Genomic DNA, 72,089 nt, shown 5'->3' with positions numbered 1-72,089 from the left:
GAGATGGTGCCTGATAGACTGAATTCCTTTGAACCGGAAGGGACATGAGGCTGCCCCATGGGCTGGGCTCTAGCTGTGAACCTGCTCCCAGCAACTCTTGCCCTCTTGGGAGGGAAACACCTCTGGTGGCAGATGCCCTGCAATGGGTTGACAAATGATTCTTTGTGATGTGGTGCCAACTGGTGGTGGATTTTTCATGTTTTGGTGAAATTTCCATAAAGTTTATATTTATTTGCTTAAAAGTTATAAGATTTTGTCCTTCCTACTTTTTTGGGACTCATATTTCATTTTATGAAACTATTTTTTGAGACAGAGTCTCACTCTGTCACCCATATTGGAGTGTGGTGGTGCAATCTTGGCTCACTGCAGCTTCCACCTCCAGGGTTCAAGCAGTTCTTGATCCTCAGGCTCCTGGGTAGTTGGGAGTACAGACTTGTGCCCCTATACCAGGCTAAATTTTTTTTTTTTTTGAATTTTTAGTAGCAATGGGGTTTTGCCATGTTGGCCAGGCTGGTCTCAAACTCCTGGCCTCATGTGATCCACCAGCCTCATCCTCCAGGGCTGGAATTACAAGCGTCGGCCACCATGCCTGGCCCGTTTTATGAAATGGTTTCATAAAATGGCATGAGTCACCACACCCGGATTTAGAACGTTGCAAACCAGCTCCGTGAGGACAGAGATGTGTAGATGCAGAAACATCAGTGCTAGCTGAGAGCCCTGTGGATTTTCAAAACAAAGTCAAGTTATCAGAATAACAGGTCTTTTCTTTCTAAATCCTCAAGCCAGCTGAGGAATTATCCCTTGGTTCTCAAGAGTCCTGGGTAAGATATTTGAATTATGGCCAAATGCCACTCTTTTAAAGATACAAATGAAAAACAAAATTATATCAGGTTTAAGAGTCTTAAGTTGCATCTAGCAGCGGGGATTCTGGGAAGATGGCAGTGGGTAAACACCTCAGATGGCCTCCTTGTCTTACCTCTTCCCATCACTTACATCTGTCCTAGGCTTGCATGTGGGCAGGACTTGAAGGGTGTGATCTTTTGACTCTGCCAGGAGCCTGAGGAGGCCAAGCAGGTGGAGAAATTTGCACCACTGGGTGGGAGTCTAGACATCCAGGTGAGGGCAGTATACCTACACATTCCCAGAGATCTGTGGCCCACAGACAGTATGTTGCGCCTCCCTTGTGCATAGTCCTAAGAGGACCTCTAGGTAGCCCTGCAGGTGTTGGAACTAGCGGGGAAGCTGTCTAGTGTGCTAAGTTCCTACCTTCCCCTGAGGCTGAGTGAAGGCGAATCTTTCTGCTGAGCATTCCTGGGGAAAGAGAAGCTTTCTTGTGGTGCTACACAGAGACTGACACTCCGCCAGCAGGACCTTGCACCTCCAACTACTCATGAGGTTGCTACTGCTTAAGATTCCCTGTCCATCTGATCTGAGCCCTGAGAACGAAGGGAAACAGAGGCAGCAAAGAAAATCAGTGAGGAAGAACAAGGTGAAGTCCAAGTATAGGTGACTGGAGTCAAATAAATCACAACTTGATCAATAAAAGTAACACAAAATGAGACACTATGGAGTAAGAAAACTCATTTTTAAAAGTAAATATTCAGTAGATTAGTGAAAGAAGAACAATGCTGTTAAGAAAAAAAATGTATTGGCCTTCAGGATGAAATAGAAAGACTTCAAAACAAAGAGCAAGGGGACATAAAGAAGTAAAATTAAATTAGTAATAAAAATGTCATGGAGGCCAGGTGTGGTGGCTGACACATGTAATCCCATCACTTTGGGAAACTAAGGCAGGAGAATGGCTTGAGGCTAGGAGTTCGAGACCACTGGGCAACATAGCAAGACCCTATCACTACAAAATTAAAAAAACATTAGATGGACATGGTGGTGTGTGTCTGTAGTCCCAGCTACTTGGGAGGCTGATATGGGAGAATCCTTTGGGTATAGGAGTTTGAGGCTGCAGTGAGCTATAATTGTGCCACTGTACTCTAGCCTTGGGGACAGAACAAGATCCTGTCTCAAAAAAAGTCATTGATCAGTAATGTAAAGAAAACGATGCCTTACTGGACTTGAATTAGTTGATGCAGTACTCAACTCTTGGCGTGTCAGGTAAGTGATAGTGTGTGCAGCAGACTTCCTGAGAACAGGGAAGGATATTGTAGTATTAACTCAGATGTCATGGTGGTTATCTCAGAGCAAGAATGTATCAATCACTCCACGCTAGAAAAGACAGGAGACAAGTGTGCAAAGACAGGCATTGCTCCTTTTTCATGTTTGATCTTGCTGTTCTTTTTACTGGTATGGCAGGCTATGCCCACTGACAGACATGAGCAAAATGTTCTGGCTTGATGCCAAGAAGAGGGAAACATTGACTAGGTATTAAAAAACCTTTTAAATGAATTGTTGAAAAACTAGAAGGTATCATCTAAGTTGCTGGTTGAGATACCATCACTTTCAATGTTCAAAGGAAGAACTGAAAACACTGAGTGAAGTCAGTGGCTTCAGAATGCCAGCTGCCAAGGTCATAAGCTCCCTTGCTTGGAAAATAATACACTCCCAGAATGTGACTTCGGCAGTTTTTTCAATGTTGCGTTGGCTCACTGCAAAATTTATTAGCATATCATCAGCCATTTGACCTAGCTATGAATTTTCTTAAATTTAATTTTTGCAATGGTTACTTGTGATAGAGCTTTGAGGTATAGCTCTCCAGAAAGGATTGTGTGTGTGTGTGTGTGTGTGTGTATGTGTGTATATATATATATATATATATATATATATATATATGAGAAGAAGGATGCATATGGGTATTGTGGAAGAGACCACTAGCTGTCCACCACACTTATTCTGCCCATCTTTACACCGGTAAGACCATAGTTCCCATCCTCCCTGCAGTGAGATGTGGCCATGTGACTCAGAGCTCTCTTTGGAATAGGAACAGAACAAATATGCACCATATTTAAACTTGATCCGTAAAATCTTCACATTTATGCCTCTTCAAACCACTTTTCATGCCTGCTGGCTGGATGCAGATGACTCTGAGGCCTTAAGAGAAACCAGGACTGTAATGTGGAAGGAGCTTGAGTTCCTAAATGCTCAGGTGGAGGAGAGCTGTGCACCAGGACCAACCGTGTTTCCTGTTACGTCTGTAAGAACCAAGTATTGTTGCGTAAAGTCATTGACAATTTAGTGCTTATTTGTTACAGCAGCTAGTAATGCCCAAAATAAGATGGAAACTGTTGAACTGGCCGTTGAATGTGCCTCACAGAAATTTTGTCTTGAAACAGTTTGAAAATATTTTCCAAACACACATATCAATTATATGTTGTCTAAAAGTAGGCTGCACTTTTTTTCCAAGTGTGTCTTTGCCCTCTCACATTCCTGTCCCCTCCCAAGACTGAACGGAATCAAACAATTAGTTGGGAAGCAACTTCACATATCTCGTTTAACCAACAGCATTTAAATACCTGGCACATATGAGACCTGTGCTGAACTGTGGGATATGATGTGGTCCTTGTTCTCTGCCTGCTTTCACGGGACTCCAGACTAACATTTTCCTGTGGCATATACCCAGATAAGTGTCAACTTTGAACACCTTAAATGATAGAGGACCCTATTCCTTCAGTAGTTACCCATTTGATTGTGAACTAACTATAATAAGAATATCTTCCTGATAGTAATCCAGCTGAAATATCTGCTAATCATACCCACTCCTAAGAGACATCCAAAAGTTTGAAACATTTTTCTTCCCATTAAGATTTCTCTTCTTCAGGGTAAACATGTGGAGATCTTCCCCTCATTCCCAATTGACCTTGGCTTTGAGGGCCTTCCCCACCTCCTGCAGGAATGGTCAGAAAATTCCTGCCTACTCTTTTAGTTGAATCAATTACTTTTATACACTAGTGTCTCAGAAGGCCAGGGGACAGTCTCTCCCACCATGTTTCCTCTGCCATAGCCTACACCTTACCTCTCAGTCCTGGGCCACTACCATTTATTTTTTTTAATGTTTGTTCCCAATCCCTTTTTTTTTACCTCCAATTATTGACTCATCTTTCCCTAACAAATTAAATTTCCAAAAGCCTAAGTTTCATAGTCTTAACTCCTATCAATGGCTTACCCAGGTGCTGATTTTAACACGTAACTCGCATATATAAAACCTTGCAGTGGCCTTTTTAAGCCTCTACAGCTTTAAGTCTGGATTCTGTTCTCATTTTCCAGTGTTCCCCTGGGCATTGTAAGGAGGGGCTTCGTCCCAAAGACTGTGCCAAGCCTGCCACAGAGCTTGGATTTTGTCCCCCCAGCCTGCACTTTCTACTGAGGAAGGCAGTGTTCTGGGGGTAGAAGCAGAGTCCTGGGTAAGAGAATCAATAGGGTCAACAGCACATGTCTCAGAGCATCAGTTTTTACTTGGAAATGTAGGCAAAGAACTTTCCTTTAATATTATATGAAATTGCATAAAACAGTGTCTTGTAATGTTCACACTAATATTTAATGTGAAGTGAGAGAATTTAGAGAGACTTTATTTTTGAGGAGGGCTGATTCAAGCCCTATGCCAGTTATTTATCCATTCCTTTATGTCTTTGGATACTTGAAAGCTACAGCTGTGTTCTTCAAACTGCAGGTCACGATCCGTTTGTGAATTTATGAAATAGGTTTAGTAAGTTTCAATGAGATTTTTTTTTTTCACCAAAAAGTATGGAACAGAACAGAATAGACTTGCTCAGACAACCAGAGTTCATAGGCATGTGTGGTTCAGAGTTGTTTGATTCAGTGACTCAGAAATGTTCTTAGGAGCTCAGATTCCTTCTGTCATCCTAAATTTGGTGGATGTTTTAGTTTTGTTTTTGCTTTGGAGGAGATCTGCTAGGCCTCAGGACCATCTGGGTTGCCTGTGTTGCAAGCAGAGAACAGGGACCACATCTGTATCCCAAGGCTCAGCACAGGCCCCAGATGTGGCAGATATTCAAATACTGTTGGTTAAATGAGATATGCCCAAGTTGGTGTTTTTTTTTTTTTTTTTTTTTTTTTTGAGATGGAGTTTTGCTCTTGTTGCCCAGGCTGGAGTGCACTGGTACAATCTCAGCTCACCTTAACCTCCACCTCCTGGGTTCAAGCGATTCTCCTGCCTCAGCCTCCCAAGTAGCTGGGATTGCAGGCATGTGCCACCACGCCTGGCTAATTTTGTACTTTTAGTAGAGACAAGGTTTCTCCATGTTGGCCAGGCTGGTCTCGAACTCCCGACCTCAGGTGATCCACCCGCCTTGGCCTCCCAAAGTGCTGGGATTACAGGCGTGAGCCACTGGGCCCAGCCCAAGGTGTCTTTCCAACTAACTATTTGATTATTCTCTAAAGTCTTAGGAGAGGACAGGGATGTGAGAATGCATAGACACATTGGAAATAAAAAGCACAGCCTACTTTTAGACAAACATATTAATTGTTTGGAAAATACTTTTGAATGTTTCAAGACAAGGTTTCTAGGAGCATATACAATGGCCAGTTCAACAGTCCCTACCTCAGTTAAGATACTACTAGCTGCTATAACAAATAAGCATGAAACTGTCAATGATTTGAAGCAATTATTGTTTTGGCATGATCCTAAGGCTAGTTTCCTTCATTTTTTTTAACATGCTCTATACCTACTTATTTGCCCAACAGGAGAGAAATCTTGGCTTCTTGATTTTCTTTTAAGACTAAGGAAGACCTTCTTGGGGTTTGTTTTAAAGAACTGGGTCTCAGTCAGTGCTACTCTTGAGCTCAGAGAAATTTCCTCGGTAGGGAATGGAAGTGGTGGACATTGCAGTCACACCCAGTGTCTGCCACAGCTAGTGAGGCTGTGATATGCAGTATAGGTTAGGGAGCAAGGCTAGAGAGAAGGGAACCATTTAAAAGGTTGTGGGTGTCTCCCTCCCAGGCTTGTCTACCTCCTGTTTATCTTTCAAAGCCTAGTGATAACCAACTTTCTCAATAAGATCTTGTCAAGTCACATCACTTCAGCTTGCACTGCTCCTACTGTCTCTGAATTCTGTTTACTGTCTGAGCCATGCCCTTTGAACATGTCTGTGTCCTAGCCCTTTAGGGTTTACATTTCTATTTTATTATAAGACACATGATTGCAGAAGTGATGTGGTCTACTTCCCTATACCTCAGACAGTGCTGGATCAGGCTGTTTTGATTGGGCTGATTGATTCTGGTGGATTATCTTTTCTGATACTGGAAGAATGTTAGAAACTTGACAGACTTGATTTTCTCTGTTTGAGGATTTGGGAGGACCAGGGAAAACTTATTTCCTCCAGGTAACTTCTTCTAAGAGTGGACATCATTATGAGCAAGTTAGTCTTTGAGTTTAAGCAACATAAACACTTCTATCCCTTTTTTTGGTCATGATTGTTACCAGGTAAAATTTCTCCCAGTTATTCTGGAAGATGAGGATTCCATCTAATATATTTGATAGAGATAATGCATGAAGAATAATGTAGTATTCATTTGGAATGTACAATTACAGATACTACCAATTAGAAGGTATTATAGGAATCATGAACATATTAAATATTCGTTTCCTATAAGATGATAAAGTAGCCCTATGCAATAGTGTTTACTGGGACCTGAAATGTTAACACAAATACTCTACTTAAAGTAAGACCTATATTAGCCCTACTTCAATCTGTTGCAATTCCAAGTTCCAACAAAATGAAGACACTTGGTGTTCAGGGAATTAATGATTTCCCCTGAGAGGAGTTTTAATCAGGAGATCTTGCCTTTGCACTCATGTGTGAACTAAAGTCCAATGCTTCTTCCTCTCTAATCCTTTACAGCCCTTGCTTTGATCAAAGTAAGCTTATATGAGTTCCAAAGATGGGTTCTGTAGAAACGAAAGAAAATGCCTTAATTACTTATTTACCGGGAGTTGTCAATTAATCCGATCAAGTTGGTGGGAGTTTTGTTGCTTAGCCAAATGCCAAAAGGTAGACATTTTAAACAGAAAGGTGCTAGATGCAGCCCAGACATGTGACTCAATTGGTGTATTATTTGGAAATATATTTATCTACATTTATTTATCTGTTTTAATTTTATTCCAAAGTCAAAGATCACAGTGGTTTTCTAATTGATTAGTGAATGAAGAGAACAAGCAAAATAGAGCATGAAATGTGTTTGTTACATTTTGTATTCCATACTTCCTTGACAGATGGTTTTTTTGAGTGAATGAGATAGAGAGGCTGCCTCAGTGGATGCCATTTGACATAAACCCAATTCCACTTCTGTAAGGCAGAAAGATAGGGAATACAGGGAACACCTAAAAAAGTAACAGTTGCTACATTTATTGAACACATAGTCTTTGCTAAGCACTTACTTGCACTGACTCTGTTAATACAAGAACTCTTAAGAGCTATCCATGTCAGTATGCTTGGAATATTCCAGAATAAATATGTCCCTTAATTTATTCAATCCTTCCCACTGTTAAACATTTTAATGTTTTCTAAATTTCAATATTATACACAATGATAAACATTTTAGTGTTTTCTAAATTTCATTATTACACACTTGGCTGTCATAAGCATTCTTGTTCACGTCTGCAGGAGTTATCCTGGGACAGATACTGGGAATTGGAGTTGCTGCGTCATAGGACGTGTGGTTTTAAACATTTCAAGACACACAACCAAGCTGCAGTCCTCACCACGTTATTGTCTAGGTTTTCCTCAATCACATTTAAAACGTTTTTTCCCCAATTCAGTCAATAAATTGCTGTCTCATCATTGCTCCTAGAGATATGGTAGACTAATATTTTGAAGAAATTCTAGAACAACATACTTTTGAGTGTTGGATAAAATATTATAACAAACAAAACCAAAAATCTCTTTTTTAATGGATGACTCAACTGCCAAGAAAATCAGAAAATTCTTTGGAGACTAGAAACCAAAGGAAAATATGAACCTTGGGATAGGTTAGCTTGTATTTTCTCTGTGTGTATTTCTCAGTCATAGGTAGCCTCTGGCTTGGGTTTTAATGGGTCATATGCTCAGAAACCAGGCAAAAAAGAAAAGGTGAGACTCTTCTTCAGTCAGAAAACACTAAAAGGTCACCCCTTTTTGTGATAACTAGAAAAAAAAGAATCCTGGCACAGAAGAGGGAGATGTTAGGGAAACTTCCTATTTTGGTCTTGGCTCGGGCAGGATAGAGTAGGTAAAAAGGAAAATAATTATATTTTAAAATTTCTAAGAATCCATGGAAAATCAAAAGGATGATAAGGGAATACAAAAAGCACACTACAGTTACAACTAATATAGGTGAAATGAACCAATTCTTCGAAAACTGCAAAATACTAAAACTCACTTTAGATAAAATAGATAATCTATAACTATTAAATAAAGTGAATTCATAGCTCAGAACCTTCTAAAACATAAATCTTCAGGACCAGATGCATTCACTGTTGGTTTCTTCCAAACGTTAAAGAAGTGACACAAATTTTATAATTTCTTCCAGAAAATAGAAGAGGAGGGAATACATTCCAATTCATTTTATGGTGCCAGGCTTACTTTAGTGCCAAAAGTAGACAAAGACAGTACTGAGAAAGAAAACCACAGGCCAATATCTTTATGAAATATGAATGCAAAACCACTTGGCCACTTAACAAACTATTAGTGAATCAAATTTAGCAATATATAAGAAGAATAAAGCATTACAACCAAGTGGGGTTTATTTCAGAAATGCAAGGCTAGTTCAATACTTGAAAATTAATAAAATCCACCATAGTAACAGTATAAAGGACAAAACTCAATGATTATATTAATTAATGAAGATAAAAACATTTAACAAACTTCAATATCCATTTATGATTTAAATCTCTCAGTATACTAGGAACAGAAAAGAGGTAGGAAATGCAAGAAGAAATGCTGAGCAAAAAGCAAAATGTTCAATGTCTGGATAAAACGAAATAATCACTGGCTAAAACAGTGATAATAATGTCTAATTGGTGAATTAACAATTCAAGATGGCACTAAAATGTAGAACAATAATTCTATATAAATTAGGAGCAGAGGGATTGTAATGAGAGCACACTAAATTTCTTGTATGACTCAGATGTTAATAAACTTAGATTTTATGAAGTCAAATATTCATGAAAAAAATGCTAGAGCAGTCACTGAAAGTATAACAGCAAAGTATATAATTTCTCTATTAGTGCAAGAGAACAAGGAGATAAGGAGGAAGACAATCTAAAAAAACCTCAAGGAAGGCAAGGCAGGCAGTGATAATAATAGAAACAAAACAGCTATAAAAATCACTTTAAAAAAGAAAAATAAATGTTATAGAAATAATACTCTTCAAAATATGATTACAGAAATGTGTCTTAGTCAGGGGCTAGGTTCTGCTGGGGCCATAAGCCACCTCACTGGGACCAGAAATAAACAAATGTTTATTTCTTTCTCACTCTTCATGTCCATACTGTGGGTTCAGTTTGGTCCCAGGCTCCCAGAGCAGCCTCTGTCTTGATCATTGTCAGTTTTTGTGACAGAGAAAACGGAAATGAGGCAAAGCATTGCACCTCCCACACCTCACTTTTCCCACTTTCCACTGACAAGTCACATGGCGCTCCTTCAGGTGGGTGGGGAGGTATTCTCTCCTTCAGAGAATCTTCCTTCAAGGATAGAAAACAGAATTTTTGGTGAATCCAATCTACCACACAATAAAGCCAAACACATCAGAAATCATATTGAATGTAAATGTATTAAACTCTCCATTTAAAGCAGAAAGATCACTAGAAGTACTTTTTAAAAGTAACCTTTATGTGTTTTATAAAAGTTCCACTTGTAACAAAAGCATACAGAAAAAGAGTCATAAGATGAAGAAAAAAATTGGTTACAGATGAATAGCAACCAAAAAACCAAATAAAACAGAACAAAACAAAAAAAATCTGGAATGGCCATATTAACATGAGTCTAAACAGATTTTAGGGCAAGAAATATTAGCAAAGAGTCACTGTGTTTTGACAAAGATTAAATTTTAAATTGTATGGTCTTAATTATGTACATTAAAATACTTATTGCTAAAATTGATATAATTACAAACAGAAATTTGTAAATTTACCACCTTAGTGCAAATTATATAATAAACATAGTGTTGATTAGCAAATCAACATACAAATGAAACAAAACAAGTCAAGACAGCAGATTTAAACATCTCAATATGTTGCGATAATGAGAGGATACACATATACATACATAAAACACGAATGGACATATATAATACTGAAATTACCTTCTCAATTGCACACAGGACATTTACAAAAAATTGATCATATACTAGACCATAAAAAGTCTTAATTACATATGAGTGATGGTTATTGTTTAGAACACACTGCAACAGTTTAGAGATAAATAATAAAAAGATAACAGGAACAGCTCCTTACTTTGGAAATTATGAAGAAGGTTAAAGCCCTCACAGGCCAAAAAGCCCTCATAGGCCAAAGAAGCAATCATAATGGAAATCAGGACATTCTTAGATGTGAAAGATAATGAATCTAATGCCTATATAAACTCATGAGATTATTTATAAAAATGACTCTTTGAAAAACAGAAAATCTGAGTTGCTCTACAACCATTTAAATAATAGAATAAATGGTAAAAAAAAAAAAAAATCTTGACCTCATGAAAACATGAGGTAAGACCTACTAAATTTCAAGAAATGAATAGCTTATTCTAAAATATGTTAGTCAATAAAGAGGGTGCATTTATCAATTAATTTTATGACACTGGAATATTGCAAGTCAAATTCACTCATGAAAATAGATATCAAAATCCTAAACACAGTATTAGCAAACCAATCTTCCAATAATCAAGAATTGCATTCCAGAATGCAATTTTAATTAGTGCTAGAAAATCTATTAATGTCAATGTTCCCATGGACAGATTAAAGGAGAACTGGTCATTTTTATATTTGAAGTAAAAGTATTTGATAAAGTTTAGTGTCTATAATAAAAACTGTTAGCAAAGTAAGAATAGAAGAAAAAGTATCTACAAAAAAAGCAGCAAACATAATAATAATGTCACATCACAAGAAAAATGTCTTTTGCAACCATATAGAGGACAAAGATACAGTTATTGATATTTCCATTCAGTGTGGCACTGGAAGTTTTAGCCTGTACAATATGAGAAGAACATGAAAGAAATGGTTTAGGGCTGGATGCGGTGGCTCACTCTTGTAATCTGAGCACTTTGGGAGGTCAAGGTGGGTGAATTGTCTGAGTTCAGGAGTTTGAGACCAGCCTGACCAACACGGCAAAACCTTGTCTCTACCAAAAAATACAAAAAATTAGCCAGGCATGGTAGCACATGCCTGTGGTCCCAGCTACTCAGGAGGCTGAAGCAGGAGGATCATAAGCCTGGGAGGTGGAGGCTGCAGTGAGCCAAGATCGCATCACTGCACTTCAGCCTGGGTGACAGAATGAGACCTCATCTCAAATAGTTAAAAAAAAAAATGGTTTAATATTCGCAAAAGAAGAAACAAACCTATATATTCTGTGATATTTAGAGATATTATTGTCTTCATAGAAACCCTTTCTGAACAATGAACAAATTATTAGAATTAATAAGATAGTTGCCAAGCACAGTGGTTCATGCCTGTAATTCCAGCACTTTGGGAGTCCAAGGCAGGAGATCACTTGAGGCCAGGAGTTCAAGGGCAACACAGTGAGATCCCATTGCTACTAAAAATAAAAACATTAGCTGGGTGTGGTGTCACAGGCATGTAGTCTCAGCTACTCCGGAGGCTGAGTGGGGAGGATCCTTTGAGCCCAGGAGTTCAAGGTTGCAGTGAGCTATGATCACACCACTGCACTCCAGCCTGGGTGACAGAGCGAGATCCAGTCTCAAAAAATAATAATAAAAAAAATGTAAAGAGGGTTAAGTAAATTTTCTTGATAGATGATCAATAGGCAAAAGCCAACTTTTTTTCTATACAGCAGCAATAAGTAAAAGTCATGTAGAAATAAATGTAACACAGAATGTGCAAAATCTTGATAGAGAAAACTGTACGACATTTTTAGAATTTATTAGAGAATGTTTTGTTAAATGGAGCATTGTTGTCATTTCCTAAGGATACCATAACAAAGTCTCACAAATGAGTGGCTTCAAAGAACAGTAATGTATTCTCTCATGCTTCTGGGGGCTAGAAGTCCCCAAATCGAGATGTTGGCAGGGCCATGCTTGCTCTGAGACTTTGCGTGGAATTCTTCCTTTTCGTAGTGGTCCAGTGGTGGCCAGCAATCCTTGGAGTTCTTTGGCTGGTAGCTGCACAGCTCCAGTCTCAGCCTCCATGTTCACGTTGCCTTCTTGTCTTGTATCTTCGTATTCTCTTCTTATATGGACATGGGTCATATTGGATTTAGGGCTCACCCTGCTCCAGTGTGATCTCATCTCAACAGTTATATCTACAATGACTTGATTTCCAAAGAAGGTCACATTCTGAGATACTGAACCCTTCCACATACCCCCTTTTGGAGGGGGACACAATTGAACCCGGAACAAGAACCATACAATGCTGATGGATAAGTATTACGTTTATGGCTATGGGTATCTATCACAAATATATGAATTGTTGTCCAATTTTTACAGTGTAATTCCCAAATATATTCAAACAAAGTTGATTTTAGAGTTCATATGAAAGCACAAATAGCCAAGAATAGCCAAGATAATCCTTATGAAGAACATGGTAGGGCTTGCTTTACCAGAAGTCAAGACATATTATGAAGTGACAGAGGTTAAGAAAATGAGATACCAGGGCACAATTAGATGAATGAGATAGAATAGGGAGCCCAGAAACTGACCCACACAAATATAAAAACCTTATTTTTGACCGAGGTGGCATTGAAAACCAATGGGGAAAAATTAAACTATTTAGGCCGGCATGGTGGCTCATGTTTGTAATCCCAGCACTTTGGGAGGTCGAGGTGGTTGGATTACTCGAGGCTAGGAGTTGGAGACCAGCCTGGCCAACATGTTGAAACCTCATCTCTACTAAAAATACAAAAATTAGCAGAGTGTGGTGGGACGGGGCTGTGATCCCAGCTACAGGGGAGGCTGAGGCACAAGAATTGCTTGAACCTGGGAGGAGGACGTTGCAGTGGGCTGAGATTGTACCATTGCACTCCACCCTGAGCAACAAAGCAAGACTCCATCTCAAAAAAAAGTTAAACTATCTAATAAATGGTCCTAGAAAAATATATGCATATAGAAAAACAATTGAACATGTATCCCTATCTCATTTTATATCAAAAATCAATTCCACATAAATCTAAGGTTTAAAGTGAAATACACATCATTAAAATTATTAGAGGAAAGTAGAGGAGAATATCTTTATTACCTTAGGAGGAGGAAAGAACTTCTTCAATGAGCTATAGAGAGCACATAGAAAGATTAATAAATTTTGCTATATTATAATTTGTAAGATTAAATGTCAGATATATTATTTCTTTCCATTTCTTTCTTTCCACAACCTTATAAAGTCTAGACTTATGATATTCAACAGTGAAGAATACAGACAGTGTAGTGGAGAAAAGATATATTTGGCAAATAATTTCAATTTTTGCAGTATTATGAAGGACTGCAAGGGCCTGAACTTGCCTCGAGCAGCAGGAAAGGTCTCTGTGTGACATAACACGATGAATCTGAGGAAGCAAGGGGAGCAGAGGTGGGAAGAATAGAGGGCACTTGGCTGAGAGGAGAATGAACTTAAATGCTCTGAGAACCTAGGGCATGGCCACATGTACGTGCACAATATAAGGTTGAAGTGGGAGAGATAAAGAGAGGAGAGGCACAAGATAAACAGAAACAGTGGTGAGGCCGTATCAGGCAAGGTCTTGTGGTCCATGTTTATTTTCATTTTTTGTTTTTATTTTTATTTTTGAGAAGGAGTCTTGCTCTGTTACCCAGGCTGGAGTGCAGTGGTGCAATCTCGTCTCACTGCGAACTCACACGGTTCGCCTACCTCAGCCTCCCAAGTAGCTGAGATTATAGGCACTCACCACCCTACCAGGCTAATTTTTGTATTTTTAGTAGAGAAGAAGTTTCTTCATGTAGGCCAGGCTGGTTTTGACTTTCTGACCTCAGGTGATCCACCCGCCTCGGCTTCCCAAAGTGCTGGGATTACAGGCATGAGCCGCTGCACCTGGGCTCCATGTTTATTTTGAACCTTACCCAAGAGTGATAGGCAACCTTTTATTTCTTTCCTTTTTTTTTTGAGACAGAGTTTCACTCTTGTTGGCCAGGCTGGAGTGCAATAGCACGATCTCGGCTTACCGCAATCTTCGCCTCCCAGGTTCAAGCGATTCACCTGCCTCAGCCTCCTTAGTAGCTGGGGTTAAAGGCATGAGCCACCACGTCTGGCCAGTTTTGTATTTTTAGTAAAGACAGGGTTTCTCCATGTTGGTCAGGCTGGTCTCGAACTCCTGACCTCAGGTGATCCACCCGCCTCGGCCTCCCAAAATGCTGGGATTACAGGTGTGAGCCACCGCGCCCAGCTGAAACCTTTTGTTTCTAAATCAGAGGAAAGAGATGATCAGATTGACAATTTTTAAACAGCACTTTAGGTGACATCTGGGGAGCAGAGAAGGCATGGGTGGACGTGGGGAGAACATGTACCCCTTTCTCCATTGCTGTTCTATTTCCACGTGCTCTCTTTTCCATTCCATTAGATGTATTTTCCTAATTTCATGTTATCTAGAAAAGTAAAGGAGGTTTAAATATATATATGTATAGTTACGTATAAATAACATAATATGGTATTAATAATAATAACAATGCTAGTTAATATTTAAAGAACACTTAACACATACCAGAAGTAGTTCTAAACACTTTACATATATTAGTCCTTTTAACCTTCTGTCTCATGAGGTGGATGGTATTGGAACCCTTGTTTTACAAGAGGAAGTTCATTGCTTGGAAGTCACTCTGGGCATTTTGTCTCTACAGTCTCTGCTCTTAACCATCACACTAGATTGACTAGAATTGGGGGAAATAATAGGACAACTGTTTGAATGCACTTATTGGAAACCATTCTCAAACTCAACAAAGACCCAATGGACATAAAATGCTGCTCTGGTGTAACCACAGAGGTCAGGTGAGAGGATGACCTAGGCCCAGTGCTGGTTCAGCCTGCATGGCCGAGTTAGCGCTGAGGTACTGCCATGGTCAGCAGGCAGCTTCTTTAATACACTGAAACAAGGACTGAAGCAGACTCGAGAGGAGGTTTGTTTTTGAGTCTGGTTGTGTCTAGGAATATCAGATTATCTATTATCTTTCCTTGACTGTACCAAATGTTGATCTGGCCTAGGATGTTGTCTCAACCGAATGGTTCCTTCAACCATTCGGATGCCTGCTGGGCATGACTCGGGGACTCAGGCCAATGATGAGATGGTGTAAATAATTTCCCCGATAGCCATGGTTTAGACACTCATTGAATCACACACCTGCAAATGCACGGGGTGTACACAAAGGTGTACACACATTTACTCACTTAAATGACCCTACTCCTTCTGTGAACAAGGTTTCCCTAAGACTTTGGAAGCCTCAGTCCTTTGGTAAGAGTTGTCGCAAGCCACTTCCCAGGAAGTAAAGAATCTGTTTGTGTTTATAGCCACTGCACTGTAGTCTACACACCTACCGAGTGTCTGCACAGGATCTGTGAGGTTCCATAAAGCTAGGGGAGTTCGCTGTGAGAAACTTTAAGCTGGGTGGCTGCATGAGGGAAGCACACTGTAAACATGGAAGTGGGGGCACTTCTTCAGGTGGCTGTTGTTTTAACATGTCCTTTGTTAATGTAGCTCGTTTTCATTCACTGTTATTTTTCACTTCTCTCTTTCCACTGTCAGCAGGGCTACGGTCAGGGTCCTTTCTATGAACTGACTCAGATTAGCGCTGGCATCAGCCATGCTGTCTGTTGTGATTCCAAGTACACAATGATCATTGATGGGAGGCCAAAGCCTTAGAAATGGATGGCCAGGAAAAATAATTACAGAGCACACTGAGCAATGTTGTTCCATTTCCCTTGTATGGATCTGTGAAGTACAAGTGGCTCTGTCTTTCTCTGAATGTCATATGATGTGTATACTAGGAGCGTGTGATCATTGCTTTGTTAGTCATTTCTTCTGTTTTTGCTAGGACTTTCAGTTTAGCAATTTCATTCAGTCCAATAATCAGTTAATTCATCTGTTGGCCACCCCGAGTTCCACATTGTCTTCCAAGAGGTCACTCCATACACGAAATGGGATACAGTGTGCCAGGTCATTGCCGATTCAGCTGCAAGATTCAACTAGAATTGACTGTATTGACTTTGGTAGTAACTCATATTACATGTACCCTACAATCTGCAAAGCACTTTAAACAGATTATTTCATTTGCTTCCCTCAAAAACTATGAAGAATATTCCAGAAATTGTTCATAATGACTTTCCCTAGGGAGTAAGAGTGTGGGGGCTATTACATGTATCTGAATTGTGTTATTTTTCTCGTGCACATGCAATCTGTTTGTATGTGCAAAATAAAAAAGATTTAAGAATATCTGTAGAGAAAGAATGGCAAAGAATATGTGGCAAGTGTAGCAACTGGCAATTCTGGCTATGGTATATGGAATTCTTTGAACTATTCTTGAAACCTTTCAATAAGTTTGAAATTATATCAGGATAAAACGTGAATGATGGCATAAAAATATTAAAAGCATGTAATTCTTGGGTAATGCTTAAAATGGGTAATTCCAATAAATTTGCTTGGAATTTCCCTAGGAATCCCAATAAACTTTAGAATGCAGGCTTAGATTGTAATCATAGATTAAAAATATAATTGAGTACACTGTAGGCTGAAGGAGAAATTATTATATAGTTGAAGCATGACATGAGCTTTTACTGAAATATAAAATGAAGCAAATTCTTTGAATTTTCTTTGTGTGCAGGTGTGCAATTACAGGGTGACTTATTGCTTTCTTTTGAACATAGTATATTCCATATGTTAGAAGGTGATAATTATGTTGTTAGATACCTATTCTATTTTTTACATACTGTAAAATTCATCTGTTTTAAGTGTATAATTCAACTACTTTTTACTAAATTTATAGAGTTGTTCAACCACCACCACAATCCAGTTTTAAAATGTTTCCATCACCCCAGAGGAATCCCTTGGGCCCACTTGCAGTAAATCCCTGTTCCCTCCCCAGATCCAGGCAAATACACTTTCTGTCTTTATACATAATCTGCTTGTTCCAGACGTTTTATACAAGCGGGATCTTGCAATATGTGGTTTTTCTCCTCTGGCCTCTTTCACTTAGCAGAATGTTTTCGAGGTCCATCATGCTTATTTTTTCTGGGACTTTTCCCTTGGCATAAGAAGTTACACAGAAAATAAGCAAATACCTTACATTTACTTCCAGGAATGAAGAAGGGAAGCCACTAATACATAGTGACAAGTCTCTCACAGCTGAATCTGCATTGACAAGTGCCCAGCCTGAGAATTTTCCTTGTCCAGAAAGTATATTATATAAAAAAATTAATAAAACAAAAAGGTGGTTGAGTGTCTGTTATACCTGCCACAATCTGGGAGGTTGTCACTGCCCTAATTTCTGAATGATGCAGCAAAGACCTGGAGAGAGGCAATGATGGAGACCCATGTAGTGTAGAAGAGGATACACAACCCTCAGGGAGTCTCTTGTTTTCTGGTATCTACATTTCTTTCTTTCTTTTATTTATTTATTTTTTTGAGACAGAGTCTGACTCTGTTGCCCAGGCTGGAGTGCAGTAGCATGGTCTCAGCTCAGTGCAACCTCAGCCTCCTGGATTCAAGCGATTCTCCTGCCTCAGTCTTCCAAGTAGCTGGGATTACAGGCGCTGGCCACCACTCTTGGCTAATTTTTGTATTTTTAGTAGACACCAGGTCTCATCATGTTGGCCAAGCTGGTCTCGAACTCCTGACCTCAAATGATTCACCTGCATCTGCCTCCCAAAGTGCTGGGATTACAGGCATGAGCCACTGCGCCTGGCTGGGATCTACATTTCTTAGAATTACAAGTTCTTTTTCAAATGTGGGAGTTTGTGGGCACAAACACATTAGCAACGTTATTCCGACAAGCAGCAGAGTGGAGGAATTAATGTTTCTACAATAAAAAAATAATGCAATATCTGGGACCTGACCCAGGTATCTAAGTCTCTGAATATGTTTACTCCAAGAACAGCAGAGTGACTCAAAAGACACATGTTTTGTAATAATGTCTTCTGGTACCAAATGTGAGACGTAAGGGAATGCCTTGGTTTCAAGAGAGTATCAGTCTCAGAAAATACTGTATTTAATATAAATGTATACTGCAGATATAAAGTGTGGTTTTTTTTAGTAATTTAAAGCATCAAGTTTATCAGAAAATGGAAAAAATACTTTCAGTTAAAAAGCTGAGTGGGTTAATTTTTCTTATCAGTTCAGATAGTTTGAAAATGAATTTGCAATGCACACTCTTTTCCTTAAAACTTACCAAAGGTCAGGCGCGGTGGTTCACACCTGTAATCCCAGCACTTTGGGAGGCTGAGGCAGGTGGATCGCCTGAGGCCGGGAGTTTGAGACCAGCCTGGCCAACATGGTGAAATCTCATCTCTGCTAAAAATAAAAAATTAGCTGGGTGTGGTGGCACGCACCTGTAGTCCCAGCTACTCAGGAGGTTGAGGCAGGCGAATCGCTTGAACCTGGGATGTGGAGGTTGCAGCGAGCTGAGATCCTGCCACTGCACTCCAGCCTGGGTGACAGAGTGAGACTCCATCTCAAAAAGAAAAAAAACAAAAAACCAAAGAATTGTAATTCTTTTGTAGAGAATTACAAGACATCTTTCTACATATGTCTGTGTAATGTGTACTCTTTAGGAGCTCCTCGTTAAGCTGCAGGTAGAGGTAGAACAAAAATCTCCTGCAAGCATTTGTTGCTACAGTTTCCGCAGAACGGAAAGTGAGGTTGATTCAAGGGTACTCTGAAGGGGAGCCTGCGGCGTTATCCACTTGTGCTTGCCTTTTCTTACTTTTTTGGAACTCTCTTTCGAATTCTCGTGTCTCTGACTCAGTCATACATGTGGTCTATGAAAGTGATGAGGTTTTCACGTCATGCCCAGCTCTTTGCAGAGTCCGTTCTGTGGCTGTTTGATTGCTTTATCCACATCACACCTTCTAACTAAGTTGCTTAGGCTGTCAAGGCATCACCCAGTGGTCAATTTGCAGTCAAGCCTATGATACTAACATCATGTGTCACATGCAATCATACTGGAGTCATGCTGGTGTGATTTTCAACATGAGCTATTTCTAAAATTGTGCAGACAGTTCTCTTGTCTAGATGTTCCAGGTTTTCAGATGCTGTAATAAAAGCTATTTTACCAAATCCTGTTTTTGTTTATTTGTTTACTTGGGACACCCTGATTTAGGATAAAAAAAGATTCGGTAAAAAGCACTCTACAGCATTTTCCTCAGTGTTCAAGGAATTGTGTGATTTTCAGGGATGGAAAAGTATTAGTCAGCATCTCATGAGATCAGGTTTCTGGGCTGCAGATCAGAAGCTGTAGTAGACAAACACGTGAAGTTGCAAGTCAGTGAGAATAATAAAGGCATCTATGTTCAGTACAACTCCAGTCCCAACCACTGGGACCTGATCATGATCTCTGACTTGATAAAATTCACACAGGTGAAGCTGACAAGCAGATGCCGGGGTACCCCTGGCGTCCTCTGGTCTACTCCATGACTAGTGCCCCGAGAGACTGCAAGACACTGCATTGAATTGTTCTGTCATCAACTTGAAAACCTGGCTTCCTTCCCTAAAGAAACAGTCCAGCAAAATAACACACACAGACACACACACACACACTCATGCAAAGCTGGAGTTCATTGCTACAAGGGACTGAGTGAGCTAAGGGATTTTAGGGGTAGGCAAACTATCCTATTCCCTGAAGGCATAGCAGGGATGGAGAAATAATGTTTTAAAAGGCCTGCAATTGAGACTAGAAACTTGACATCTTAGAACTTCTACCACAGAATCTAGACTCTCCCACAGAAATGGATGTGGACTGCACCTAGATTCCCTCTTGTGCCTCATCATTAACTTGGAATTAGGTCCTAGAGTAGTGGGGTGTAGCTCCTGGCCCCAATCTTGCAATGGGGATTAGGATCTTCTTCCCGTCAGTTTTGTGTTTTTAAATTTTATTTTTATTTATTTATTTTGAGATGGAATCTCGCTTTATCGCCCAAGCTGGAGTGCAGTGGTGCGATCTTGGCTCACTGCAACCTCCACCTCCCCGGTTCAAGCATTTCTCCTGCCTCAGTCCCCCTTCCTGAGTAGCTGGATTACAGTTGTGAACCACCACACCCGGCCTAGTTTTACCATTTTTAATTTTAGAGTGTTCCTGCCCTCCTTTTGCCCATATTTAATTTTTTCTCTCTGCCCGTCATTCCTTGTATTTATGAATTGTAGAGGATTATGCAGATGTGCTGGGCCTTCACCATTATCAAAGCAGCATCACCACTATCATTACCATCAATGTCGTTTGTTGCTGTTGTTACTTCGTGGTGACAAGAAACAGCACGTGAAACAGCAGTCACTGCACAAGTACTTAAGGCTTGGGAAGCGTAAACTTGCAGGCACACCGAGTAAACAGATGGCATCTACGAGCAGATGTTTCTACATGTGCTTCCACGTGCACATTCCCTGATCCCCCCACCTGCTCTCTTGGGGAAACACCCGGACAAACTATCAATACAAACACAGCATTTCTACCCTGAGTCCACCTCAAACAGGATCCAGCTTTCCATCGGAATGCAGCTGTTATGGCTAGCTGAAGCAAAATCAGTCACCCTGGAGATTCAGTGAAAATAACTTCCTCAAATTTCTCTGAAGTTGATAAAATTGAAACTCATCCTGCATTGGAGGATTGATAGGATTGATGACACGTCAGTGTGTGTATGAAAGAGAGTGATTATTATTCACTCTGGGAAAGATTATAAGGGATTGTAGAAACGTAGTGGGGTGATAGTTTGGAAGAAGAGTAAAGGGAACTACAATGTTGACTCAGAATGATTACAAACTGAAAACTATTTAAGTTTTTTCGTTGGGTGGCCTGATAAAATGTAAGTCTTAAGAGGATTATTCTGAAAAAATGCACATAGAATGATTCCAAGAGAGAGGGATTGGAGAAAACCAATGATAATGCGATTGCCATACCATAGTCCAGATGAGAGGTTCAGAGCTGAAGGACAGTGACGAAAACAGCTGTGAGTGACATCAGAGGCAGAATGGAACAGCACGTTCACTAACTGGGCACATGGGTGACAACAGAGAGGCATGCATGTCATAAACTTTTGTGAGTTTATGTAACAGGAATAAGGAACCTAGAAGGTTTTATGATGGTGAGCTTTGTTTTGTTTATCTTGGTTTGAAGGTGTGGAAAGGAAATCCATCTAAACATATCCAGCAGGCATTTGGAAATTAAGTTTGGAGATCAGGAGACATGTCAGGCCAGAAGGATGGTTTAGGGAGAAGTCTGTCTAGAGAAGATAGCTGAAGAACCAAGAACTCTGGGGCTTGCCAAGCAAGAGTGCACAGAGCCAAAAGGAAGACAGAAATTGGCCTTGCCACCTGCCTCATTTAGGGGGCAGAGGGTAGAGCTATGTAGGCCAGCAAAGTGATGAAAAAGGAAAGGTCATTAAGTAGAAGCAGGAACTAGTAGAAGACAGTGTCCAATCCCAGGACCATTGTCAATAATTCTACCTTGAATTTCTCCTGGGCTTTAGATTGTCGACTCGTGTATAGGCTGGGCGCAGTGGCACACGCCTGTAATCCCAGAACTTTGGGAGGCTGAGGCGGGAGGATCACCTGAGGTCGGGAGTTCCAGACCAGCCTGACCAACGTGGAGAAACCCCATCTCTACTAAAAAATACAAAAAAAAAAAAAAAAAAAAAAAAAAAAAATTAGCCGGGGATGGTGGAGCATGCCTGTAATCCAAGCTACTCGGGAGGGTAAGGCAGGCGAATTGTTTGAACTAGGAGGTAGGGGTTGTGGTGAGCCAAGATCGTGCCTTTGCACTCTAGCCTGGGCGACAAGAGCGAGACTCCATCTAACAAAAAAATGTGTATAGATATGTATACATACGTATACATTTCTGTTTCATAAATTTTATTGGTCTTATGCTATTATTGAATAGGATCAAGTAAAATTTAACTTTTCCTTGAGCCGTTGTTGTCTTCTGGTCGTCTGTATTCTAAAAGATGAAACATACAAAGACAGTGCCACTTTTAAGTCAGCTGTGTTGAGGGCACGCACGGTTCCTGCTCCTCGTTTTATCTCAGCTCCTTCCTTGTGGAGTGCTCCTTTCTCTCCATGCCGTTCCCACAGATCCCAGGTCACAGAATGGACTCCATCGCTGGGGCTGGATCTTCTTTGACTGGAAGCAAGGAACAACTTCCATATATAAAAGTCCACTTCTGAATATCCTGGTGTAAATAAAACTTTCAAAGGCATTATGTTTACTTCATTTTCCAACTTCTCTATTTTTCCTTTTACATTTCCTATCCCCATCTTCTCCCTCTCAAGAAAAGATTCCAAGAATTTTCAGGAGACTATCCTCTATTATCAATTCTATTTTCTTTCTGTTGTACTTTTTTTGTTGACTTGATATTTTCTTTGACTGATATGCTTCAGATTTTGTGATTTACTTTATTTTAACCTTAATAAATACATATAGTAGGGGAACATACAAGAAGCCAGGCCTCTGTCTTCCCATATTTTTTTTCTGGTCTGTAACTGTCCATTAAGGGTGGGTCCCATTGGTGTCTATGATCGCTCATGCTTCAGCAGCTTATATGGCATTTTGTTTTCCATGATATAAAACATGCATTCTCAAGAGGCTGTATTAGTCTGTTCTTGCATTGCCATAAAGAAATACCTGAGAGTGGGTAATTTATACAGGAGAGAGGTTTAATTGGCTCACAGTTCTGCAGGTTGTACAGGAAGCATGCTGCTGGCATCTGCTCAGCTTCTAGGGAGTCCTCAGGAAGCTTACAATCATGGCGGAAGGTGAAGAGGGAACAGTCACATCACATGGAAAGTAAGAGTGAGTGAGAGAGTGAGGAGGGTGCCACACCCTTAAATGACCAGATCTTGTGTGAACTCAGAGCAAGAGCTCACTTATCACCAAGGGGGTGGCCCAAGACATTCATGAGGGATCCGTCCCCCATGATCCAAACACCTCCCATCAGGCCCCAAGGTCAACACTAGGGATTACCTTTCAATACGAGATTTGGGCAGGGACAAATATTCAAACTATATCAGGAGCAGTGTCATCTGCAAGGAGGCAATAATTAGTTCCCCAGTGGGAGTGAAAAAATACTGTTGTTTTATGTATAAATATTTACATCTAGTACAGAAACTGATATGCAGCCTATCTGTGGTATTATAATTTCACTGGGGTATGATTAGAGAAAATATGTCTAATAATGCTTTTAGAGGGAGATAATGAAAAAAATATTCATACACACTGGTCTAAGAGAGAAATCACGGTTTTTGTCATCAAGAGCTCTTGCTTAAGCCAAACATCATAAATAAATCACGAGACATGACAAAACAGAGGGGGAAAATAGATACTTTCATCCAAATGTTCCCATGTTTTCTGCCCTCTGGTGTGCTTCACACCATGTATTCTCTACCAGTTGTAGTCTCTTTTCTAGTAATGTTTTCTCAAAAAGCTTGATTCCAGGGTTTAGAAATGTGAGTAACCCTGACTTCAGATACCTTCTATGATTTGTGAAATCACATTGCAGGCATTTTTGTTTAATTAATTGTGTATATATTTGAGTATATATTTACCTTTTCCCAACAAACCATTGTAATGTATGCAAATACAGGGATATAGGAAGTGCCATAGGGAACAGGGAAGAAACAACAAATACAGAATGCTCAAGAATTTTAAGAAGTCAGGGATGGATCCATCAGAATCAGGAACATTTCTCTCTTTTAATCATTTCTGAGTGGCCACATCATGGCCTGCTCCATCCTTTGATGGGGCCCTTTTGTTACACCATGTTCTTTTCCTTAGCCCATTTGTTACAGCATGTTCTTTTCCTTAACTCTATACCTATTTTGTAACAAACTGACCATTTTTGAAATAAGCCCTGTAAAGCACATCATCACGATATCTCTGTGGGGTTCCTAGTGTTTATTATTTGTGCATTTACTACATCATTTGCAATACATCATTAAAATTTCCCTTTATTTTATTTTATTTTTTAAAAAATTTCCCTTTATTTATGCATGTGTTTGTTTATGAGCCCCGTGATGAGGATAAGCACAGAACGTTATGGGGGCATGTTGAGGGAAATGCAATTCAGCTTAGAAGGAGGTAGGGATTCAGTTTCCAGAACAAGGCTCGAGGGAGAAGCTAAGTCTCAGGAACAAAACAAAGAAGTGATTTCCAGAGCTGGATTCAAAAACCGGAAGTACATAGCAGCGAGGGCAACCTAAGTTTGGGAATATTTAAATTGCCTTTGCCTAGAGACAAGGACCATCTTCTCTGAAGTCATTGACCCCAACCTTCAAGAGAAGATGGCAGGAGGCAAGGATGAGGTTGATGAGACTCATAGTGTTTCAAATTTGGAACAGAAACCTCATTATTCTGAGAGTGCAGCAGAGACCCACCAAGGCCCAGGAAGTACCAGAAGTCCCAGCCCTGGAGGCGGCTGGGGTTAACAGCCAAGTGGCCTGGCCCTCATTTCACCACACTCTTCCTTATACCAAATAATGGTTTTCCAGAGTGCAGGTTTTTCTTTTCAAAGTCTGTTTCTTGGTTCTTCACGATATTATATGCTGAAACTCTCACCAGCAAAGATCCTGAGATGTCTTAATGAGAATCAGCAAGTGAACTCAAAGCATTAAAGAAGATTAGAAGCTCTCCAGAAGGTTCTGGAAAGGTGATCCTTACTAAAGATCTGTATGATGATGCCTAACAATTTATGTGACCATGGCCTTCTAAAGATGCGTTATGTATCACCTAAAAGCTCTTGAGGATGAAAGTCTCCAACTTGCAGCCTGGTGATCTTCACGTACTTACATATTCCTCTCCTTTCTCCAATTTTACTGGGTTTTCTTTTTCTATATTTCTGGTTTGTGAAACTTTAGTCATCGATAACAGTAGAGTGAGAAACAATATAATAAGGAATTATTAGAACCCACATTTTGTGGGATAGAGGTGTTAATGGTAAAAGTATTTTATTTTGAAAAATATAAAAGTATTATATTTTGTACATGACTAACACTTATTGGTAAAAGCATTTGCAAACAAGCTCTTGGTTCTTTTTATTTTAAATACATGTATTCTGTTCTCTTTTGGATAAATCTTTGTGCAGAGTAATCTTTAGAGGCATATATACTTTTGCCCCCACATTTCAGAGTGGGAAAAGTACGAGAGCCACTAGCTGAATGTTCCACAGCAGTTTTTCTGCTTGTGATGTGGGATCACATAAACTTCTCTTCTTTCCACAAGCCTCATGCAGACTTGCTCCAAGTGAACAGCTTCCACACAGGCCGGTGTCTGTGCTATGAATTTACCCACTTTCTCACCAGCCTGAGAGATATTTTAGTCTCAGCCTCTGGTAGCTGAGGCCACCTCTTAAGCAAAAGTGTGCCACTGTGCCAATAGTGAGGCTGCTGTATTTGACGAGGACCACAGCGCCCTGGCAGATAGGCCCTGTTCTGATTTGCCAGACCTCCTGGAGGTGAATGAAGGTTTGCTGACTGTGGTCAGGAAGGTCCCAATTATGAATGATTCCCTAACCAAGTGTTGAAAACACTTTACTTTGTAATTAAAATGCAAAACACACACAAACTGCCAAACCCAGCAAAAAAAATCTTCAGGAATTTTCCTTGAAAGTTTGGTTTCTCACTTCTTTCAAGCATCTTCCCTTTAAATCTACTTTTATTTCTCTTATTCCTTCATAGACAAAATGATCTTTTTCGATCCTCTTGGTTGACATTGTTTTTCAAGAAAAACGAATATAATTTATCTTATTAGTAAAATGTATTTTAAGGTGCCTGTTCTTCTCACGTATCTTAAACCTCATTCTCACTCTATTTCATCAGTGTTATGAAAATCAACTTGGTAGTGAGGAAAACAGCAGAAAAGACAATTCTGAGTAAGCAGTTTTTCTTTTTAATCTGTTGTATTAGTTTGTTCTCACATTTGCTATAAAGAAATACCTGAGACTGGATAATTTATAAAGAAAAGATCTTTAATTGGTTCACAATTCACAGGCTATACAGGAAGCATGGTAGCATCTGCTTCTGGGGAGGCCTCAGGGAGCTTTTACTCATGGAGGGAAGGCAAGGTGGAAGCAGGCATCTTACAGGGCAGGGGCAGGAGCAAGAGAGAGGGGAGGTGCTACACACTTTTAAACAACCAGATCTCATGAGAATTCATGCATTCACTATCATGAGAATAGCACCAAGGGGATACTGTTAACCTACTTGTGAGAACTCAGCCTCCCACCAGGCGCCACCTTCAACACTGGGGACTACTATTCAACATGAGGGTTGGTGTGAGACACAGATTCAAACCATAAGTCTGGTAAGAGTTTGCTCTGTGTATTTTAAGGCTTTGTTAGTGGGTGCATAAAGTTTAGAATGCCTTTTTGGTGAATTGAATCAGTTATCATTGTGTGGTGACCTTCATTATTCCTAATAATACTTTACATTTAAATTTGATGTTTTCTGATGGTAACATATCTGTAACAACTTTCTTTGAGTTGGTAGTATTTACCTGGTATTTGTTTTTCCATTTTTACTTTTTCAGTCTTTCTATGGTTTTCCTTTTACTTTCCGTATAGCTGGAGTGGAGGTAGGGAGGGCAGGAGACGAATGTGAGCCAAGATCAGCAAAAGAGAAAGAACTGAGACAAATGAAAGAAAGGACAAACTAAAAAAGGCTGAACTTCACAAAGTAAAATAGTTCCTTCTTATTTGTGAGAGATACCTTCCAAGACCCCCAATGGATCCCTGAAACCTCCAATGGAATGGAACCTTATAAATACAGTACTCTGTTTTTTCCTATACATACACACCTAGGAAAAAGTTTATCATTTAGGCACAGCAAAAGATTAGCAACAATAACTAATAATAAAATAGAACAAGAGACTGTAATAAAAGTTATGTGAATGTGGTCTCTCTCTCTCTCTCTGAAACTATTTTCGTATTTTTGGATCGTGGTTGACCAAGAGTAAGTGAAACCTTGGAACGGGAAACTACAGATAAGGGAGCGCCAGTGGACCTATAAGCTAAGATTTATGCAAATGTATCCACACATCTGGAACTTCACATACAGAAAATTTAAAGACAAGAAGAAAAATCTTCTTTAGATCCCATAGAAAAAGTCAAATAACTGTCATCAAACTGGGAGAAAGGAGTTTCAACATATGTAGTAGAAAAAGGATGAATATAACAACATATGAAGAATGTCTATAGTTTGATAAGAAAAAGTCTATCAGGAAAAAGATATGAATAGATAATGCACATAAGATGAACTGGAAATAACAAATAAATATATTTAAAAATGTACAACTTCACTAGTAATCAAGGAAATGCAAATTAAGATGAGCTTTGATTTTTCATCTCTTAGATTGGGAAATACTCCAAAATTAAATAATATTACATATTGATAAGGGCATAGAAGAAAAGTAACTCTCTTCTCTAAATTAAATTTCTGGTCGGGATTTAACTCTGTCTTGCCTTTTTTGCAGGGCATTTTGCCAAACCTTTAAAAATTGCATATATCTTTCGAGCCAACAATCTCACTTCTTGGTGTCTACCCAAAAGAAACACAGCCACATGTGTGCAAGAAGGCATGTATAAAACTGCTCCCTGTGGTATTTTGTAGAATAATTTTTTTTCAAAAATCCCTGAATTTCCACTAGTAGGGCAATAATTAAAACTTTCACAATCTGTATTATGGAATATTACGCAACAATATTTTAATGCAAGAAATCTATATCTACACTGAAGGAAATAGCTAAAGACTTCTTGCTAATTAAAAATATTCACAAAGTAAATGATTATTCTATTTATGTAAAAATACAGAGCTGACACAAAAGTTTTTATTTATGTATTTTCATCATGCATAGAAAAAGGGTTGAGTGGATACACACTAAATTCATTACAGGTATTATACCTAGTAAAAGAACAGGGCCAGAGGGAATATTTTTAGAGTGATTTGACTTGTATCTACATTACTTCAATTTCTTACAATCAGAAATGAGCTCATAGTTAACTGTGTAATTAAAGCAATTGTTTTTAAAAAGAAATTATCATGTGTTTGACTAATGGGTAAATTTTTAGTATGATTTTATGTTCACCGCTTAGATTAATTGGATCACAATGTTTAATGCAATGATGAAATTCTTCTTTAAGCTTAAAGGAAGCTATCACATAGGAAAATCTACTGGTGGACCAAGCAAACTTAAATTTAAGTTCAGTCTTTAGGGAGAAACTTTATGTCTAGCGTAAAATATACAATTGACAACTGTGAGCAAATCTCTCTTCTTTGACCAAAGGGAACATTGATGCTTGATATGGTTTGGATGTTTTGCTCCGTCCAAATCTCATGTTGAAATATGACCTCTACCATTGGAGGTGGGTCTAGCAGGAGGTGTTTGGATCATGGGGGTAGATCGCTAATGAATATCTTGGTGCTATCCTCGTGGTAATGAGTAAGTTCTCGCTCTATTAGTTCATGTGAGAACTGGTTGTTTGAAGGAGGCTGGCACCTCATTCTCTCTCTCTCTCTTATCCCTCATTTGCCACGTAAGCCTGCTGCCTTTTCATCTTCCACCATGACTGTAAGCTTCCTGAGGCTTCATCAGAAGTAGATGCTGGTGCCATGCTTCTTGTACGGCCTGCAGAACTGTGATCCAAATAAGTCTCTTTTCTTTATAAATTACCCAGTCTCAGATATTCCTATATAGCAATGCAAATTGGACTAAGACAATGCCCTTTTTAGTTGAATTATGGGGAATTCTTGGCAGATAGCACTGGGAGGCAGAAGGTGAGTGGAAACATCTGGAACAGCTCATACTCCCTGTTTTAGTTGGTGCATCTCACTCTCCCAGAATGTAAGGATCTTTTTCTTTTGAGGTATCCCCTTTGAGGCACTGGGGTAGGTTTTACAAGCCTGGTGGCACAGGGCAAATGGTCTCATCCTACAGAAGGTGTCAATGTCTTTAGGATTATAAGCTAGTGTAGAGACCTCAAAGCCTACAAACTGAGTGATGAATTTTAATCTGGCTTAGGTTTTTAAAAATTAAACTGAAAATCTGAGCTGCAAGGGACTGGTCTAATCTTTCACCTTACAAAGGAAGTAACTGAGGACCTGAGGGATTAAGTATCCTCAAGATCACTCAGCCGACAACGACTCTTCTTATATTCTCAGGTACACGGTGGCTCTGAATAGATTGTAAATGACCAGTGTAGCCTCTCTCAGGATCTAGGGGCTCCTCAACTGCTGCTTGGTGGAGGGTCTGATTTAAAGGTTTCGGCTTACCTTGCATTAATTCTGGAGAATGATCAATTCTGAACAGAGATGTTTAGGTTCAGAACTCCCAGCTAAAGCTGCATATTTACAGAGATTTCCAGACATTATTTGTTTCCCTTTCTCAGGTTGTCATGATATTTTACCATTTAAATTCTAATTTCAAGTGAGATTTTTAAACCATTATCCCAATGAACAAAGGAGAGATAAAGCTATCAAAGTATAGCTATTTCAAAGGGTAAAAACCCATAAAGCATAGAAATTTAGAATTAAAGCTATTCCAGTTGAATACTTATTAATATAAATCTAAAACAATATTGAGTAATGTGCCCTGTTCTCACATTTCTTTCTTTCTTTTCTTTCTTTCTCTTTTCTTTTCTCCCTCCTTCCTTCCTTCCTTCCTTCCTTCCTTCCTTCCTTCCTTCCTTCCTTCCTTCCTTCCTTCCTTCCTTCCTTCCTTCTTTCTCTCTTTCTTCTTTCTTTCTTTCTTCTTCTTTTTTTTGAGACACACACACAGACACACACACAGGCAACATTATTTCCAAGCAACAAAACAAAAACAGGACCTGTAAACTCAAAATAAATTGTCAGCTTTGTGTTGAAACTGTACATAGCCATGCAGAGCTGCCTTATAATGTCCAGAGAGATTGTGAAGGCGGGGAACCTGTGCTTGGGATCCGATTATGACAGTCTGACTTTGCTACCGGTTCAGCAGAGGACACATCTGGAACCTCTTTCCTGCGGATTGGACAGTGGAGGCAGTGCCACAGTGGATTTTCAGTGGTGTCTGCCCTGGCTGCCTGGTGGCTGCCCCTCAGAGCCAGCGCCTGAGAACGTGGCTGCTAGTGAATGTGTTTATGTGTTTATGTGACCACAGGTATGTGCCCTTGGTGACAGATCTATTCCATGTTGTACGTTCTGTCAGGCAGTGGGATGTGGGAGGAAGCCAGAGGGAGTGTCCCTGAGGTTGTGACGTCACACTCAGAAGAGGGAGGGTCCCTGGGGTGCAGAGTCTGGGCTTTGGGAGAATGTGCGTGGCGTTTCTCCTGGGTTCAGGCTGAATGAGGTCTTTGGAAATGACAGTTCCTCTGCTGTTAAATTTAGCTATGGTTTATCCAATACAGAGGAAGATGGTCTATCTCACAAGTGACACGTCACCCATTCTCTACTTTGCAAATGCATTTTCTGAGTGTGATAGCCATTGCTTAGCACAGCCCTAACTCTGGTCAGGTGAAGATGATCTCCTCTCTGCCTGCGAGTGAACTCTGAGCCTTGAACACTCCCTGAGTTTCAGGAGAAATCTTCCCACAGACTAGGAGACACCTCTGCTTGGCAAAGCGCAATGACAGCAGGAACGTTCTTTCCCCTTCCTGAAGGTTCCAGAAAGGAAAAGGGCTGTGGGATACCAGCTGACCAGTGTTGTTAGAGGCTGACAGGGAACCCAGGGTCCTGCTGGGCAATGTGGGGAATACCAAGGCAATTGAAGTCACAACATTTGGATGTTGTTGTTTATTTGTTTTTTGCTTTTTATTTTGAGATGCTTCCAACCCCACAGGGAGAGAAAATGGAAAACTGAGAGGTCTGCTCCGTGCTCTTCCTCATTGATGTGTGCCCTTTGGAGTGTTCCTCAGGTTTTGTTCTTGGCTTTCCCCATCTTCTTCTACACACTCCCCATTTCCTAGGCTCCCACAGTGATTGGCAGTTCCATTCGACCCGAGATCTCTTGATCACTAAACCCATGTATCTGTCATTTACTATCTTGTGGACACTGCCCTCTTGCCCCACAGGTGCCTGACTGAGCAGTCCCTTGCTGACTCTGGCATCATCTTCCTCATATTTGCATCTTCCAGTTAAAGGGTCCATGGTCCTCCTCGTCGCACAAGTTAAAAATCTCCGGGGTATTTCGACAATCCCTTCTTAATCACAACCTTTTGATTTTTACGTCTAAAGTATCTCTTGAATACATTTTCTTTCCTCTGTTGCCAAAGCTTTAGCTTAGATCTTCTGCACTTCTTCCTTGCACGATCAGAGGCACCTGTTAGTGGTCAGCACTATGAGAATAAATTCTCCCTTTTCATAAGAAATATTTTATACAATCCCCTTTACTGCCCTGAAATGAAATTTGTAAGGGATGTAATCTACTTGCACATGTATTTTAAAAATTCATCTAGAGCCCCAACTTTGATGTAAAAGAAAAATACAATTAGAAAAGAAGTTTATAATATAATAATACATGTTTCAGGACATGAAGACTCAGCATGGCAGAATTAAGTGATTGGTCGCTGCACCTCTATGGAAAATTGTCAGAAATGTGAGAGCTGTAAATGCAACCCACCAAAGGCCATTAGCATGTTCTATGGGTGGCTCAAATACGCAGAGGGATGCTGCTGTTGGTGATGCAATTTTCCAGCAAGGTGAAAACTCACAGGAAATTGCTGACCCAAATAAAGTACAATTTTCTCATAATTTATAGGTGCAAAGGTTGCATTCCTGAAAAATCCAATATATATTAAAATCATGCCAACCCAGCCCATTTGTTTTTATATGTAAATGTGTAGCAGGACACAGAATGATTCTCCCATGTGGGCAAGTGTCCCTGCATTTTCAGGACATCTAACACCCCATTTACCACCCATTCACTGACAGCCGTGCTCCAAAGCGTTGCCTCTACCAACAAACCCTCCCACAAGTTTAGGAAACGTATCTTGGCAATGGGTAGTGTTTCTATTGGGAACCACGACAAAACCTCAATTTACTTATATAAAGTTTTACTTACACAAGCAATGCACGATTGTCTCCTCCTTGTAAAAAATGAAGATTTTTACAGGTGCAGTTAAATTCCCTTTGACTTCCACCCCCACCCTAGTCTAATGCACACTCATTCTAAGTGGCAAGCAATGTCAACAATTGAGTATATCTCATTCCAGAGCTTTTATATATTCACCTACAGTTTGTGTATCCATAGAAAATATATGGTATCTGGTATAAGTTGAATTGCGTTCCCTCCCCCAAACTCGTATGTTGAAGTCTTAGCCTCTAGTACTTCAGAATGTGACCTTATTTGGTCACATTCCTCTGTTGCCAAAGCTTTAGCTTAGATCTTCTGCATTTCTTCCTTGGACGATCAGAGACACCTGTTAGTGGTCAGCACTATGAGAATAAATTCTCCCTTTTCATAAGAAATATTTTATAAAATCCCCTTTACTGCCTTGAGATAGCACCTTTGAAAATGTAATTGATTAGGCTAAGATGCAGTCCTGCTGGAGTACAGCAGGCCTCTAATCCAATATGACTGCTGTCCTTATCTGGGAAAATTCGGATGAAGAGACACACATACAGGTATGGGGTCTCTCTCTGTCACCCAGGCTGGAGTGCGGTGGCACAATCACTGCTAACTGCGACCTTGATCTCCTAGGCTGAATTGATCCTCCTGCCTCAGCATCCCGAGTAACTGAGTCTACAGGTGCATGCCACCATGCCTGGCTATTTTTTTTTTCAGGGATAAGGCCTTCCTATGTTGCCCAGGCTGGACTTGAACTCCTGAGCTCAAGTGATCCTCCTGCCTCAGCCTCCCAAAGTGCTGGTATTACAGGCATGAGCCACTACGCCCCACCGGGGTGATTCTTTAAAGCCAAGGAACACCACAAATTGCCAGCAAACCACTAGAATCTATGAGAGAGGCAGGAGACGGATCCTTCCCCCACCACGCTCAAAAGAAACCAACCCTGCCAATATCTTAATCTTAGACTTTGAGCCTACAGCACTGAAAGGCAATGAATGCATTTCTATTGTTTAAGTCCCCCAGTTCATCTAGAGCTTTGTCATGGCAGCTTCAGCAAAAGAATACAGTACCCTTCTGTGTTTCAGTGCTTTAGGTAACAAACAGATAAGAAACTATCTGACTGAGGAGCAGCAAGGGTCTGGAGCTACTGTGATTGGGTGACCTGGGTAGAGCCCCTCCTGGAGATGTCACTCTGACTAGAACTGGAAGGACAAACCCATCGCACGTACACTTGCATACAAACTCTGTCTTTCCCCTGAGTCCCATCTTACAACAAATGACTTACCCATCTAATCAGATTTGCAATTGAGTTGTTTGTGTCAAAGGAGAAAAGTTGTAATTAACCTTGAGACTTTTTTCAAGAGGCAGGTTTGCTTTATAAATGAAAAATAATGAATAAGCCAAACTGTACCCAGGAGTATGACAGAGTTTTAACTGGCTTCATGTATAGCCAGTGTGGCTGGGAGAAGTGTGATCTCCATTGCATTCCAGATCTTTCTCTGCACCTTACATGTGCATGCATGATGGAATGGGTTCCCAAATACAGCTTGAAATGTAGTGCATGACATATTACCCACGCAAATAAAATGAACCGTTCAAAATCATGGGGCACTGACAGAAAAACCAGACCTTTTCATAACCAGTTTCATCGAGTAATGCATTTAAAAATAATTTGCAAACTGGAAAGGTAATTAAAAGGGTCCTTTTACTCCCCTGTGCCACATGTGACAGTCTGTAATGTTTAATGAGAGTTGCTCTTTGAATCTAGGATTTAGCGAAAGACATTTGGCTTGGACAAGAAATAAGACAAATGCTGCTAACACGATTCTATTCAATTTAGTGCTTTACATACTTGCAGGAATGGTGGATTGTTTTCAAAGTAAGGTTTGTGGAAGCTGGGAATTTTGAAGTATTTTACCTTGAAATTATCTATAGGAATGCTTCTGTATGCTTTAAAAAATGTATACTCTGCATATGGACACAAAGAAGGGAACAAGAGACACTGGAGCCTACTTGAGGGTAGAGGGTGAGGATTGGAAAACTACCTATTAGGTACTCTGCTTATTACCTGGGTGATGATATAAGCTGTGCACTGAAGCCCCGCAACACACATTGATCTATATAACGAATCTGCACATGTGTCCCTGAGCCTAAAATAAAAGTAAAAATACGTACGTTCTAAATGGAAATTTGTCGATATAAAAAAATACTGTTAATTTTCTACTTTTTAAAATAGTTTGAGCTAACAGAGGCCTATAGTATTTTTGGTCTTCATTAAAAACACAATATATTTGTGTATGAACAGTACAAAGATATATATTTTGCTACAGAACTGTACAATTATCCTCCATATCCAACATAATAGAGCCACCATTATTTACAATTGTATGGACATAGTACTGTAAAATTGACGATTTTTATGTCAGTTTCCTTGATGGATTTAAAAACCATTAAAAATATAAATATTCCTGTCCCCTTAAATTTACTTAGTGTTTATTGTTATTATTATTATTATTATACTTTAAGTTCTAGGGTACATGTGCATAACGTGCAGGTTTGTTACATATGTATACTTGTGCCATGTTAGTGTGCTGCACCCATCAACTTGTCAGCACCCATCAACTCATCATTTACATCAGGTATATATATATATATATTTTTGGCATCTTTTAACAACACAGTTAGAATACTAACAAATTCTTAGTGTTTTTCTTATGCCTGCTTGTCTCACCTATTTGTCATTTAAAAATTGTTTGGAAGGGTAAAGCAATTTTGGCAATTCAGCAAAATCCTCACATCCTGCTTTGAAGGAGCATTAACTATTTTGTCCATCTTAGCTGTCTGAAAAGAATGATCAGTTCTGTCATCGCATGACACCATGGAAGTTCCCTGGGAGGTTGACAGGATCAAATGTACCGCACTGCATCTGTGACAGTTTTCTGTGTGAAGTGTCTTTTCCTAATAAACCTGCGTGTGCCGCCTTTGTCATGACGGCTAGCTTCAATAGGAGCCCTGAGTCACTGGTCCCAGGGCCTGAAGTGCCCTTCTGCCTTTTGCCCTGTCTCACCTTCTCATCCTTTATCCCTTCAGCAACTTTGTTTCTGTTGCAGAGGAGCCTTTCCTGGGCCTTCCCCTCACTGGGTCAAACCACCTCCACCCTCCAGTGCCTTCTCTGGACACTATTGTCTTCCCTTTGCTCACTGCAGTGGCGATGCCACACTTATTTGTGAAAGGATATTGTGGCTGTCTGTCTGCTTCCATGGTCTGTAAGCTCCAGAAGCACAGGAGCTTTTTAATTTTTTTTGAAGAATCAAAGAATCAAATCACTTATTATTAATATTGTGTTTTTTCCCATGAAAATTCATTTTAGATGATAAACCTGACCTCATATGGTAAGGTAATCATCTCAAAAGCCCATGCAGTTTTTGTTGTGTGTTTTTTTTGATAAAATATATACTATATAAAATTTCCCATTTCCACCCTTTTAGATATACACTTCAGTGACATTTACTACATTCACATTCACCGTGATCCTGCTCCAGAACTTTCCCATCATCTCAAACTGAAACTCCGATTCCATTCAACGTGAACTTCCCATTCTCCCCTCACCCCAGTCCCTGGCAACCACCGTTCTCCTTTCTGTCTCTGTGAATTTCACTGCTCTAGGTGCCGCATAAAAATGGAATCACATGAAATTTATATGGGGCTTTGTTTAATTCTATTCACCTGACACTTACTGAAGCACCTGGCCTGTGATAGGCCACTACTAAATACACTTAATAAATACTGGAGAAAAATGAATGAAGCACGGGGCGTGAAGTATTTTGATTTGAAAGCATTGCATGAAGGGATTTACCACTCTGGAAAGAAGGAATGATGCTTTTCAAAATATTGACTTGTGCCACTCAGAATCAGCCCTGTGCCTGGTGGAATGGCCACAGACCAGCCCAGCATGCCCGAGGGCAGAATGCGGGCGATGTTTTAAATCATTTGAGAGCGCTGCCACAGGGAAGGAGCACAGTATTCCAATTCATATGATTAAGGCCTCCTGGAAAAGGGAGCTCAGATGCTGATGTGCTTTTGCATCTTCTTCATTCATTCAGAAACACTGACTGACACTCTGGTTGTGCACTTGAGTGTGACGGCGATAGAGACAGATGTTTCCTCTGTTCTCGTGGGGTAGGCAGTTTCGAGCACCAGTTTTCAGTGTGTGGTTCTTGATTGTGTGCCTCGGAATCACCAGAATGGTTATCAAAATGTAGCTTGTCAGCCTTCACTGCAGACAGACTAAGCTCAAATATTTCAGAGGGCTGCAGGAGAAATCTTACACTGGGACAATTTCCTCTGTCCTTCTCACTAATGTTGGCGTCCAGAGAGGCTCAGGAGGGATGTTTATTACATGCAGTGTCCCCTAATTCGACTTCACCTGGGTCAGCTGGTACCAAATCATACAACATTCTAGTGAGGCTTCATCCGGTTCTGAGGTGCCCGCTATTCACCAGGGCAGCATGCTGGCTCATAATTGGGGGCCCAAGTGCTTGATGTGTCCTCTGGTCTCTTTCAATAGCTGCTTGCATGTGTGGATTCTTGAAGGCACTAGGTTAAGCCACAGCTGATTATAATGTCTCAGAGGACAGACAGACATTGCTTAGCCACTGGCCTGCAATGTGTGAGCCTGGGCATTTCACTTTACTGCTCTTGGCTAATAAAATGAGGACTAAAATCTCTTTGCCATAGATTGAGAAAATTACACAAAACACTGTGAGGTTCCTAAAACAGGGCCAGTGATTCAATAAATACTTAAATTACGTTGATCCCCATGGACATTATTAATTAAGAAACTGCTAATAATGTTCTCCTTAACTACAAAAGTTCTGCAGCCTTCTGCTGTTTTCTGAATGAGAGCATAAAATAAAGATAACAAAACTAAGCTCATCCAAAGGTGCTACTATGTGAAGAGAAATGGTAGGGACAGTGCTACAATCTTGGACACATCCACTGGCAGCCCCAGCATAGCCCCACAGGTAGGGCAATTCAAACTTCACAACAGCCATGGTCCCAGCAGGAGTTTACCTAGGTGGTTCAAGTAAAGAGACTTGAAGGAAGGTATTACTTTCAGAGGAGCACGTAAGACTAAGGGCACAAGCAAGGGATGCTGAGAGACACAGAGGCTCATCACAGCAGGAAGCCATTACCACCTCCCTCAGGCCAGGAAGGACATGGGAGGAAGTGGTGCTACTGGAGCCCACTGAGAGCTGTACTGTGAAAGGGGAGGCTAATCTAGCAGGAACAACAGTCACGGAGAGAAGCTAATATTGCCAGAGGCACGGCACCAAACCAGGGAAGAAAGACTCTGACCTTCCCCTCTCCTGTCCTCCATGCTCCCAACAGTGCTTGCTGTTGGCTAAGTCTGAATAGAAACCAGCCAGGAGCAAGCCACTGGTGGGGGAGCCCAGGTGTTGAGCTACAAGAGAGAAAGGCTTAGAATAGATCAAGAGGAAGGGCTGGCAAATGAGAAGAACAGCACACACCCTTTGCTCGGGTGTTTTTATGGAGAATGTTCCCTTTCTGAGAGGCCTTCCTCAGGCCATGCATCAAGCACAGAATGGGATCACTGCAGATTCACACGCAGAAGCGCTGTCTCGTCCGTTTCACAACAGAGACTTGAAAATCATCCCTAATTGGAAAAGCACGGTGCGAGGCAACACTTGTGTGAAGACCATTCATAGGGCTTTTAGTTTTCACTTTATTTTTAAAAAATCTGCCTTGTTTCAAAATGTGTTTAGGCAGTTTCACATCATAGTCACATCGACTCCATTTTCTCTTGAGAAGTTTTATCTCTTTTCCCTACTTCTTCCTACTGAGCATATTGACTCAAGACCATTTTTCCTACAGTTAGGCAGTAAATGGGAGAAAAATGAAAAAACAAATAACGTGATCTTTTCAGGGCACTCTGGTAATCTATGGCAATCACCTCAAATGCTGATTTGGATGTACTATGTGCTGTAAGGCGTCTACTTTTTTGAGCATTTGTAAATAACTCTCAAGAATGGAAGGAACTCTTTCTAGTCTAGGGAGGTCTTTGCCACTTCTCATCAATGGCACATCTATGTAACAAAGCTGGTCTTTCATTTGGCAACCTCTAGCTAATCCTAAACTTTTTGGAATGAGACGTGAATTCAGTGCCAAGTTATTCAGGAGTGGAGGGACTTCCATTTCTTGGTTTTGTCATGTGCAACCTAAGTAGAGAAGCACCGTGGCCTGCTGGGTGGGCGAGGGTAGAAATAAATTGGATCTGAAGGTTCTTTTGATGGTAGACAAAGAATGATTCAAGGGATACGTTAACTCTTAGGGCTCTCTGTGGGTCAACAGTGAGGTAATCAGGGAAGCCCCAAGTCCCTGCTCTCTATGGAAAGGCTTTTAATTACCCTTGGCAGGCTGTTCTTCCTTTTGCAGTGTGCCTTGGTCCAGCGCCATACTTTGGGGACGGCTACTTTGGGCACAATGGCTATTTATCATTTGGGCATTTGAGCTCTAGCCAAGTATACAAACCATCTCCCCATCAGACAGATATCAAGGTTTCCATGCTGGGCTATGAATTTCGTTATGGGCTTTTAGCACCATGATGTTTTTCTCAGGCATGTCCTCACACCCTAATAGTCATGGCTAGTTTTCTGAGGGGAAAAATTCTTTTGCTAAAATGCTGCATTTATGCCAACTCAGGTGTGCTTTTATTCAGTCAAAGCTCCTGACACCTCTTTAGAGATACATTAGCCATCTCCAAGAATTATATCCTAAAACATTAATAGTTTAGGGGACATCATTGTTACGGAACCAAACTTGGGTTCACTCACCCAGTGCACACAAAAGCCAAACCTGACACCAGGATTTCTAGTGAGATAAAGTGAGCCATTTACTGTAGGACACCAAGCAAGCAGAATTGGACAGTTAACACTCAGGACTTGAACTCCTTGATGGCTTCAAGGCAGGGGTACATTTCAGGAAAGCAGAAGTTATAGGCAAAATTGTAAATCAATATATGGAAGTTATACGCTGATTTGGCCTCTAAAGGCAGGGTATCTTGAAACGGGAACTTACAGGTCATCGGTGGATTCAGAGATTTTTTGATTTGCAATTGGTTAAGGAAGTAAGGCTTTGTCTAAAAACTTGGGGTCAGAAGAAAGGAATGTTAAGGTTTGGCCTCTGGGCGTGAGTCTCTCCAGGTCCCTCAGGAAGAAATTTAGAGCAAGAGCAGTGGTCAGAGCTTAGTCCCCAGTTTTCCTTCATCTGAGGTTTGTGTAACAGTGGTTGGCATTTTTTATTTGGTGGAAGTACTGGGTTCTGAAAAACAACTCAACGACATATTTCAAGATGTTATATGGGGCTTTTATGGGGAACCAAATACCTTATGACTTTGGCTCACTTGGGTACCTATTGTTTAAGTTATGATTACATTCTTGTTTAGTGGGTTATTTATTTACTTTTCTAATTGCTGGTTGTAGGGCTAGCTAGGTGCCTCGAATTGTCCTTGAAGAGATTTACATTTTTTTCTTTATCTGCGTGGTTGGGGAGGTAAGGGAGGCCAGCAGGCTCCTAAGAAGAGTCCTTTTCCATCTCATCGTTAAGCTCTAAGGTATTTATTTGAGTGATAGGGGCATAGTGAATCCTAGAACTTCATTTCTTGTCTGTCTTCTTTCTTTTCTTTTCTTTTTTTTTTTTTTTTTTTCTGAGATGGAGTCTTGCTCTGTGGCCCAGGCTGGAGTGCAGTGGTGTAATCTTGGCTCACTGCAACCTCTGCCTCCAGGGTTCAAGTGATTCTCCTGTCTCAGCCTCCAGAGCAACTGAGATTACAGGAATGCGCCACCATACCTGGCTAATTTTTGTATTTCTAGTAGAGAAAGGCTTTCAGCATGTTGGCCAGGCTGGTCTCAAATTCCTGACCTCGTGATCCACCTGCCTCGGCCTTCCAAAGTTCTGGGATTACAGGCGTGAGCCACTGCGTCCAGCCCTAAAACTTCATTTCTTTCTGTGGTGTGTGTATATTGCAGACTGCATGTGCTTCCCAGGTTTTCCCTTTCTTCAATTTGATTATTCTGATGCCTTTTTATAGAATATTTATAACATTGGTGAGAAGTAGAGGGAAAAGCACATGATTTAGGGTGAGAAAACATGAACTTCAAGTTCTTGGTGCCGACCTACGGCAAGTCACTTCACCTCCTTGGGTCTTACTTTTTTCATCTGTGAAATAAAGTTGTGATGTGCCAGGGTCTCTATCAGGATCAGGCACTGGGAAGCAATGGGGCAGTTCTAGGAAGCACTGAAGCTTCCTCGTCACTGCAGAAGAGGCTCCGCTGACTCACAGCAAAAGAGCATGAGGTGATCAGAATGAAGTCATCAATGTCAGACAGATTTTTCCCAGCTCCCAAACCTTCATAGATGCATCATTCTTTAGGGTATAAAGTCTGAATGCCTTAGTACGATGCCCAAGAACTTCCTTCCTCCAGCCACACCTGACTTACTCTTGGTGGCTGGATAGTACTAGCACTATCTACCATATGCCTGCCCCACTGTCTGCCCATTGTCCCTCACGATAGCTTTTCCTGCTGTCAAAATAACCCTCTCATCCCCTCTTGCCCTTCCAGTTGCGGTTCACTGAAGGCCTCCTTTCATGAACTGGCTGAAACCAGTCCTGCTGCTGGGCCTTAAGGGGTAAGGCTTTAGGAAGGGAGAAAGGGAAGTGAGCTGGCATTATTGGGTGCTGAAGGATGGTATGTTGTTACTGCATTTTATCCTCATACTCACCCTGAAAGAGGTGTTATTGCCTCATTTTACTTAGGAGAAGGCTGAGGCTCAGTAAGGCTAAGTAATTTGACCATGGTCACATGCTGCTAAGTGACTACTTTCAGATTCAAATTCAGGTCTGTACAGTACCTAAAGCTGCCTCCCCTGCCCTGAACAATGCCATTCTTTTAGGAGGCTTGCAACTATTCTCAAATAATCATGGTATGTAAACAGAAATTTACTCACTGATATAACTTGAGAGGCCTTACAACCCTTTCCAACATCAAATGGTTAATTGAAAGCCATTCGTTTTTCATAAACATTGACAACAATAGAGGCCTGAACATAATATTCAGGCAGTTTTTCTCTTTCTTTCCCTCTTTCTTTCTCTCTTTCTTTCTTTCTTTCTTTCTTTCTTTCTTTCTTTCTTTCTTTCTTTCTTTTTTCTTTCTTTCTTTCTTTCTTTCTTTCTTTCTTTCTTTCTTTCTTCTCTCTCTCTTTCAGGTAAAGGATTTGGGATTATTTTTCTAAAACTATATAATGGTGAAATGGCTAATATTGTTCATATTTAAACTGACTAATGAGTTGTTGGCGTTTACTTGATCTGGGAGTCACAGTTCAGAGAGAAGTACATTCCACATTATTTTATTACCAATGTAATTTTTTTAGAATTTAATTGGCTCTGCATGATTTTTAAAAATATGTCTATTTGGGGGGCTCTGCTGGTACTAGCAGCTGGTCCTTCCTTTACAACCAAGCAAAACTGGCTACCCTGAGCCAGGTGGGTTGCAGCTGTGTCTCCCGCTGAGGTTTGGGAGGTGGGGGAGCCAGGCTTCCAAGCTGCCTGTTGGAAATGAGGTATTTCAGGCCGCCTTCTGGAGAAACGAACCTTGCATTAAGCTGCATTCACACCAGACAAGAAGTTACCAAATCCCAACACACTGGCAGACGCACTCCCAGAGATTGGTAACCACAGTGGTTAAGACTTTTTTTGTTTTTTATTTTTTAAACTGCCTAAGGTGATGATGACTCATTGCAAGGTTAATGCATTTCACCTTTTACCAAAGCTGCAGCCAAAATATTTTTCCACCTTTATGACTCACCTTTTTCCCAGGCCTGTTAAATTAATAAGAGTTTAAAGAAAATATACAGGGAAGGTGGAGGCAGTCCCCATAGTCTACCTGATGAGCAGAGATATGTCCCAGCAGTTATCTAGAGCTTTCCGCTTTTTCCAGATTTAGGTTTAACATCGGGACTCTGAAGAGTTCCAATGGAAAATGCACCATAGCTTTTAGAAAGCTGTGTTTTCAGTTTCAGTGTCACATGAAATAGACATCCACTTGATTAAAAAAGGGATCCGTTATGAACCAACTGGGGAATATTTTTAATTATGATGGATCAATAAGTCTAAATCTTTAGAGGGCCTTGAATGTCCATTATAACCTAGCTTGACTATGCCTTCATAACTGTCTCCTACCAAATTCCTGCATTTATCCTGTGCTCCAACTAGACTGTTCGTCTTATGTACCTGAAGCCTGGTTTTTGGGGAGTCCCACCTGTATGCCAGTGTCTCAGTTCCAACTCTTTAACTCATGCAGGTCCAAGTCTTGGATTCCTGGTCTTGGGAGATATTAAACCTAAGACATCGCTGTGACCTCAGGATAGACAAAGTACCAACTTCTACTTGTTTACTTTTGTTTTCCTCTTACTCTTCACTTTTGGTCTTTTATTTGGGCTTATAATCACGTATGCAGTTTTAAATGTATGAAAGTATGTTTGTTCTATTTTATTTAGCCTTTCTGGATGTTTTACAGCATTATGTTTTTCAGGATTTTCAATATGCTTTAGAACCCAGATGAGCATAAGTAGTCAGTGGTTATCTTGCTTTGGAGACATCATGAGTGTTCACATTTGTGAGTATGCATATGTGCTTTTATATGTGAATTGTCAGTTGCTTTGCTAAAAATGCAAACTAACTTATTACTAAGTCCAGCATAAGTCCCTGAATTTAAGTAACATTGTTCTTTATAGGGATAAACTGTATTTTAATTTTAAGAAATAGGTTTTAAAGTTTACATTGAATACTTCTGTGGGGTCCATGGCTTACTTGAATTTCTTAAGTTGTGGTGTACTCTATGACATAGCACATTTGTAGGACATAATATCATAATACTTTTCGGAGTTTGTGGAATGCTTTGCATCTTTTAATGAATTTTTTAATAAAATTGTGTGCATTGAAATGCACAAACAACTTTGCATTTTAAGGATTGTGTGACCTGAAGAAATGTCCTTTTTCAAAGATCTCGATGATACAGCATGCTGTGACCAGTCGTATCTAAACCAGGGAACAGAGCAGTTATGTCCTGACAGTTTCTTTGATCTCAAATTTTCCATTTTAGGAAGAACATAAAATTATCTGACTTTGGCAAGAACCAAGAAGAATCTCTTTATTTCTCCAGATTGTCACCTACAAGTAAAAACTATCTTTCATGTGATCTTTAAGTGAGGCTTAAAAAGATCTTCTTCAAGCCTGATTTTAAAGCTTCAGGTGTCTAACTTTGAAGAAATGTAAATTCCTTGATTTTTTTAAGAACTTCCTCTTCAATCTGCTATGTAGTCATTTCCTAGTATCACAAACCGGGTGGCTTGAGCAGCAGATATTTAGTCTCTCAGTTTTGGAGTCTAGAAATTTGAAATCTAGGAGCTGGCATCCCTTGGCTTGTGGGCTCATCACTCCAAGCTGTGCCTTTGTCTTCACATGGCATTCCTCTGTTAAGGAGGTCCCACCCTAATCCAGTACAACCTCATCTTAATTGATTATAATTGCGAAGTTTCTATTTCTAAATAAGGTAACATTCTAATGATCCAAGCGAACATGAATTTGAGGGGAAACTATTCAACCCACTCTAGTCCAGTAGTGTGGGCTTTGGGCTGGCCAGAAGGAGCACAGGCTCTGGGAAGAGGCAGCCACCATCCCAGGCATCTTGTTAAGTCCAGATGTCACCTCCCAATGGAGGTGTGAGGTGTAAGGTATAGGTTCATAGGCCCGGGATCTCCTAAACGTGGAGTCTAAATATAGAGGCCCTCAGAGAGAAACATGTTCGTTGTGAAAAGCATTGACATTTCACAATAGTTAGGCTCTCCTGTCTCCATCCATTTGGGCTATCCTGTAAGCATGGAGCATGTATTCCCAAAAGGTAAAAAAGAACAGAACTGAACTATAAAAGAAATAGGGTTGGGGCTACCAGGAGGCACTAATAAGCACAGCGATGTAATCGTTTCCAAAGCTCACTGTCACCTTCCCTAAATCTTGAGAATCCCTGACATTTTACTGGACAGTGATGAAAGGCAAATGAAGCAAAACTGACTCTAGCCACAACCCTCCACATCTTCCTCAGTTTTCTCAGATCACAATGCTAAGAGCCAGGGCTGTCTACAAATATTATGTTTCCTTTAAAACACACACAATTATCAAAACTGAACAGATTAGAAGAGTAAACTTATTCAGATTCCTTTAAAGTCCATGAGGACTTAAATAGCACTACATTTTTTTGGCTGGATTGATAGGAGTAGTAACATGGTTTTTCACCAAGAAGCATTAAATGCCAGATTTTCATTTTTCCGCTCCCTATTTTGTCCAGAGAGCAAAAAGAGATACTTTAAAAAAATCCTTCTAGCGGCACAGTTTCCATGCTACAAACTAACATTAGCTTTAACCCCACAAACGTGTATTTTCCAATAATGCTTCACTGCAATGAGGTTGAAAATAGAATCAGCACAACTCAGGCTCAAAGGGAAATTGCAGTATCCAAAGGACTGCCTCTTGCAATTCATAACACGTCCTTATTTTGCTGTTTTTTTTTTTAAAGAAAGCAATGCCTGACTGCATTTTAGGGGGGATTTTAGAGGAATTGTTGGCTACATACAAAAACTGAAAAATATGACTTAATTTAAATTCCATAATAGGTCCCTGTGGTTGCTGTCTATCTTAAAGGAAGGATTAGAGGAAGGAAAATGTTTCTTTCTACTAACCAAACATCATAGTTAATACTATTCTGACATTAAATCTTTGTTTACCTAGTGTATTAGGTATAATTGGTGTGTCAAGCTAGTTATTTCTATCAGAGGTTCCCAGTTAAACCACCTTTAAATCGGTTTTAACTTTAGTTGGCTCAACATCCTCACCCACAATTATTTTAATTCTGAAGAAATAATTACTTGGCTTTCCACTCAAGCTTTACCTTTATTTGTGGCTTTAAAAAAAGTGTTGTCGAAGCCACTGGTACAGATTTTATACCAGAAAGGGAGAAAAGAGCATCTGTTGATCTATGGTTCCTGTTTAAGATTTAGGAATTTTATACCAGCGATTTGAGGCTTTTTGTGCAATTGAGCTGACTTGCTGTTTCTTGCATAAGCTCAGCAAGTTTTCAAAGTCAAAGGTTAGGGTTAGAGGTAAGGATACAAACACATTACCTGAACTCATGATGAGAAAGAATAAGGCTAATTGTTCATTGCTTCTTATCTCTGAGATTCAATTCTAAGAATTTTTTTGGTGGACAATATAATTTGCTATTTTTCTCAAAATGAAAACGTCTTGTTTATGCTGTTAAAAATAATATTTGGACTGTTAAAAGTTCGAACAATTGAACCAAAATAGAAAGTTAAAAATACCTCAAATTGGGTCACTTAGAGATAGCCAGGATTAACATTACAGGGTACATCCTTTCAGGGTTTTTTTTTTTCCCTGTGCAATGTATACATTAATACAAAATATACCTGTAGATTATAGTTATAAAATTGGGTCATAGAATACATATTTTATGATTCAATCACTCGGTGGTGGCTCATGCATGTCTTCTGATATCTGAATGTAGATCTTGATCAGAGTTTGAAATGACCCTATAGAACTCTCTATTTTATGGATGAACTTTAACCAGTTCCCTCTTGGTAGATCTGTTATTTTTCTGTTACAACTATGGCTGCTAAACACATTTTGTGCATATTGTTTCCTTATCCATAATTAGTCTACATTTTGTGCAAATGGAACCAATTATGTGTTGCCTTTTATTTGTAAGGAAAAGACACCTTATAAATAAACGCAAATCACTTAGGATCGACCACTTCTGCAAAACTTGGCCTGATCTCATAGGAGTCAGCTGGAGAGGCGTGAATCTGGGCATCATCCTTACTGCTTCTTCTTATATCTTCTTGACTTAGTCTCCCTCCTCCTGACTGTAATATACATGTGTACCAGCGGGCACACACCCATGCATGCATACATACATACACACAAACACATACATCATGCACAGGCATTAACATTTCAGGAAACTGAAGTTCTTCCCCATAACACTGACCAAATACCCTTAAAATGCAAATTTTAACATTTTATGGATACTTCCACATTTGGGAAGTACGTTTCCATATTTGGGAAGTGTACTTCTTTGGAAAATATGCTTCAAATACCAATTCCAAATGTGTTTTTGAGTGTTCTAAAAATATTTTTGAGTGTTCTAAAAAAACAAAACAATAGAAACCAAACCAAACAAAACAACAGAAACACCAGCATTATAAGTAGAACACATATTAGTCAAACTTTGCAGAACATTATCTCATCTGGAAAAGGATGATCTTCCAGTAACACTCAATATGTAGTACCATTGTTAGGAGAAATGTGATGCCATGAAACTTTACAACCTTAGTACCCAGGCTCATAAACTCTTTGCATTTCTCTCATTAATGGAATAATGTGGTGATGACTTATTTGCAGAGGACTCATTTGCCTTTGTTATTTGTAAGAATCCTGCAAGGGAAACTGGAAAGTTTCTAATCCCCACTTCATAAAGGAGGACCCTGAACCCAGAAAGGTAAAATGACTTGTCCAGGGACTTCCTCCAATGTGAGGCTGAGGGGCTGTGGTCTCTGAGTCAGACTTAAACTCTCAACTGCTTTTCTAGTGTTTAATTTATCATTCCATAAGGTCTTTCCATTATGATAGTTCTCCCATTACCTCAGAGTTTGGGTCCATGAGCACCGTTTGGAATGAGATCATTTTCCTATAAAACTTCTGTTAACAAAACTGTTCCATGACTGATTTGTGAAGTATCCATCACGCATGAATTTGCCTACCAGGCCCTCGACATTTTCAAATGGTATTCTAGGGGCCTGTTTAGGGGAGAAAGAAAGTCGCCTCTGACGTGCGTTAATTCTGGCACATATCATCACTGGGATCTCGTGTGCTGATGTGCACCCCTCTCCCTCCATTTCTGGCTATTTCTAAAAACATCTCCTCATGGTTTAAAAAATTTATTTACATATGTTATGATAAAATATAACAAATTCTGCTTCATTGATAATCCTAAATCTTATATATTTTGAGCCGTAACCACTGTTGACATTTAAACATATTTCTTCCCACTTTTTTTCTTTTCTTTCTAATCTTTTTTTCTGCGTCTATATGTGCTTTTGGGTGGTTTTAAAACTGATGGCATATTGTTTTGAAATGAAGTTTGTATCCTGCTTTTTTGATTTAAAGTTTTATCATAGGCATTCTCCACATCATTAAATAAATTAGAGTACATCTTTACAACGGCCTATTATGCAAACATGTATATAAAAAGTAGTCCTTCTTCTATATTAGGCCATAAGGTTGTTTAAATAAGACTGCAATGATGAAGACAGGTGCACCTAAATCTTTTCCTGAGAGTTTCTGGAAATGTATGTCTCCGTTGATAATGTATGTGATAGTGTATAAGAATGTTGTTTTCATTGCCTCTTCTAAGAACTTCATTACTTTTAAATATTTCATTAACATTTTTTGCCAACTTGATAGGCAAAAATGGTAGCGTATTCTATTCTGTTTATTACTTGGACACATCTATGTTTGTTCTTCAGAATTACTTTAGAAGGAATTTCCAGTTCTCTTACTTTGTGGTGTCTTGTGTCTCTCCGGCTCATTTCTCCAGTTTAGGATGAAGAGAAGGCTGTCTGGACCCAGGGTCTGTCGGCCAAGGCACCAACCTGCACTTGTCTGCTCCCTGTCCATGCACAAGATCAGACAACCTTCTCTCATCTACAACTCCTTGCCCAGCCCCGGTTCCACTCAGTCAGGTTCTGCTGGGCTTAGGAGGGGTCTTCTTTCCCTCTCTCTGCCTGTTCTCTGACAAGTGCCAGTGCCTGAGTACACAACAAAGCCCCCTTCCTCTGCGTGCCCTGCTACTTTTGGCCTATTTTGATAGCATTTTACTGGGTAGGCCTACAGCTCCTAGGATGCACTGTATACAATCCCCTTGTGTTATACTCTCTTACTGATGAAAAAGAGATACCAACTGGATATAAGGGATAGAAGTCATCCTCAAAAATGATACTCCTACAACAGAGGGAGAGTTTTCAAGTTGGTGGAGGCCCTCATCTTTCAGCCAAGGAGCCAAGGAGTAGGGGACACAGGGAGCCTTGTGGGACGGATGGGGTAGTTGGTTTCAGGTGGGCAAGTACGGTTCACACACTGGTCTGTAGCTCTTCAAGTAGTGGAAATACCCCCTAATTCCAACCAACATTAGGTTGATTGCCTGTATTAGTTCCAATGTATGTTCCTCTTTCATTGGATATGTCTTTATAGGTATTTTGATTGGAGTATCAGAAGCCTCCATCAGTGACTTATAACCGTACTCTTAAAACATTCTTTTAATTGAAAGCTTACACTGGTTTATTTTATTTTAATGGCAATATTTGTTATACATCACTACTGTTTGTATAGACAGCATACCTTTATATGTTTCTCTTGCTTTAAAATTAGGGAGGCCTTTTGCCACCCAGAGAGCGTATCATCCATTCTTATACGATGTTATGGAGCAGCATTTTGTTCAGCAGATGGCTTTTCCCATTTCCTCAGAAGAACCTGCTGGGCAAGGGAGAGAGCTGATGCTTCTTCCTCCCTTAGAACACCCACCACACTTACTCTCTACCTCATGGAAGGCCACCACAACCTCTGGACAGTAGCCTGATGCTCTATGAGGTTTATTAAACACATCAGATGATAAATAGTAATGCAACTACAAGCATCCTTCCTTTAAAAAATAATCCCAGCTTGAGAAGTAAAAGTGGCACCTCTAATTCTAATTTTTCAATCTCTGATTACTAATAAATAAACAGAACCACACGTTTGCCATTTACACTTTTTAAATAAAATGTCTCCGAATAGAGTTTCGGTTTCTTTGTTTAAGAAGTGTGGTTCTGTTTTGTCTTTTCACTCATCCTGGAGAGGATTCTACTCTTAAGTTGCTTGTGGTCTTCTCAGTCCTCAAATATTCTTTCTCAGCCTCCCTCTCAACAACCTGGATGACTTTTTCTAATCACCTTGCAACTCCTTCCCCCACTCTGAAAACTTTCCTTCATGCAAACTGCTTTAAAGAGACCACAGTCTGACTTCTGCACCTGTCATTCTTCTGCCACCACTCTCTGGAAGGCTACTATGATGTCCTAAGTCAATGGAGTGTCCCCGTTCCCATCCTACTTTGGTTCCTTTACAGCATTTGGTACTTGTGGCCATCTAGACGCTGATGCCCCTTTGGCATCTGAGACCTGGATTCTGCTCCCAGGGCGGGGTCTGTGTGGTGGACAGAGTCAAAACCACAGCATCGCCACTGACTTTCCATACGGTGCTAAGAGGAAGAGAGGGTCGCAGCATTGTAAAGTCTCTCTGTTTGTAAAACTAAACTTGTAATATCCACCTTAGAGCTGTTTGTTGAAGATTGAGTGGAATAATGCAGGTGAGAGCATTTTTATATCATTCTTTAGTATGCATTCACTCAACAACTATACATTGAGAGCCTACTAAATACCAGGAGTAAAGTGCTGAAAATCAAGGATCCACGGTGACCATGTCCTCAGGAACTTACAACTTCATGTGGGAACCTTTGTAAATCAAATAATTGTACAAAAAGATACACAGTTGCAACTGTGATATGTCTGGAAAGAGAAAACATAAGATACTGTAAGGAAATATAATGGAAAGATTTGATCCACCCAACCAGAAAGACGTATGAAGCACTGCCTTAAAGAGTGGCCACTTAATTGAGAATTATATGTAGAGGGTAGCGAGGCCAACTGATGACAGCAAAGGTTCTTAAGCAGGGCAAAGGCCCTGTGACAGGAGGGAACCTAGCAGGCCAAGGGATGGAGAGAAGACCACAGTGGCTGAAGCACAAACAGAGGGGAGGGAGAAGGCAGTGCTTGAGAGGTAGATGGGGACCAGAATGGGCAGAACTTGTGGGACCTTGCAGGCCATGATAAACTTTGATATGTATCCCAAGAGCAATGGGAAGCCATTGGCATGCCTTTAGCGGATGATGCTGTGGTCAGATGTGCGTCTCCTGATGCTCTTTCTGGCTGAAGTGTGGAGGGAATTGGAAGAGGGCCCCCGTGGCCACAGGAGACTGCTTCTCATTTCTCCCTCGTGCTCTTCCTTCTGTTGATTCCTACGTATAACTGAATTTTTAGCCACCTGCTGGATTGATCTATCTGGTGGCCAGAAATTTAAGCACATCCTCTTAGTCTCTGCAGATGGAGCCTATGAAAATATCTTCAGTTCCTCCCCTACCTTGGCCCAATCAGTTCTCATGCTACATAAGTATCTGGCAGATACTGGTGAACATACAGCACCACTGTAAGGACTTCCTGCACAGTTTTGAGAATATCTTTCTGGTCCTTAGGCTTGTTTCCCCTTTATCATACCCAGTGCTATTGCTGCCAGATCAGTATTCCAATGGGCATCTCCAGTGACTGCCTTTCTCTGATTAGCCTTCCTACATTCTTCTTTTTTTTTTTCTTTTTGAGACAGAGTCTCCCTCTGTTGCCCAGGCTGGAGTGCAATGGCACGATCTTGGCTCACTGCAACTTCTATCTCCCAGGTTCAAGCAATTCTCCTGTCTCAGCCTGCCAAGTAGCTGGGATTACAGGTGTGTGCCACCATGCCCAGCTAATATTTGTGTTTTTAGTAGAGATGAGATTTCACCATGTTGGCCAGGTTGGTCGCGAACTCCTGACCTCAGGTAATCCACGCGTCTCGGCCTCCCAAAGTGCTGGGATTACAAGTGTGACCCACTGCACCTGGCCCCTCCCCACACTGTTTACATCTGTTGTGCATTCTAGCCACAGTCCCCTGCTTCTTGCTTTTATTACAGATGTGCTGGTGTGCTCCAGTCCGATGCCATTCTGCCTTTATTTTCATCTGTTGGAATTGTAGACATTTTCTATGCCTCAGCTGAAATACCACTATTGACAAAAAAACCTTGTGGACGCTTCCAATCTTACATGAAATTTCCTACCTTCAAGCCACTTATAGTACTTTACTTCTCTCTTTAATGACACATATCACACTGGGATTTGTGTTATCCACATGTTGTAGTTTTATGTTACTCTCTCTTCTGAGCTACTTTTTCCTGGAGATCTGGGACCACAGATGGCTCACCTGTGTATGAGTTATAACTTTCATATCAGTGTCTTGTGCAAGGAAGATGCTCAGTACTTATGTATCAGATCAGTGTCTGTTAGGATAATAATTATGCATGTGTGAATTAAACCTGTCTATTCTCTATTACCATGGTGTGTTTTCTGCATTCTGTTAGAAGTCTGGAGCAATGAATTATTTTGTTATTCTCATATGACTATTCCCTCTCTCCCACATTCAAGCATACAAATATGAGGAAGGCATTTTTGAACTGCGTGTTATGAAGAGAAAAAAGAAAAAGACAAACCAAACAATTCTTTGTACGTTTCATTCTGGTTAGAAGCCAACGTAAATGCTTGTGCTATAAGAACAAGCATATTTCCTGCCGTGAAGGCTTGGCTGTTTATCCTGGGACCCCTCTCCAACACTGGCTGCCCTCGAAAGACTGTTAACCCCTGCTTTGAGCCAGCAAACCAGATGTGGGTTTTTTAAGCAAATTATTGGTTATTTCACCACATGTAGTTTTTGCAGTTAAGTGTTTCCAGCTTTTCAGAGCATTCCACAGGAATAACATCATCTTTTTCCTCCAACCTGTTAATTAACATAATTATTTATCAGCCCTAAAACCACAGCTTGAGTTTGTTAAGTGGCTAGCTGAACATACATTCACTGGATGGAGACCAATGCTGCTGGAGAGAACAATTCAGCGATAAAGAAAAAACTGGAGGTCCCTGGGGGAGGGGGAATGGGGCAACATGCTCCATTCCCTTCTTGCTTCTTGGGACTCATCAGTCTGTGCTTATGCTACACCTTTAGGTGTTGGCTTCACCTCCCCAATAACTTGTCATCAAGTTAATCTACTTTTTAGACTGAAGAGTGTGTCATGTGACCTCTGAGTTCCCATCCAGTTCTTTTTATTTTTTTAATTTTATTTTTTCCATAAGTTATTGGCAGTGCAGGTGGTATTTGGTTACATGAGTAAGTTCTTTAGTGGAGATTTGTGAGAACCTGGTGCACCCATCACCCGAGCAGTACACACTGCACCCTATGTGTAGTCTTTTATCCCTCGCCTCCCCTCACTCTTCCCCACAAGTCCCCAAAGTCCACTGTATCATTCTTATGCCTTTGCGTCCTCGTGGCTTAGCTCCCACATATCAGTGACAGCATACGATGTTTGGTTTTCCATTCCTGAGTTACTTCATTTAGAATAATAGTCTCTAATCTCATCCAGGTCATGGTGAATGCCGTTAATTCATTCCTTTTTATCCCATCCAGTTCTAATATTTGAAATGTGTCATTGTAGATTCAAGGGGCAAAATTGTGAAACTGCAACACCTCTAGACTATTTTTCTTTCACTCTCCAAATCTCATGGCACATTCTTGGGATTAGCAGAAAGTTCTTTCTTTCCTCCACCCCCTGCACTCCTACCCCATGGTGCTGCTTTCCCACCAACTGGGAAAGGATAACAGTACCTTAACAGATTGAATATGGAAACAGAAATGGGAATCCAGCTATCTGCTAATAAGCCAGATATTAAAGTAAGGAGATTTGCAAAAACAGTAAGACAGTGCTACTCATTAAATATTTTTGGTTTTGGAAAATATACTTACTATTCATATAAGTATTATATTTATGCCAACATGTAATATATTTTTTGTTATCTTAAGTAAATTTAAAAAATTATCAGTTTTAATTTCAAACATAGAAAACATCAATAAATGCTACCTATATAAAACAAAAGCTTTTTGGGAGCCTTAATAGGTTTAAGGAGTGTGAAGAAGTGCTGGGACTAAAAAGTCAGAGAACCGTGGCCTTTCATGTATCAGGGATGTGAACAGATCTTATGCTACCAAGCTTTCGTCATTCTGTTAGGCAAATGGTAAGTTCCTTAGAAAACAAGTCAAACACGCTGGGCACATGTAAGTGTTTAAGTACTTTGACAAAAGCCACCATGTGGCACCTCCATCCTTAAGGTGCCACAGTCAACTGAGATTACCTCTAACAGTCTTGAGCAGGGCTTGCTCTAGAAACTGTAATGCACGTGCTGTTAGGGAAGAAGCCGGAGAGCTGAGGATGAGAGAAGTTGGTAGCTATGGGACCCGGAGAAGGGAAGGAGAGCCCTGGGATTAAATTAATAAGTTTTGGGGAAATACTTATGGGTAGGGGTCCTGGGTATCTACAAATTTCCTCCTTTTAGCATTATTCCTTGAGAGCAGAAAACCCGTTTTCAGAATTCAGCTACTGCCTGCACTGTGGTTTTTGTGAAGACAATAATTAGTAGCTTGCAGTGGATTTCATGTGCAAGTTACAGTGGCTCCAGGCTAGACCAGAGATGGATACATGTCCAAATGTTTAAGTCAATGTTTAAACGGCTGAACCATAAAATGTTTGAATTTGATTCCAATTCCCATAAAGCAGACCCCATCTTGCAACTTCTTGGGACTGTATTCTGCTTCTCTCACAGTTCGTTGACAAAACCTCTTTCCTGCCAACAGAGGTTTATTAGCACATTAGTGCTCGCCCTCACATTCCATTTTGAGAAAAATCTCACACACCCACAGCCAAAAGTCATTTTCATTCTATTTGCAGAAGCCGAAGAATAGCATCTTCATATCACTTTGATCAGAGTTACAGTCTCCGTAAGAGAAGAAAAAATTGCAGCCACTCTTCAATGAAACAGTTTTTCTTGAACTACTAGAAGCGTCAGTGACAAGGGTGGAGAGATGTACAGTTCTGTTTTGGGGTCCAAATAAGTCCCTTTAACATTAATACCCAAATTTCAGTGATTCATTGTTCCTTCCCACATCGAATTGCATTGTTAAAATTACCCTCAATGATTTCAAAAGTCCTCAAAATGGGGTGTCTCTGTTGTGCTAAGGAAGGTGCCCAATCACCTTGAAAATGAACTTTTAAGAGCCTTAGTTAGCCATCTAACCCCAGATAGTATCTTCCCGTTTCTAGCACTTTAAAAAATCTACTTAGCATTATCTGGAATTGTCTTTTTAATTTATACGAGTGTGTGTTAGTTCTGACTCATTCCTTCCATTAGAATATAACTCCCTGAGGCAGAAATTCTGTCTTGCTCATACTATTTTCCTGGCACCTAGAACAGTGCCTGGCTTTCAGTATTTGTTGAATAAAAGAATGAAGTTACAGTGCCCCTTCTGAAAATGCTTTTTCTCCAGGAACAGTCACTCTTCTCTGACGGAATCCACACCGAACCTCAGTTTTAATCTCTACTAATATTTGTGGTTGTATCTTTGCAAGGACAGGCTCAGAGAGAAGCATAAGGTTGGGTTTCTGCCACAGAATTGCCTACAGTCAACTTGAGAGCTGTATTGTCAGTTAGGGTCCAGCAGGAACAGAAGATAAACCCTCATTGGGTAATTTGAAGTGAGGCTGATAAAGGCACTATCTATAAAGATGTGAGCAAGGGTGAGAGGATCTAATGAAGGATGCTACTCTTCCCTTCAGCTAGTAATGACAGGGAGCTGTTGTCTCCCCAGAACCCCAGGAATGTGGTTCTAAGGAGAGGGCCAGCCAAGTGGACCTGGAATATTCTAGAGTAAACAGGGCCAGCTTTGCCACATGCTTCCATGACAGAGTCAGAATTATGAAGCGAAGCCAGAGAAGCAGAAAACTAATAGGGGAAGAAGGGAAAGAAGAGGGAGAAAGAGTAGAGAATAAAGACTTCTTGGACCTGCATGGTGTGAAAAGAAATGCCCCACGGTCCAACATCTTCTGGATTCAGTGTGTGTTTGTGATTGTCTGATAAGAACATTGCAACACTCTCAACACCATGACAACCGTGATTCCCAAATTGATCCTGAAAAAGTATCTGTAGATCCTTAGGTCTCTGGAGTTTTTAGAGTATAGCATCTCCTAATATTAATCATCTTTACAGAAGAAACTTCAGGAGTGATGCTAACTCATCTGTGCCACTTAATGCCAAAGTAACAAAGCCCCCATCCACTGAGGACGGAGAGAGCAGATTGTGTGGACAGGCAGGGGTTTCTGTCGCATAGAAAGCACCTTATACAATGTCTGACACACAGTGAGTGAATAAAACATGGTGAGTAATAATGATATCAGGCTCCCGACAGATAACTTGACTCTTAGGTTTCTGAGGCCGGTCTAGAAACAAGCCGAACTGTACCTATATCAGAAGACCCCAGCAGGCCTGTCCCGAGGTGTACTCAGCGGCAGAAAATCCAGCCACATTCACATTCAGGCAGTCTGGCTGCAGCCTCTGCTCTCCAAACCTGGTGGGTGCCCCACCCTTCGCCCCTCAGTGCTTGCTGTTCTTGGACACACCAGGGGCTGCTTACTGCCAGCCCTAGGCTCTCTCCTCAGGGCTTTCTCTGGTTGCAGGCACAAATAGACCAGAAGTACCAGAGCGTTAAAATCCAGGAACATCCCTCATCTAACAGCCTAGACTTGGTGACTGAGTACTCCGGAGAGTCTCCGCTCAGCTGGGATGGCTCTCGAACTTGTTCTTCATAGTCCTTCTCAGGCTCCTAGCAGGACTGAGTCCTGGCCACCCACAATGCGACCCTCCTGATTAATGTACCCTGCGTTGACTTTCTTCCCATCCCTGGCCCAATATCTGTTTCTTTCCTGGTCCTTCCTGGGATCACATCCTAAATCAACTGCTTGCATTCACATTCTTGTCCCAGAGTGACTTTGAAAGGAGACCAAGCCTAAGGCACCGCATGCTCCCATCTCCTCACCTTCAATTTCCCCCATGCTTTAAAATTTCCTTTCTCCTAGCAAACTCTTCCACCAGCAAACACTCTCTCCTGTTGGTTATTTATAACTTAGAGTGGATTTAAGCCAATGTATTCCATGTATTTCCAGAGTTTCTTCCATTTAATGGCGAGGTCAACTCAACTCAGCGAGCTTTGCCTCCATCGTCCTCCATCAGCTCTGGGGATTATTCAACAGCGTTGGCTTTCTACTCTTTTCCTGCATCGCTCTTCTACTTTCGATTCCAAAGTGTTGGAGCTTTCTGTCCACTCTCTCCAATGACCTGCTATGTTTTTATCCTTTGGAAAACAACTATCTTTTTTTAAAAAAAGAAAGAACACACATATCATTCTTGTCCCTCTGCTCTCTCCTCTTCAGTGCTAGGTTTGTCCATTGACTTTCAAGGCTTTACGTATCATGTTCAGATGGGTGACCTCTAAAGCTATATCTCCACCATTAATTTCTCATCCAAATCCTGGTCTCCCATAGTCTATGGAGCATTTCAACATCCATACCTCTTAGTCCCAAATAAAGCCAGTAGATGCAAACAGAATTCCTCATCTTCACTGTCTTCTTTTCCTAAGCTGCCTATTAATATCAAAGAGAACACCATTCCCACAACCTTTCAGTTTCACACTGTAGTATTCATGTACATTTCCTTCCTCTCTTTTGGCTTCTTAATCCTTTACCACTTCCTAACTCTCCTCTCTAACCACAGACTCTCCCTGTTCCACATTGCCCTATAGAAAGCTGAGTTAGTTTTTCCCAAATTCTGTATTCACTGTGTCATTATGCAGCGCACGCACACACACACACACACACACACACACACACACACACACACAATAGTGGTAGTAGCTCTCAACAGACTTCAGAATAAAACCCAGGTTTCTCAAAATGTCTGTGCACTTCTTTGTCCTTTCCTTATTTCTAAAAATGATTTTAGAGCTACACAAATCTGACTAAAAACTATTAATTTATCTTTCTCTATTTCCCTGTTCTCTTCTCCAGCCAGGCTGCTCCATCCAGTGCCCTCCAAACGCTGTGCTCACTTACATCTGTGGGATTTTGCTGGTGATCCTTCCCTATTTATCTGAGGTAAGGTATCTTGAGCCCTAGGCATTATGTGTTAGGCATTATGCAAAACTCTGACATTGTATATTATCTCATGTGATCCCTATAACAAGTCTGTGTGCTAAGAACTATTATTGCCTATATTTTATAGATAAAGGAATTGAAGAACCAGGAAGTGAAGGCACATTGCCACATCATACAGTGGGCAAATGCTGGAACAAGGTTAGAACTCCCTTCTGCATGAATACTGTTTTAAAAAGTACTCCAAACTTGTAGATCCTGTCCATATTGGGTCGTTTCAATGTCAAATGAGAGCACTATCAAAGAGGCCTCCATAAGGAGTACCTGGCTCACCAGAGAGATGTATTTTTGTTTGACAACAATTATTATTGCTTAGACTCTAGACTCTGTGGACTTATTTTAACTCAGTAGAGATTGTCAAATTCAAAGGATCTTTTTTACAGTAGAGGAGCAAATATTTTTGTCCACTAGGAAAGGGGACCTCAAATGCTACAGTTATTGTTGTCCCATAGAACATTAACCAGCTTTGTTTTTAACTTAGCAATCTTATTTCAGTCTTCTGACTCTCATGAACAACACATACTTTGATTTCTCGTACATTCTGTTGAGTCATTTTTTATAATATACTGATTCCCTGATTAATGAGCTAAGTAGAACTTTGAAAGGTATGCACTTCGTATTTTTATGAGAGTCATGCTTTTGATGTTTAGAAGATTATACTTTGACAATGTAAAGCCTACACACTTAATTACTGTGCTTAATAACTGACTCCCAGTTCCAGAACGCTTGCCCCTTATCTATTCAAATCCTCCCCTTTTCTGTCAAATTTAGATGTAGACTCACCTCTCCTCTTGATATCCAACTTATGCTCATCATTTTTTCTTAGAACTTCTAGAATATTAATTGGTTTTAACGACACAGTACTTTAAATTTTCTCTTATTGTCTTATGCATCTACTTCTAGCTCTATTTCCATCTTGATCTTGATCTCAATCTCAATTTTGCTATCCATCCATCTATCTTCTTCCTCGACTCCCCTGACCCCAAGGTGCTTAGATTAGCTTTGGGCACACAATATATGTTCAGTAAATATATGTGGAATACAATTTAATTTAGTTTTGCCAATTAGCCTTTACTACAGCTTAGAATTCTCCTGATTTATATTTAAGTATCTCCAGTCAAAACAGAGAGGCACTGCATCCAAGAACGAGTAGCCTTCTGGAAAGAATAGTAGTGACTAGAAAATTCTGTTATCACACGAGGAGGGGAAAATGTCTTCTGCAAGCCCAAGAATCCTAAGAGTTAACTTTAGAATTTGCCCACATAGCTAAACCTCATTCCAAATGCCACTTTTCTAAAAAGCCAGCCCAGTGGCAAGCTGTGCCTTCTCCTTTCAACCACAACTCTGTTTAATTTCAAAACAAGGGCAGATAAAATATGCTAATACACAGCAAGTCTCCCCATTGCTATTCATTGGGAAGTCCCTTTCCAGTGTGAAAGTCCAGTCTTCCGTGAATTCACAAACAAATGATTGCTCTTGTTACTGGCATTCCACACCGGTGATAAAACATGCGAGTGAATCAGTCTCAGCCTAATTGTATGAGTTTTCTTCTTGTCTTGAATCTGTATGGAAATGCATCTGTGTGCACATGTAGAATGTTTTAAAATAAGTGTACGTCTATCTGCCGGGACATTAATAGGAAATCCTCGGAGACTTCCATTTAGTGGTGGTGGTGGTAGTGATGGTGGTGTGTTTTATAAGTTCAAAGTCTTTGCACTTGAGCTGTAAGAGCCTTCTGTAAGCAGTGGGCTGTTTAGCATACCATGTGGGCCACAGCCTCTGACATCTTGAGCTAGAAAAGCAAAGGGCTGGGAAAAGGAACACGATGGAGTACTAGCAGCCACGAGAGAGCAGGGCTGGAATGCTGGCTCTGACCACAAATTGGTACACGGAACTTGTGTTTTTCATTAGGGTTGCTGGAGTAATGCTGGTTTCTAGCATTCCAAAGGATATTCAGACTTATATTAAATTAAATTCTCCTTTAAAAATCACTCTATGTTGGAATAACATCAAGGATCAGACGGCAATCAAGAAAACTCAGGAAATATAAAACTAAACCTAGCTCTGGCTTTTTCTTATGCTGTTGGTATGAATGTACAGTGTACATTGTCCGTGATTCAGACAGTAATCTGCAATGCATCTTACAGATGAAGTTTGCCTAGAGCTTTTAATTGACTAGTTAGCTTAAGTTTTTAAATATTATTTGTGGATTGTAGAAGACAACTCTGAGTGACCATAGTACATTTGTATGCCAGTGCAAAACAAAAACATAAGAATATGTTTCATATTGTGCATAAACAAACACGTAAGCCATATATTTGTTTATATATGCTTATATATCCATTTGCATAATTTACAACTAAAAGTCCCAAACTGGCTAAAATCAAGCAGTTAAGGAACTTGTATCTTATTCTAAAATCAAACTCTCACTATACATCAATTCTTTCTCTTTCTCTCTCTCTTTCTAACACATACCCAGCAAACACACACCCCACAACACACACAGACACAGAATTTATGTGTGCAAGTTGATGTTTCTAAGTTCCTAAACAAGCATATATGTCAGTCCGATAGGTTCAGCAATGCCGCAGTAATTGACAACCCCAAAGTCTCAGTAGCTCACCGGAAGTTTTTTCTCTCTGCTATAGCCCTCCATGAATATGGGCAAACAGTTGTCCTCCATGATTGTCCTCCGAGCAATCCAGGCTGCTTCACTCTTATGACACTTCCATGTTAACAGATGCATCCAAGACTGTAGCAACAAGGAAAGAATAGTCTAGGAAGTTAACCACGGTTAACCACCATATGTTGTTTCCATGCACATTCCATTGGCCAGAGCGAGTTGCACTGCCATACCTGACATCAAAGAGAGGGAGAGAGGACATCTTCCCATGTGTCTGAAAGTGGATACTGGTGACTAACAAAAGCCTTATAGCATGATTAATGAAACCTAATGATTATAACTCAAAATCAATCAGGTAATATCTTCCTCCCCCACCCATCTCTCTCTCTCTCTTTCCCTGCCCATTCTCTTTCTTTCTCTTTTACACACACACACACACACACACACACACACACACACACACACACACACTCTATTCCAGGGGCATAAGTGGAATTCCTCTGTCTCCTCCTGAAAATAGACTAATCCAGGTTGATTACAGAAGCCACGGTGCCATTCCCTGCGGGTGGGGTGTCACAGTCCGTACCTTTCTACAGGTGTTTCACATCATATAAATATCGAGTCTTTACTGAGAAAGATTTTCAGGTCCTGTCCTGAGAGTTAGTTCTCAAGGAAAACAGAATTCTTTTTCTGAGTAGCAGTGAAAGAAGCGGGGGAGAAGGAAATGAATTAGCCCGGGATGGGATTGTAGGTGTTCTCCAAGCTAGACTCAAGAATTTTGCAATATTGTTGCAGACCAATGATGTGGTGTAGGCTGCCAAGTCCTTAAAAGGAACTAAATGTATTTTCCGTCCTGGTGGCTAAAGGGATCAGTAGATGAGTGGGATGCATTAGGATTTCCAGGTTCTAGAAAGGAAGAGTGAGGGATTCCATTTACAAAAGCCTTTCTTGACAGTGCTTCTCTCCATGAAAACAAGGAGAGAGTAGGATGGGGTAAGGCATTGAAAAGTGGGGAGACGAGAGACCTTCTGTGTCTGGGAAGACTTGCCCAGATATCCAGCTGCACTACAAATAATGGCAAGTGCTTTTGGAATACACAAAGCCCTGTAAGATCTAGCCCCTACCTTCCTGTCTTCAGCATTGTCTTGGATCACTCTTCATCCCCTAACCACCTGCCTCCGAACTCTAACTTTCTACCGTGCTGGGCCTTATTCTGTTCCTTGAGTGAGTAATTCTCCCTTCTGCACATGGCCTTTGCATAAGCAGTTTCTTTGGCTAAGAATGCTCTTCCTCATCCTTTCTCACCTAAGTAATGCCTGTTCATACTTCGAATCTCAACTCAAATGCTACTTCTCAGAGAAGCCTTCCTCGACCTTGAGACAAGGGCAGCACCACCATTACCATATGTCTTTATGTGGAAGGGTGTAGTGGTCTGAGTAATGTTTTTTTCCTTCTAGTCTATAAGCTTCATGGGGGATCATATCTGTTTTTCTCACCATTTTATCTTTATTCTCTATCCCAGTCCTCTGAACATATTAAAAACTCAGTAAATATTTGCTGAAAAATATAGTGTTATAAAAATAAATGATCACAATCTCTAATATTTATATAAGCATATTTCCTAATTTTATTCTCAAAATAGATGAGTTGAACAGTGAGAGATAGCCTAGGTTGTGATTCTGGAGCACAAGTGGACTGGTCTCTGTAGCTACGACTCTCTATTCAGTACTCTCACCTTGGAAAAGTTACTTAACTTCCTCTGCCAGGTCTCATCCGTATGTAAAATTGGTGCTACATTCAATATTTATAAAGAGGTCCTACAAATAAAGAAAAGATACACACCAATAGACACATTATGAACAGAAAATTGGTAGGAAAGGAAATATAAATAATTAAAAATACATTAAAAGACCTTATTCTTTAGTGAAATGCAAAGGAAGCCGAATCACAAAAGAACTCACATTGTAATTCAAATGTACGGAGGAAATGTTTCCTTTCCTTTTTTTTTTTTGAGATGGAGTTTTACTCTTGTTGCCCAGGCTGGCGTGCAATGGCATGATCTCGGCTCACTGCAAACTCTGCCTCCCGGGTTCAAGCAATTCTCCTGCCTCAGCCTCCCGAGTAGCTGGGATTACAGGCACCCGCCACCACGCCCCACTCATTTTTGTATTTTTAGTAGAGACAGGGTTTCACCATGTTGGCCAGGCTGGTCTTGAACTCCTGCCCTTAGGTGATCTGCCCGCCTTGGCCTCCCAAAGTGTTGGGATTACAGGCATGAGCCACCGTGCCTGCCGAAGTGTATCTTTATTACAGAAAGTAATGTGGTCTTCTTCCAAGTCTCACTTATTGAGCAGCAGGAAAAAAACTACATCATAAAACCCCAATCCAGTAACTACAGTCTAGGCTGATGCAATAATTTAAACAGTCCATTGCAATTTTGCTCAATGGCTTTAGGTAAAAAGGCTAATGCTAGTGTCCCAGAGTTCTACCTACTTTCCTTGCTTCTCTACAAAATGACTATGGATGTATAAAGAAGCTTATTGGGTCTTAATAGTGTGGGGTTCAAGGGGAGGAAGCCCCAACTCTGTATGGGATGTCCCTGTAATGTCTTCTTACCCTGGGGCTTCTCTGTCCTGGCCATCTGTTTGCCAGTCTGATGCCAGAGTCTGTAGATTATGATTTGTTTGCTGTTTGTTGACCTGTTCACAGCCAGGTGGAGTCAGGACTAGCTGTAGCTCACTTAGGCTGTCATTGACCCTCCCTGTGTGTCTTTGCCATATCCTCCACCTGGCTTCCTGGCCTGCTTCCAGCTTCTGCTGATAGCCACTTTGCCAGGCCATAGCTGATCTGATGGCAAAATCTCTGTCTCCCAACTCAGCACCCATGCTACATGGGAACCAAGGGAGGCTCATCTTTTGGGAGGCTAGCCCAAGAGATGACACCCTCCAGGCTACTATTGTAAAAGCCTAGATTCATGGGGGACTATCGGGGAATGACCCAAAAGGGAGTAGGGAAACAGGAACATAATTTTTTTTTTTTTTTTTTTAGACAGAGTTTCACTCTTGTTGCCCAGGCCAGAGCACAATGGCATGATTTCGGCTCATCGCAACCTCTGCCTCTGAGTTCAACTGAGTTTCCTTCCTCAGCCTTCCCAGTAGCTGGGATTACAGGCATGCGCCAACAAGCCTGGCTCATTTTGTATTTTTAGTAGAGATGGGGTTTCTCCATGTGGGTCAGGCTAGTCTCAAACTCCCGACCGCAGGTGATCCTCCCATGTTGGCCTCCCAAAGTGCTGGGATTACAGGTGTGAGCGACTGTACCTGGCCACAGGAACATATTTTAAGTTTAGTAAGAAAAAAAAAAGCTGAAACTTGAAGAAAGAGGTGACATTTAGCTAGTCTTAAAAAAATAGATATACTCCTTTCCTTAGGGGTGGCAGTGAAAATCTGGATTCCACTTTTTAAAAATTTTTTGAGATGGAGTCTTGCTCTGTCACCCAGGCTTGAGCGTGGTGGCACGATCTCAGCTCACTGCAAGCTCTGCCTCCTGGGTTCATGCCATTCTCCTGCCTCAGCCCCTTGAGTAGCTGGGACTACAGGCACCCACCACCACACCTGGCTAATTTTTTGTATTTTTAGTAGAGATGGGGTTTCACCGTGTTAGCCAGGATGGTCTCCATCTCCTGACCTCGTGATCTGCCGGCCTCGGCCTCCCAAAGTGCTGGGATTACAGGCTTGAGCCACCGCCCCCTGCCAGGATTCCACTTTTATGCAGCACCCAGATAGGAGCTGAACCATGATTCTCAGGGTGGGACTGGGACTGCATCCCAAGAGAAATGGCATTGAGCAATTGTAGTACACCTTTATGCCTACGTATACCCCAGAATCTTCAGGGAGTTGCCTGTTTTCAAGGGAGAAACAGACTTAAGCCATAAGGCTGACAGGCAGACCAGCATGAAATAAAAATAGAGAGCCCTTCTAGAATTTTCTGGAAGGCATAAACTCTAAAGTCAGTGCTGCTGGTGCCAAAGTGTAAGAGGGAACCCCAATGTCTATTGGAATGGAGTTCCCCACCAGTCCAGTGATGTAGAATTTAGAATGGATTACATTTGTTTAGGGAGAGAAAATAAATGTGTGGTATTTCTCTCGCCCTAGTATGTGAATAAACATTTTTCCCATGTACAAGAATGTAAATATCTAAAGAGAGGTTAGAAAAGAGAAGGGCTGGATGATTTTCAACAGTCACCTTTCCAGTGGGAGTCTTAGAGAATGGAGGTGAAGGCCTTTCTGGTGTTTATTCTGTGTTTATTCGTAATGTTTAGGTCATTCACCACAAGACTCCATTCTGGTATTAGTTGCATAATAAGCACATATAATCAAAAGAGGATAGACTCAGGTAAGATCTAAGAGTTTCTGGCATCTCGGCTACTCTGTGGCACTCTGTGGTGACTTTCTTCATGGCCAGAAGCAGGTGAGAGGGGCCCAGCTCAGGGCACCCTAACGGTTCACTTCCCTGTCCTAACTCTCTGCTAAGCTTCACTGTTTGCCTGTGGTTCTTAACCCTGGCTGCCCGGTAAAATCACTTCTGGGAATTTTTTAAATGTCACAAATACCTAGACCTCTTCCTCAGAGACTCTGAATTGATTGGTCTGGGATGGGCCTGGGCCTCTGTATTTTTCTTTTTTTTTTTTTTTTTTTGAGAGGGAGTCTGGCTCTGTCGCCCAGGCTGGAGTGCAGTGGCCGGATCTCAGCTCACTGCAAGCTCCGCCTCCCGGGTTTACGCCATTCTCCTGCCTCAGCCTCCCGAGTAGCTGGGACTACAGGCGCCCGCCACCTCGCCCGACTAGTTTTTTTTTGTATTTTTTAGTAGAGATGGGGTTTCACCGTGTTAGCCAGGATGGTCTTGATCTCCTGACCTCGTGATCCGCCCGTCTCGGCCTCCCAAAGTGCTGGGATTACAGGCTTGAGCCACCGTGCCCGGCCGGGCCTCTGTATTTTTCAAAGCTCCTAAGTCATTCTAATGACAGCCAAAATGGAGAACCACTGCTAGATACTTCCAGGACATCCTAACCCAGCAAAATGTTTCCTGCCTCTGCCTTGGTCTGTGTTAGATCCTCTGTCCTGAATGCAGTCCCGAAATTTTGTCAAAATTCTTTCTGTCCTGGAAGGCTGTTTCCAAATCACATCTCTGTGAAGATTTTGTCCCCTGGCTGTTATCTTTCCTTGCTGAGAACTCTTGTTCATAGCTTTGTTCATCTTCCTATATGGTCTATATTATCTTGTTCAAAGCCTTACTGGGTTTTGTCCATCTTCCTATATAATATTTATTCTGGCACATTTTGCACTGTAGTCAGTTGGGCATTTGCTTATATACAAGACTGTAAGTTCCCTGAGGCCAGGGGCTGGCCTTTGCCAGGTGCCATGCGGGATACATAGAGCTCTGTCCACAAAGAGTGGTGAGCCAGTCACACTGAAACTCCCTAATTATTTTAGTCAAACTACATCCACATGGACTAAATTAGATAAATGTTTGTGGGAAATGGAAGGATAAATGGATCATATTAGCTTTCAGCAAAAGCATAGCTCATTACTTTTTCCCGAGAATGTGTTCTGAAGAGCCACAATCTCCATGCACTTACTGTGGTCACTGGAAGTCAGATGGAGCCTATTGCTGGAATAGTTCTTCTTGAATGTGGCTGGGGAGGGGGTTCTGGGATTTAAGAATTCTGATTTTACCAAAATGAACTCATAAATTAATCTCCCTAATGTCCTTTGGGAAGAAAAATTACCCACAATTTTAGTTCAAAAAGTACAGGGAAAGCAAGTCCCAGAGAATATGTGAATGTCAGTTAAGTAGGAGAGAAAAAAACCATATTCCTTCCAAAATATGCATACACATCATGCTGTGATTCCTGGAAGCGACAGTGCTAACGGGAACATTGCATAAAAAGATACTATTACACAGTCCATATCAGGAGGCAAACCTAAATTGCAAAAGCCTCTGGATTTACCCACCAGTTTACAGGAAACACAGGGACAGAGAAATATGTTAAATAACAAAGTGGGTGCAACCAACAAAATCCAGACTGGGAAACTCGACAGGATAAATGATCTGGTTTTGTTACGAGATAAATTGCAAAGGTGGAAAAAAGAGATGGAGGAATACATTATAGAAGAGATCTTAAGAGGCATTGCCAACTCATTGCAATGTATCATCCTTATAATGATCCTGATTCAAACAACAAACTGTAAAGCAGAAAGCATTTATGAGATGATTAGGGAAAATTGAACACTGAAGACATTTGATAATAGTAAGAAACTCATTTTTACAGATATGATCATAGTATTATAAAATTTAAATAAAGAGGCAAATATTTATATATTAGAGCAACAATTTAGAGTGAAAATTATGATGTCTAGATTTGCTTCAAAATAATCCTGGGATGTACAAGTGAGAGAGGGTATAGATGAAATGAAGGTATAGAGGCTATGAGTTAATTGTTGAATGAGTACATGGGGGTATTCATCAGGGTTCCTCAGAGAAGTAGAAGCAATAGAATTACGTATCATGTGAACCAGGGCATACATACGAAGACCGAGGAGTCACATGATCAATGGTCTATAAGCTGGAGTCCCAGGAGAGCTGGTGGTGTAATTTAGTCTGAGTCCAAAGGCCCAAGAACTAAGAACACCAGTCTGAGAGGCAAGACGGATGTCCCAGCTTAAACACAGAGAGCAAATATACCCTTTCTATGCCTCTCCTTTTCTTCCACTCGGACTCTCAGTGATTTGAATGACACCTGCTCACATTGGTGAGGGTGGATCTTCTTTGCTCAGTCTACCTATTCAAATTCTAATCTCTCTGGAAACACCCACACAGACGAAACTACAGATAATATTTTACCAGTTATCTGGGCATCGCTTAGCCCAGTCAAGTTGACACATTAAAATTAACCATCACATGTTATTTATTCTATGATTCTCTACTTCTGTTACATTTTACAAGATGATCTAACGTATGAACAAAAAGATACAAAAATATATGACAATAGTTTAAATATAAGTGAGCTACTAATAAATTCACACAAGCATCACATTTAAACAGTATCTGGGAAATGATGAAAACTGTCAGGTTTCCCCAACCTGTGTCTCCTTGCAGTCTCTAAGGGATAAAGCATTGCCAAGGTTATAATGGAAGAAGCAGGGAAGGTGGGTGGAGATAGAGGTTTTGTTCAAAAAAGTGTTAGATTTGGTATGTAATCAGATGTATTGCCTTAAAAGTGGATTAAAATAGAAACTAGAGTTTCACAGTGTAAGCAGTTTGCCTCAGGATAAAAACACTGCCTGAGAGTGAAACATCAGCATCTGGAGGTTACAAAGGGAGAAATGGAGGTTTTATGCATTTTCAAACGTACTGGGAAATTAAAAGGGGTAGGGAAGAGATAAATTGGGTGAAAAAAAATCACTTGAAAACTCCAAATCAGAGGATGAGAGGGCCACAGTGGAGCTCCTTACCCAGGGTCAATGCTATCATGCCCCATGATGGGGACCCTCCACAGACTGGTGAAGTGGTGATTGCTGTTCCATGATGACACTGGCAAGTAATAGTTTTTTTCCCAATTCTCACACCCAAGCCAGCCCTCACACCTACAATGGAGTGCAGAGAGACTAAGAAAAGCCACTTCAAGCTCATCATCTGTAACTTTTGTACGGCCCTTGTTGTTCTACTGTGCTGCGCCATATTGGTCTCTACAGAGAAGTAGAAAGCCAGTCTGGATGGTTGCCAGGGGCTCTATTTCTTCAGCTTAGTCATGCATGGAATATGAGAGGGAACCCACAATCCACCTCTGTATGTGAATTTGTGGAAAGTGAGAAACAATTAGAGAAATAATGATTAAGATGAACACCAAGCTGAGATGGAGGAAGTCCAGAGGAAAGGGAAGTCAGCCTGGTATAATGTCAGGTATAACTCCAGCCTTGGAGTTTCCTCTATCCCAGCCTGTTCTCACAGCAGGTGGGCATCAGCTGTACCAGTCAACAAGGATTGTTTCAGGAAAGGATTATTACAGGAAGATGAATTTTAAAAAGAAAACTTACTCCGAGTGACTCAGCGAAGAGAAAAAATTTATTGGGTCACTGCATCGGCACCTGCCCACACACACATCTTTAAGGCAGAATCCCCCAGAACTGCAGGGATTGGGAAAGGCAGCTTGAAAGGATGAGTGAAAAGAAAGAGGTTTAACCCATGAAAAATCATAGAAATGGGAGTGGAGGAAGCATCAGAGACCACCTAACTTCACCTCAACCGTCATCCGGGCTGACGTCTGGGCTCATCTGCAGTCATAGCCTGCTGTACTGTGCAGGTTTCATGCCAAGGATCTGGCAAGATTCTTCCTTCTACAGTTGCAGAACCTCAGGAAAACCTCAGGAATTAGAGGACCAAGAATGTCTAAAATGTAAGAGTCGGGGGAGGGATGGGAGTCTTGGTTGAAAATAAATATGAAAAGCAGCCAGACATTGAGATAAAACTGACAGTGTGTTAGTATATCTTTGTAAGAGTTTGGGGATGGCTTCTTAAGATATCTAAAATAATTCTTTAAAAATTAACCCTAAAAAACCAAAATTTCCTGTAAGAAGAGAATGTACTGTTAGTACTGTATGTGATGTGACTCAATGTCAAGAATATTTACACAGCCAGAAAAACACAAGCAATGGGTCTATTTATTTAAAAATAAAAGTAACAGAATTATATTGGGAAGAGAATGGGTCATATCGTAGGAAGGTGGGGAGAGCTAACTCCTTGCCTTCCATAACATGAAAACAATGAATCCTTACAACTGACCAGAATCAAGGAATAGCAGGATTCCAGCTGGCTGTTTAAAATATGGACATAAATACCACAAGAAACACTAAAAGTAGTTGGGTATGATTGCCTCTGGAAGCCAAAATAGTAGTTTTTGAGGGACTACTGTACTGTTTTCCATGGTGGCGGCAGCATTTTGCATTCCCACCAACAGTACACAAGAGTTTCAATTTCTCCATATTCTTAATAACACTTTCTATTTTGTTTTTAAAAGTTAAAAAAAATTTTTTTGATAGTAGCCATCCTAATGGATATGAGGTAGTATCTTCTTGTAGTTTTGATCAAAAATGCTTTTGGATGCTTATTTTTCAATGTCCAATTTAGACTATTTTTATATGTAGATAAAACTTATATGTCCCCATACGTAGTGTGGAGTAAGGGATCTGCTTGGATCACAGCTGGAAATTTTAATTGTCAGGCCTTCCAGATGAGCTAACATGATAAGCCTGTTGGAAGTTTGTTTGCCCTGATGGCAAAGGCTCAGTTCAGGCTACAGGCTATGCTGGTACAGTGCTGTCTGTTACTTATTTCTGCCCCGGGCCCAGTCCTCTGGACTCCCATCTGGATCCTACAAAAAAGCTCACATTATGTAAAAAATTTAAAAAGTGCCTCTGATGAAAAACTGCGTGTGACACTACTTTGTGTGTCCCTAAAGGAGAAACCCACACACAAAAGAGAAAGGAAGTTTTCTGGCTCTGAGTGCATCTTCCAGAATGGGACCTTTTCCATCGTGGGGCACGGAGAAGGTGGTCAGAGTGTGTGGAGCTGTTCACCAGCTTGCTGTTCCCTGGAAGAACTCGCCGGCATCCTGAGAGCCAGTGGGTGTGGCCAGAGAAATACTTTGTGCTGCAAATGACAACCGTTCCGGGGGATGACACCTGATCAGACTTGTTAATAAGTTCATACGAGCTATCCTGGATCGTCTCAGAAATATCTGGGGGCACTTTGAGTGGAAAATAAATTTAGAATGAGCAGCAGAGGACTGGTGGGGGTAAAATACAGATTATCGCTATTGATGTGACTCCATTTGAATGAAAAGCTGGTGAAATAGAAGGAAACCTAAGATGCATGCATGTAGTAGTTTTGGGATTGATTTGCCAAATGGCTGTTAGCTGGAGCCTGCTTGGTTTAGCAGCTATTTGAGAAAATCTGTCCCCCCATCTCAGCCCTTAACCTTCGCAGACATTCCTGAGATATAAATCAACCACGTTTCTGGAGGCCATTTCTTCTACAGCATTTCTTGCCCTGTTGTACTAAAACAACCACCACCACAACAAAATCCTTCATGTTCATGCATTTTCAGGAAGTGATATCATATGTGCATACTGGTAAAATTAGCCCCAGGGTTCTTCTCTATAGAAACACAACAAAAGAAAACTTTGTCACTAATTACGATAATTTATTATTACTGTCATGTAACTGGATAGACAATGATTTCAGTCAAAAAGCCATACTTGTATGTTGTTTTGCTTACATACCAGCACAGCCCACATTTATCAATAATAATGATTAATAATGATGATTAAACTAGCTTTTTGTTGCGTCCTTAAAATATCTCAGTTTAGATATGATGCCTATGTTAACTGTCTACATACACTTTGAAACAGGTCCAATTTTTAATGCTTAGTGTGAATAGAGAGGTATGTATGTGTGTGTTTTGTATATATGTCTGTTGTGTGTATGTGTTGTGTATGTGTGTGTGTCGTATGTGTGTATGTTGTGTGTTGTGTGTATGTTGTGTGTTGTGTGTGTGTTTCTAATTTACAAAAAATACCTTTTCTATGTGGGCAAAAACATATGGACATGTACATACACACATTGTTATTAAGAACTTAGGATATGGATGTATGGGGCATAGTTTTTGCCCTTAATGAACTTAGAAACTGATTAGCTATGGAACCAGTGAGTGGTAACTGGGGGAATGTAGACCCTCTTAGGGATGGAAAGAAAGGTTGGCTTATAACTTGAAGTGTCAGTTGAGTAGGGGTGCTCAGGTTTGATCAGGCTTGAGGGTCAATAAGAATGCCAGAACTGGCCGGGCGCAGTGGCTCATGCCTGTAATTCTAGCACTTTGGGAGGCCGAGACAGGCAGATCGCTGGAGGTCAGGAGTTCAAGGCCAGCCCAGCCAACATGGTGAAACCCCATCTCTACTAAAATACAAAAATTAGCCAGGTGTGGTGGTTCACGACTGTAGTCCCAGCTACTCAGGAGGCTGAGGCATGAGAATCTCTTGAACCTGGGAGGCAGAGGTTGCAGTAAGCCAAGATCGTGCCACTGGACTCCAGCCTGGGCAACAGAGCTAGACTCTCTCTCTCAAAAAAAAAAAAAAAAAAAAAAAAAAAAAAAAAAAAAAAAAGGAATGCCAGAACCAAAGGTTAAAGCAACAAAGTCAAAAAACTAAAGCTAGTTAGGTTGAGATGGTCCTAGAATGCCTGTGGGAAAATCTGTAAGATAAAGCTCAAGTTGCTTTGTCAAAGAAAATGGTCAGAAGATTATTTCTCAGAGTACGGGAGAGCACTGGCCTTTAAAAGTAGGGCAACTGGGTTGAAATTTATGTATTAAGTTTCTGATGTACAAAAAACTGCAACTTCCTCTATTCTGTATTACTGAACTCATTTTTCTCTGGAGACTTCCAGCTAATATAAACTTGCCAAATTGAAAGTAACACAATCTCTACTGGCTTAATTCAAGTTCAATTCAAGGTTAGTCTCTGTCAGGATGGCTTCTCTTCTCTTCCTCTCCTCATTGAGCCTCAAGCTGGAGGCTCTATGCATGGGAGTGGGAGAGGTGCTCCCATCGTATTCTAGGAATAGGAGCTGGGAGGACCGGAAGTCTGCATCTGGTCTTTGTGCTATCTGGTTCTGTTGGGGGCTGGCTTTGGCAGCTGATGCATGCAAGGACAGCATAAGTTGTCATCCCTTGTCTCCTCAAAGATAGGTGCCATGGCTGAGGACTTACTCTTGGGGACCTATCCATCTTCCCTAGTTTATTAGGCTTGGCTTTCTGTAGTTCTATAGATTTGGTCTTGCCAAGTCTACAAGGCAATCCCAATGTGGGCACACTGCTGTAGAGCCCTAGAGCCCTCATTGTCTCTTTGCCCCGTGTTGTGGTGATTCTCCCAGGTAGGTTAGACAGTC

At 40.7% G+C, this 72,089-nt stretch overlaps 1 long non-coding RNA gene across 1 annotated transcript; it reads left to right on the top strand.

Annotated features, from left to right (window-relative positions):
* Positions 1–31,652: 31,652 nt before the first annotated feature.
* On the top strand, positions 31,653–57,607 carry LOC126937506 (uncharacterized). Its single transcript, XR_007719757.1, has 5 exons — positions 31,653–31,968; positions 33,430–33,561; positions 55,470–55,637; positions 57,323–57,409; positions 57,537–57,607. It is a non-coding gene; the product is annotated as an uncharacterized LOC126937506 (long non-coding RNA).
* Positions 57,608–72,089: the final 14,482 nt, after the last annotated feature.

Source organism: Macaca thibetana, chromosome 15 (assembly GCF_024542745.1).
Source record: "Macaca thibetana thibetana isolate TM-01 chromosome 15, ASM2454274v1, whole genome shotgun sequence".
Taxonomy (NCBI): Eukaryota; Metazoa; Chordata; class Mammalia; order Primates; family Cercopithecidae; genus Macaca; species Macaca thibetana.
The sequence above is the reverse complement of the archived record's forward strand: the minus strand, read 5'-3'. Positions and strand labels throughout refer to the sequence as shown.